This window comes from Crassostrea angulata, chromosome 7, assembly GCF_025612915.1.
Source record: "Crassostrea angulata isolate pt1a10 chromosome 7, ASM2561291v2, whole genome shotgun sequence".
Classification (NCBI taxonomy): Eukaryota; Metazoa; Mollusca; class Bivalvia; order Ostreida; family Ostreidae; genus Magallana; species Magallana angulata.
In genome coordinates this window covers 21098857-21170945 of record NC_069117.1, presented here as the reverse complement: position 1 = coordinate 21170945, position 72089 = coordinate 21098857, and the positions used below count along the sequence as shown (strand labels likewise).

General features: G+C 31.9%; 6 protein-coding genes across 7 annotated transcripts in view; 4 read left to right on the top strand and 2 right to left on the bottom strand.

The window, feature by feature from the left end:
• The window catches only part of LOC128157158 (uncharacterized), an 18696-nt gene extending 7896 nt beyond the window's left edge, over positions 1-10800 (top strand). The window contains exons 2-14 of the mRNA XM_052819575.1: positions 1739-1872; positions 2954-3098; positions 3205-3335; positions 4076-4211; positions 5211-5306; positions 5799-5938; positions 6552-6643; positions 7036-7120; positions 7275-7346; positions 7480-7575; positions 8130-8291; positions 8591-8686; positions 9565-10800. Coding sequence (XP_052675535.1) covers positions 1739-1872; positions 2954-3098; positions 3205-3335; positions 4076-4211; positions 5211-5306; positions 5799-5938; positions 6552-6643; positions 7036-7120; positions 7275-7346; positions 7480-7575; positions 8130-8291; positions 8591-8686; positions 9565-9636 — 1457 coding nt within the window. The 3' untranslated portion in view covers positions 9637-10800. The remainder of the gene's footprint in view (positions 1-1738; positions 1873-2953; positions 3099-3204; positions 3336-4075; positions 4212-5210; positions 5307-5798; positions 5939-6551; positions 6644-7035; positions 7121-7274; positions 7347-7479; positions 7576-8129; positions 8292-8590; positions 8687-9564) is intronic.
• Positions 10801-20113: 9313 nt separating this feature from the next.
• On the top strand, positions 20114-36347 carry LOC128192693 (uncharacterized). Its single transcript, XM_052865587.1, has 14 exons — positions 20114-20276; positions 21587-21720; positions 24776-24920; positions 25044-25174; positions 26293-26428; positions 27790-27885; positions 28883-29022; positions 29665-29756; positions 30246-30330; positions 30499-30570; positions 30685-30780; positions 31715-31876; positions 31972-32067; positions 34254-36347. Exons 1-14 carry the CDS (start codon positions 20147-20149, stop codon positions 34323-34325), a joined length of 1587 nt encoding a protein of 528 aa, XP_052721547.1. The 5' UTR covers positions 20114-20146; the 3' UTR covers positions 34326-36347.
• On the bottom strand, positions 36306-49438 carry LOC128192695 (uncharacterized). 2 transcript variants are annotated; one of them, XM_052865589.1, is made up of 4 exons: positions 48964-49438; positions 48293-48511; positions 46533-46658; positions 36306-37174 (listed from the first exon to the last, which is right to left on the bottom strand). In XM_052865589.1, the coding sequence occupies exons 1-4, from the start codon at positions 49340-49342 to the stop codon at positions 36636-36638; spliced, it is 1263 nt and encodes a 420-aa protein (XP_052721549.1). In that variant the 5' UTR covers positions 49343-49438; the 3' UTR covers positions 36306-36635. The 2 variants fall into 2 exon arrangements, with proteins under 2 accessions (XP_052721549.1, XP_052721550.1); XM_052865590.1 differs by having other exon boundaries at positions 48371-48511.
• A 150-nt stretch (positions 49439-49588) lies between these two features.
• Positions 49589-56417, bottom strand: LOC128192696 (uncharacterized). The gene is made up of 5 exons (XM_052865591.1): positions 56284-56417; positions 55665-55812; positions 53781-53828; positions 51615-51851; positions 49589-51398 (listed from the first exon to the last, which is right to left on the bottom strand). The coding sequence occupies exons 2-5, from the start codon at positions 55786-55788 to the stop codon at positions 51214-51216; spliced, it is 594 nt and encodes a 197-aa protein (XP_052721551.1). The 5' UTR covers positions 55789-55812; positions 56284-56417; the 3' UTR covers positions 49589-51213.
• Positions 56418-57044: 627 nt separating this feature from the next.
• On the top strand, positions 57045-64981 carry LOC128192694 (mucin-5AC-like). Its single transcript, XM_052865588.1, has 12 exons — positions 57045-57158; positions 57512-57741; positions 60930-61257; positions 61508-61636; positions 61723-61881; positions 62211-62237; positions 62466-62576; positions 62894-62995; positions 63181-63300; positions 64130-64210; positions 64511-64633; positions 64868-64981. The coding sequence occupies exons 1-12, from the start codon at positions 57074-57076 to the stop codon at positions 64903-64905; spliced, it is 1533 nt and encodes a 510-aa protein (XP_052721548.1). The 5' UTR covers positions 57045-57073; the 3' UTR covers positions 64906-64981.
• An 821-nt stretch (positions 64982-65802) lies between these two features.
• LOC128192692 (uncharacterized) lies at positions 65803-71010 on the top strand. The gene is made up of 11 exons (XM_052865586.1): positions 65803-65895; positions 65996-66225; positions 66454-66784; positions 66867-67331; positions 67429-67455; positions 67773-67883; positions 68018-68113; positions 68977-69096; positions 69358-69549; positions 69669-69737; positions 70873-71010. Exons 1-11 carry the CDS (start codon positions 65814-65816, stop codon positions 70956-70958), a joined length of 1809 nt encoding a protein of 602 aa, XP_052721546.1. The 5' UTR covers positions 65803-65813; the 3' UTR covers positions 70959-71010.
• The last annotated feature ends 1079 nt before the right edge of the window (positions 71011-72089 follow it).

Below are 72089 nucleotides of genomic sequence, written 5' to 3'. Positions count from 1 at the left end.
ATTTGATATGATGTATTATCTTTTTAAATGAATTATATTTACTAATTATTCACTAAATAGGGATCAATAACAAACTTATTTTCATAGTTAGTCTTAATTGTTTTCACACTTTCGTTTTTTCTGCTTTGAACATCCGGTAGCTCATATCTGGGGCACATTTTTAATTTGTAAACAATTCGGTAAATAATCGTACAAATGGCAAACAACTTCACGTACTGATATAATATTTATTTCTGTGTTATAATCACCTAGCTAGAATTTTTTAAAACCTCAACTTTGTCTTCCACCAATAATTTTTCTAAAAATTATTCGATACTGGCAAATATTCGTTACCGGTAAAACTGTACCAGTACTGAAACATCGTATAAAAACGTTATATATACATGTACTCTGTAACTAGTCGTCTTTTAATACATATACCTTTCTTTTGTTTGTTAAAAATAAATTCAATTTTGTTAAAAGATAAGTATATCATTTCTTCTAGATTTTTTTTTCATGAAAATACCTACAAGAGAGTTTTGCCAATCACAAACAGTTTAAAGTACATGTAATGTAAAACACGGGCTCCACTTTGAAACAAATTGTCAGAGAGTTCCGAATGAAATCTGATAAACGTTTCACATGGTTCTCGCACGCTTTGCTCGAAATGATTTAAACGCATTGTGCGAAATTCTGCACGCTTTGTCCGAAACGCTAAACGGTTTACACGAAACGCTTCACGATTCACACGAAACGCTAAACGGTTATTACGAAACGTTTTTCGCACGTAAGTCGCACGCTTTTTTGTTGTTGTATAGTAGTACGTTTCAGGGTCTGTAAATTTTGTCAGCACGCAACAATTCTAAATTGCACATTGTCTTCAAAAATTTACAAATATTTAAATAAAGAAGTTATCTTAGAGAAAAGGTTACGTGTTTTGTAAACGGGTTCGGTTTAAAAAAAAAAAACCCACAATACCTGACATGACACATGAGTACATACTGTTTATTACAATGCTTGCTACCCTCTGAAAATTTAACTCGCCATTAAATATCTAATTTTTTAAATAGTGTTTGTTACGATTACATAAACTGTGTGCGACAAATAGTTTTCCTAAAACATTTTCTTATTTTCTTTTTCAAAACACGTTTTATATGCAGGCTTTCAATCACAACACGTTTTTATAACAAAAGCAGAACTGAAAGTTTAGTAATTATAATCGTTTGACACCATATCACATATATTTTCAACTCGCAGCAACAACGGAAGACCTACTCGTGGCTTTGCCACGAGCTCTGCTCTAGTTTAGTTCAATTTTTGTGAGCTTTGTGTCCATCTTAATATGTAGCGAGTGAAATTAAGCAAATGTAATTCCGTGATCGTCAAATCCTCCTGTATATTTCTGAGTAATTCGGAGGTTTCATTTTCACATTTTTGACATTATAGTAATTACAATATCAGCAAAATTTGCGATGGATGGTTTCTAACAAAATTTTTTGAGTGAAATTCTTATCATCTCTGTAATGATAGAGATGTTGAAACATTAAGAAAAATAGCACACTTTCTCAATCAAATCTCACGTATCGTGCATGGGATTTAATCAACCACACTACAAAATCGGTCAATGCTGACAATAAATACAGTCTCTAGGAGGAGAGTTATGTGAAATAAATGAATCTGTCAATTGTTCAATTCATTACAAATTTATATTTGTTTCAAATACATTATTTAAACTTTTCATATTTTGTATTTTCAATAGAAAAAAGTGATGATGAGAACGAAGACGAATTTTCGTCAATAGACGTTCGTGATTACGTAGACCAGTTTCCGTTTGAAAATCTTGTATTTGAGGGAGGCGGAATTAAAGGATTGAGCTACCTCGGAGCGATTAAGGTACAAATGAAATAAAACTGCATGGCATTAGAATATAATTCTTATATTTTCTAGTGTATTTGTCTGTGATAACATATATATATGTGCGCCCCCCCCCCCCCCCACAAAAAAATAAATAAAAAAAATTAGTTTCCATTTAGTAGGCTGACGTATTCAGATCAGTTGTATAGTCTTATTCTTACTGTATTGATGGTAATAAAAAATCCAAAGAATGTACAAGTATGTCATTTTTGATGTATGAAAACAGGAACTGTCACAAAAAGTAAAAAATTCCAGAATTATGGGTAGGGGTGATTCCTATTGTAGTATCTCCGTTAAATGCTATGCAATTTTGACACGTCATAAAAACATGCTAAGGTTGATAATACATTTTTAAAAAAAGTTTCATTGAGCATCATTAATGTATTGTAACATTCTGTTATGATATTATGATATTGCTACGTAAAAAGGCCAATGTTGTAATTAAATTTGAATAATAATATCTGTTCTTGAAATTCTTGAATAAAATTTACAAATAAACTCATCAAATTATTTATTTCAGATAAATGAAATTGTAAAAAAAATAATCAAGATATAAAAAAGGGACAATTCATTCCAATATATCTTCCTTGCAAAACAAGAAATGGCCACGAAAATAATAAGTACTTGAGGACAGGACATCGTAATGTTAATGTGTTAAAAACCTGAAGAAATTCATCGAAAAATAACTTTTTTTACACTGCAACTTACTGATCCCCCTAAAATATGAAAATAACGTACAAATGTCAATAACTTAATATTTGATCCTGCTATTGCTGAACATTACATAAATAAAGGTAACAATTAAGTATTATGTAATAATTATAATGGTCGAGGCGTCATCAAACCTATCGCTTCATTGGATCTCATCACGCCCTACTAAAACTACCACCTCAGAAAACTCCAAAAAAAGGATTCCTTAAATAAATAAAAGGGCAATCGTACAGTATCTCATTAAAGTAAGCTGGATAATATTAGTAATGAAATTCACAATTCATAACATTACACTAATAGTTTATGTACAATGATTATCTATATATTGTGTTTTATGTCTTTGGAACAGCTTTTGGATAAGATTGGTTTGAGAAAGAAAATCAAAAGGTGCGCTGGAACAAGCATTGGCTCTATTTCAGCTCTTGTTGCAGTGCTAGGGTTCAACGACGAGGAATTAGATGAAATCTCCAGGAAGAATCTCGGTTCATTTCTCGGTTAGTATACATGTTCATATCTATGTAAATTTGCTTCAATATATGATTTGAAATAAGGTCTTTTTTGTTAAAGAAAAGACATTAAAAAATAATATTTTCTTTTCAGATGTCGGGAAATGGAGTATCATTTATAACGTGTTCCAATATTTGGGCTGGCAAAACTTTACCTCTTTTTATGATTATATTGGAACGTTGGTGGAAAAGAAACTTGGCAACAAAGATGCTACTTTTCGAGATGTAAATCACAATATGCTAGCACATATTAAATGCCGTTTAAAGAAGTGTGGTCTGATTTATTGCATTACATTTTAAAGTTAGAAGATTAAAAAAAATAATCCTTTTTCATAATGTTTTGAGACTATTTTCAAAACTCTATCTTGCTATTCAAAAACGGAAAATATATTTTTTTCTCGGTCTAAAATAATCTCAAATTAAAAAAAAAGCGAAAAAGTTTGGATAGTTTAATTGCGTGTTCTACTTCAAAGCAACTTGATAGAGAAACAGACAAGCAATTTTAAAGATGAAATAGGAAACAAGTGCAGAAGCAACCGGGCCTTGTGTTGTTTTGATAATTTTTTAAGGGCTTATTTCAGCACATCGTTATTGTTTCTTTTTTATAATTTGCAGATATATACTATATGCAACATTCATTCATTAAGCACTGACACAATTTTTTTTAAATCAAACTCCGACCACACTGCTTTTGGTTTAATAAGAAATCTATAATAAAAAAATAACAACAAACAAACAGAAAACGCAGCACTGTAGTAAAAGGCACATATGTATCGAGTGAGAGATTTATCTTTCATTATAATCCAATCAGCAATATCAAATTGAATATAATGATAATATATCATTAGCATCTTTAGGATAGTCTTAAACGTTTAAAAATAACGCTTTAAAATAATAATCCTATTGTTTGCTTGATCTACTACTATATGAAAATTAAACTAAACGTTTGCATTGTATTTGTGCAGCTCTATGAAAAGACGGGAAGGGAATTATGCGTTGTAGTTACCAACTTAACGGTACTACATGAGGAGTACTTTCATCCGAAGACAACTCCAAATATTCCAATCCGGCTAGCCATCCGGATGTCAGTCGCAATACCAGGTTAGGTCAACAGCATTTAAGCTTACCTTGGTTTTTATATTTTAAACAACATTACAAACACTCATAATAACAGTAACATTATTTCTTCCATTGATCGTTTTAGAGAGATTTATCAGCGCATTGAAACGAATATTCCGTGTAATCCATTATAGTAGTAAAAGTTTATATGTGTATCAATCGTAAATTATCGTTTGGAATGGAATGCAGTTGATAGATTTTTCGTTGGACGTATAAAGAACGTAGAGTATTCATAAAATATCGTAGTAAAATATTCTCTTTGATTTTTAAAGTTATGACTTATTATGTTAAGAAATAATATACTCTTCATTACAGTACAATATTGATAATTTATGTATTTCTGATCTGGTACTTTACTAAAGACGTTCGTGGTAAATTGGACAATCGCACTGATCTTTGCAGTAGCTGTGGTAGAATACAAAACTTTATTGCTCAAACTTTCTTTGTTATCTCGGTTGGATAAGTTACTTTAATTAATTAAAGCAGGATAACTAAATGTTCTTTTGTACAATATTCGCAACCAATTATACCCTTAGAAAGAACAGGAAAAAATCAACTTAAACAAATGAAATTCCTCTAAACTTGGTATATACATAAGGAGACAAAATATGAGGATAAAGATATTAGTATACATGGATGGGGTTTTTGAAAAAGGATGAAATATAAAGCTGCATCTATTCATATAAAAGGGATGTTTATTTCTTATTGAATAGAGTTTGTATTTTAAAGTAGTCTTTAGAAAAACACACTTAAACTGGTTTGAAAAAGACTGAATACAAAATAAAACAGAAAAAAACGAACGGTGTTAAGTATATCGAACGCTTGGAATTGTTAAACAGTTATTGAATGAATTTGTATACGGAGAAAATTGAAATTGAAATCTTTATAAACTGTGGTTTTTTTACTGCATAACTAGCTTTGGAGACATCTCTATAGAGTGTTGTTGTAAAACCCTGTGGATCTTTTTATTATCTTTCACAGGCTTGATTCAACCAGTGAAATGTACGGTAAATGGACAGACCGGTCTGTACTGTGACGGGGCAGTCATCATGAACTACCCAATCTCCTGCTTTGACGGTATATTAACAGAACAGTAGAAACATATATACCTTCCTAATCTACTCAACAGATTTAGCCGTATAATGAAAAAAATGACAATAACAAACCGTGAACCATCTCAAAAATCCAAATTTAAATTCAAAGCAGAGCAACACGGACCTTCAAACAGATAGAGGTAGGATCAGGTGTTTTAGAAGTAAGTCAGGACTTGATCATGATCCACTTTTGACATTTTGATTGGTAATGTTCGGAATACTGTAAGACTTGTCAGCTACAGTAGTTAGGTCAAAAGTTGAAACATTTGTGGCTAAGACAAAGTTTCGACCGATCTGCCTTTTAATGAATCTATCTGTTGTTATTCAAATGCATCAATTAATAATTGCATATTCAAATAATCAAATAATCATTTGCTTACCATGATTAAAATCGACAAAATTTCATTATAAAGTTGTAATAATAGCAGTAAGATATGTAAAGAGGACATTGAATTTTCTTATTGAAAACATAAAGGATGGTGGTTGTCGATGAAAAGTGAAGACTCTTTTCTCCAAAGGCTACATCCTTTAGAAGATTTACCCAAAATCTTGGACAGAAGAAACAAGTTTGCGAGAGACGAAAAAACAGCAGATAAAACGCTTGGATTTCTTGTGGTAGGACTTTGCTCTCAAGAAATTTAACATGTTACTTTTTAAACCATTGCTTTAAAACCGCTTTGCTTTTAAAAAAGATTGAATTTATACTTCTAAAATGTTTAAAAACGTTTTGAAATAAATACAAATTAAAAACAAAGCATGTACAAAATTACAATTTTTTCAGTTATACAATGTTTTCTGTATAAGAGAGTTAGCTAGGGATGAAATAATTTTTATGCATATTTTATGGGCGAATATAAACTAAAAATGACTTTATGTTAAATTGGTACATGTACATCCTCAACTTTTTTTTTTGAAATTATAATATGAAATTGTTAGCAGACGACGTACGACGGACGAACACATCTGTAACAGACATTCAAAGGTCTACAGGAGGGGGAGCAAGGTTGGAAATGGTACCCGCACTCACTTGGAAATTTAAATTTTTTATATTCTGATTGTATTATAAAATTTTCGAAAAAGGCCTTGAAACCCCACCCTTCCCCTCGCAAACACAATTATCGCTTGTACCTCTTCCCCTGAAAAAAAAAAACTCTTGATCCTCACATGACAAGTGACCTGAGTGATCTAATAAAAGGGGAACGTTTTAGCCGACTTTTGTTTTTTTTAGTTCAACAACGATGACGAGACAAACAACTATAATTCGGTAGTAGCACGCAGAAATAAGCACAAAGTGACGTATCCAAATACTACGCTGGCAAGGTAATTTCTTTTTAAGTAAACCCATCTGATGACATCCAAAGTATTAATTATCTAAGAAGCATGACAATTTAAATCAGAACGTCTCGATGAACTTTGGTTTATTAATTTATGGTTAACTTAATGCAATGCTTGTTAAAGTCAATTTTGCCTAATAAATGAATATGCAGGAGTGTGTAAGACGTTTGGTATCCCCATCTAAAAGCATTAAACATTTTCAACTGAGATTGTGATAGCTTGTATACATTTTTTATAAGCCATTAACCAATTTAATGCCTAGGTAGGTACTTGCATTTTGTAAACATGAAAAAGGATTTAAAAATACACAACGTCTTTTTAATCATATTTTTAATCACTTACGGTGTTTTTTTGAGTTCTTAAATAAATGTTCACAGGAAAGCCTTAGAGAGGAAAAAAACCACCGTAAGGCTGGGAATAGAACATAAGTCTACTAAAGAGGCTATCAGTAAATTCTTGGAGGTAAACTTTTCTTACTCAAGCTTTTGTAGTTTACGATGATGTTAAGTATCACTTAATTTATGTTAAATTTTAGGTAAAAAAAAAGTTCAGTATAATCTGTTGCTCAAACTTTGGTTTGAATTCTTGTTCTTAAAAGCATGAGCATTGTTATCAGTTAGCAGGAAAGTATGACATTGACTGCAGTAACACCATCACCAAAGATGAATTGACAGAAGTTTTCAAAGATGTAAGTTAATGATATTACTAATGTCTGGTAAGCTCGCTGAGCAAGACAATTGACTGATCAATAAAATGAATATTTAGTCATCTATGTTGGTCTATAATTGATTTTTTTTTTGTTTTTCAATGCTTTATAAAAGGAAACATTCACTGCTGGACAGAAAAATATATTGTTTGGAGAAAATGCCACAATGGAAGATGCAATGAAAATGATGGATAAAGATAGCGATGGAAATGTAATTACCATCAAGTCAGATCAATGCGATATTAATGATGACATCTTTCTTCACCCTTCACAACATGCATGTGACATGAACGATGCAATATTTATATTATGATACAGTGACATACAAATAAATTCTTTCAAAGCCTTGAAAAAGCCTGAATTAATTTGCAATTATAGGTTAAGATGATTAAGTCACAGTCAAGTAAAGTAGGCCATACCTTGAGTTGTCAACATAAAGTAAATGCAAGGGCACGAGTCTTTTCTTAAATGGAATATGTTTATCCCAACTTATTTAAGGGGGTTCTAAGATTCGTTCTTAGATGTATATGAAACATAGTTTCATAGTCGATTAATTAGGGTATTGATGTAAACTGTAGTTAACGAACAGTAAATTCTAATTAAAGACGTATTTAAAAATAGGTTTACTATGCATGAGTACATATAGCTTGTTCATAGATAATAAATTGAATGTACATGGTTGTAGATACAGTACACCTTTTTACACTTTTACATATGTTCCATAATATTGTGTTGCGTTAACAAAACAATCTATTTACATTGTAGATAAGCTTCAGCGAGATCGTCGATTATTGCAGTCGCAAAGGATTTGCATTAGCAAACTATGGCATATTAGGATCAGAAAAGCAACATATCAATTCGATAAAGGACTTGACTCAAGCTTTTTTCGCAACGGTAGTTTTAAACGCAGACCAGATAGGATTCAGTGTAAGTCAACAATTATTTGAAACTGTTGTTCAAGCTACAGTTGAGGGGCAAAGCTAATTATACATAGGTGTGCAAGTCCTCTTTGCATGAAACCCCGATAAAAGACAAAATGGGGTTTCACAAAATTATTATACCTTGCTTTTTAACTATTGATATATCTACATTATTGATATATATCTTTGGAACTCGGTACAAATTCATCAAACTTTTGTTTTTCATTCCCGACTAGGAATGCTATAAAATGTTCATATCTATCTTACTGATATTTTAAACTATCAATTTATTTTGAAATATTTTAGTCTAAAGATCTACCCAGGACAGTCGGCATCCATACGCATTATGTAAACACGACTGATTTTGATGTGGAAACAGAAGATATAAAATTTATTATGGAGGTATTTGAAACTTAATATTTTGCCTTTAAAGGACTATATTTGGTACGGTCAAATATCTGCCCCCAATTTTAACCATTTTTAAAAAATTGTATCCTCTACAAATCAAATCTTTATAAATTATTGTACAGAGGATGTCTATCACGTTGATCTTGTTTTTAGTCATCGTTGCTCATTCACTGTTTATCTACGACGTCACCTTAATGACCCAGTTCCCGTAATTTTGCGAACAAATGGAAATATTGTCATCTTTTCTTTATAGTTTGCATTTGGAAGAATAGAGCGCAGGTCTGCTAAAGTACGATTTTAACATACATGTATGTTCATATATTTATACACATCATACTAGAAAATGGTACTTGAGCAAGCCTGCGCTCGATGTTTCCCAGTCGAAAAACAATCGGAAAACACTCATATTTTGCCACAAAACATTAATTTATCAAAATAACACAATCTTAATGACGTCATTTTTACATTATGACGTCACTATAGTAATAATCTTTATTTCAACAATTTTCCACCTTATTTTTAAAGCTTTTTGGGGGGCAAAAAATGCACAATACCACACATAGTCCTTCTTGTACATATATATCTTGCATCTCAGAAAACAGGTCCGGCTTATTGTATATTAATCAATGTTTGTTTTTACGAAAAATATGTTTTAAAAATAAATAAAAAATTATGTAGTAAGAGAAACTTTGTTTTTTAATTAATTATCAATAAATATGATGATTTTAAAAACTAATTTTTTTTTAACCTTATATATATTAACATGTAAAATGAAATGATTTTTTTTAAATCTTGAGCAACAATTAGGTAAGAGAAAATAAGTTACTTCACGAAACCCAGTGATTTCCATTTTATGAATTTTTATTTTACAGGAAGGGCACAAATCCACCTTGGCATTTTTGAAACATTTTGCGGCTACAAAGCTAAAACCCAAAAAATCTTGAGACCCGTGTGCGTGAAGTCAAAGTTTCTTTAAATTGTGAAGAAATACTTAAAACTCCATTATTTGCTATTTATTATAATAGAAAACCGCAATATAGAATAATGACATCAGTGACGCGTAATAGAATAAAACTACAACCTTATATACATTGTATGTAGAACTTTTGTATTTATTCAATATGCCTCAGACTATGTGTATAAACAATATTTGCAAAGATATTTTCTCCTTCGTAGTTATTTATATTATGTAACATATTCGAATACTAGTAGACACTCAACTGAGATTAGAATTGTGTGACAAGTGCGTCAAAATCTAAGCATTGCTGTTTTGTCGTAATGAATGATGGAAGGTTAAGTTTGTGCTGTTTAATATTTTATTACGGGCCGCCAGAAGGCGGTCCGTTATTTGATATACATTTAAATATTGTCACTGCGTTTCTGCGGGATAGTTTTTTATGTTACAGAATCAATATTATGCCTTTTTTATGAACTGAAAGTAAATTTGCATATAGAAATATGTTTCATGCCTTTTTAAAAAAATAATACATTTTTTGGTTTTACTCGTAAATATAAAGTATGTCATAGACTGTCATGTTAGACACGTTTCTTTTCCTCGAGACTATAATTTATTCGAAAAATTTCGGAGTTTTTCATTCGTTTCAAAACAAAGTATCGGTATAAGGGACTAAATAAAGACCTGAAATACTAAAGACCTGAATGACATGAACTTTTTTATAGATGATATATTTAAATTTCTATGTGCTGCGTCAAAAAAAAAGGACACAAATCCGGCATATTTTTTAATTCTAAAATTGTGCAGATTCTACCTGATGACTTGACTTCACATGTACCTTTGAAATAATCCAATTTTATTTTATTATGAGGTCCCTGAAAATCATTTAAACCAATGCGACAAAAATATCAAAATGGTTTGAAATACATAATATCCAAGAGAATAATGATGAGCTGAACTTTGTATTAGAATAATGTACAGATCAATGTGTTCTCTATTACTTCATGCTATTGCAATTATCATACAATTACCGTTAGAAATGTTTACGGTAACGAACTCGATTCTTAATAATAATACATGTAGTAAAATGTTTAACTTCAAAACGTATTTCTGAAAATATATTAAAATTTACCCTTAAAATTAGTACAACCAACTCGTTATTGTTTGTGGGTTTTTTATGTAATCAACCAATAAAGATGCATACAACTATATTTTGGCGGCCCATTTGACGCTTGCGTCAATATGATCTCTTGTAATTAAATTTGTGTTAACGCATAAAATTCTTGCAACAATGTTGAAGCGGCTAGATGTTAACAGATCTACCGTATAATTAAAATAAAGCGTCTTTTTGGTCATTAACTTTTAATTGGTTATTAAAAACCTTAAAATATTTTAGCTTTAAAATTTGAATATTTTTCAATACGTTTATTACATCTCATGACTATCACCGTCCTGATCTGTAGAACCTGATCTATAGAATTTGAACTATGTATTACACAGCATATAGCATTAGGGGCCAGAAACCCGACGTTTTGCTGCAGCAAACGTTTCTTTTTAATTTATTTATAGAAAAATGAAGTATGATGGAATTGTCTCCTTCATTTTATGGAGCTTTCAGACAATGTAATTAGGAACGAAATTGAGTCTCCTTTAGTATATAAGTATTAACCCCCACTCACCAACCCAGCTTAGCATTATCTATAAAAAATTGATAATTTTTATTGCTGCAGTCAGTCCTCTACGAATACCTCAAAATGTTTATGGAGAATATCAGCTTTAAGGTGAGAATTATTAGGTTTGATGTTGGGACGGTGGTTTATTCGTATATGTACAAAAATAGTTTTGCATGGAAGACCAGAGGAGGGCATTTTATTAAGGTAGTTTGTAGAATCCTTCAGATACCATGCTTATATTCAAGATATGGACTGTAAATCTAGAAATTCAGTTATTTTCTCCGTGTTGTGACCATTGGACCTCCAGGCATTCCTTGTGGTTCAACTTGGCCTTATCTCAGTTGATCAAAAGGAACATATATTCTCTTTTATATCAAAATTTAATGATAATTTCTATATTTTTTTTAATGCATTGTTTAAAAAAGTCGAATTAAATTGTTTATTTTAAAAGGACACAAGATATCAATTACATGGGTAAAAACAAAGAAAACAAAATCTAGCACTAACGCTAGGACGAATAGAAAACTATTTTAAAAAATAACAACATTTTGTACAGTTTTAATTATCAAATTTGAATGGGGTTTTGGCGATGCGGCCAATCTCCAAGGAACAATCAATCGATTGTGAACTTCACCCCTGACTGAGTTAGTTATGTTTGTGATGTGGTTTATTTGTACAAGTTTTTGATTCGTCATTAATAAATGACATTATTTCGTCAATGACCATTTAGTTGTTTTTTAAGGTAAAAAATTAACAAGCTGCAGTTCATAGATGGAACAAAAATATTTAAGTCTATTAATGGAATAAGCTTTATTGGTAACTGTTAAGATCAATGCATGGGCATAATTTATTTTCTGTGTCCTGAAACAGGGACTGGTTGTCCCGGAAATTTGACAATTTCAATCTATGTTCCTGTCGTACCAACCCATATTCATATCCCGAGATATGCATCCAAAAATGATACAAATATGCTACTCCGGCTGTAACATTATTTGTGATTTTTTTATGACATACTTTTTGAAAATTCATGTCATTTTTTGTTTTATGAATAATTCACTTAGACAATTGAAACTTACTTCATAGAACTCATTTTCCAATTATTTTAAGGTGGACACGATTTTTAACAACTAAAACTGTTTAGTTATTTACATTTTAAGGTCAAATTATTATGTTTATTCGCGGTTCTTAAAGTTTGTTTCTTTATTATGCCGATTCCATGTTTTACTATACACCGATTTATTGTAATCTTAGAATTATATTAGAGCTTTAAGAATTTTTATATCACTATAATTAATATTTTTTTTGATATTTTTGAAACTATTCTTAATATTTATTATAATTATTAAAATAATTATTATTATCGTTTAGAAGCGAACCAAAGATTTTCAACAAAATCAAAACACCCCCCCACCCCCCCCCCCCCCCCAAAAAACAAAAAACCAACCAACCGCTCTGGCTATGTAAATTGATTTCTCTCAGTTAAACATAAGCTTTGATATTAAAATACAAATCTAAGAACTTCATTATAAAGGATATCTGTAAGAGTAAACCATTGTTCTGTGATCAAGAGGTTCTAGATAACTACGTTTCCCACACTAAAGCAAATAAAAAGAGTATTTAAACAATTATATTTTAAAAGTACCTAATCACAATTTAACAAGCAAATTTAAATATAAAAAACAAAACATGCCACAAATTTAATTACGGAAACAAATATCCCATTTGAAATACTTGGAAATGGAGATGAGTTCACAATTAACTTACTGCGATATTTTGGCTGCCAAGACATGAATTGTTTTAAAAGAACATTGGAACGATCATGAAAAAGAATTTGCGCAACAAAGGTGCTACTTTACAAATTACATCAAAGGTAATGCTTAAACAAGTTAACTGTGATATAATGTAAACAAAATAAATACCTATGATAATAAATAAATAAATGAATATAAATCTTGAAAGTCATAGATCCTTAAATGCTATATTATAATTTAAAGCAATATGAGCTGCAAATTTCATGCTTAAAATTTTTTACGAAGAGTGTTATTTTCTACAAAATGACAAAACATATCATGGTTTTTATATTTCTTTTAGTCATGTTTTGTGGGAAAAGCCGTTAAGAAGCCTTCAATGAAGCGAAATTGAATTATTGTCATTCTGTACAAAAATTGATCTGCTTTATATTTATTGAAAGAGAAATATTTCTTCTGACAAAAATTTAAGAATTTTTAAAATCATATTCATCATAAAAGTTTCAGATACATACAGAATTATCATACTAGTGGGTTTTTGAAGCAAATAAAATTCTACAAAAATATAGCTCATTTTGCTTTAAAATTGCAAAACTGTTTCAAGCACTCTTAAAATGTTCAAGATATATGCTTAGAAAAACAGCTTTTTTGGTTCTTTTGATCCCTTACACATGTACATGTACATATGTATTGTTTGTAAAGGCAATTCGTAAAGCTGTGTGAATAGACAAGGAGAGAACTCTGCTTCGTAGTGACTAACTAAAGCATTAGCGAAAACAGAGTACATTCATCCGAAGACAACTATTTCTCGTAAAACGCTTTTTCATTCATAATACTGATCCTGTTAATTATCTTCATTAAAATGAATTGTCGTAATTTTCCAACCTGTGAAACTCAACTCGGTAAAATTAATACTTGCTTTATTAGAAAAACCACTATATTTGATTAAAGAAAAAACTTTAATCTTGCTTTTAAAAATGTGATACACACACTTTTTACTGGTCCAGCTTTCAGTGCGCCCAATATTTTGTTAAACCATATGTTGTACTGTGACATCCAGTTGCGTAATTGTTTTGGTTAAATGGCATGAAGCGTATAGCGTATACGCTGACCACTGATACATTTACTGTAATCTATCATTTATTTGCGTGCAAGAAATTTTTGCGAGGTTACGAGAGCCTCGTGGTCGCGAAAATATCATGCCATGAACCATTCCTTGTCGTGTGATTGAATAACAACACGGGTTTGGATAATAACATGGACATGTCAACTGTTAATGCAAGAATTTTTAGCATAAAGCGCTGCAATGCTTAATGATAGTTAGATCATTAAGCGGCGTTGTTATAATTCTTCTCATGTTTTCAGTGAAAAGTAAAAGATACTAATTGATGGAATCGATCCAGCGACTGCAATATTAAAAGGAATTACGCGTTTCCACGAGGCCACAAATAAAACACTTTAGTATGATGTCTTTACAATGTATGTAGCTATTTTATGGTTGTATATTTCTAACTGAAATATTTGTCTTATTTTCTGTATTTAGACTACGTTAAACCAAAATTAATTCAATGTAAACGTGTCCTACAATCTTGGTAAAACATAATTTTATTCGGATTTCTTAGTTTTAATGTGGTTCAAAGAGTCGAATATCCAACTTTTTGTTGCTTACTAACTATTTTCCTATATTTCTGTAACAAAATCTGAAAAAAATTTTGATACATGTATCATGTAAGATGATTAAGAATCTTTAACATGACAATTATGTAATTTGCGTATCTTTGAGTACAATTTAGCTAAATATTGTAGAATATTGAAAATGTCTGATGTTTGCAAAAGTTCTATATGGTAGGCTAAATAATGGGGGAAAGGCGTTAAACCTCTTTGGGCATTTCTCTTTATACAGAACTCTTCTTCACAAGGAGGATAATATAGCCTAAAATGGCCGCGACTATCCAGCTATCCAATGAGTAACAGCCAAACCGAGTATTATTCAGGTACTTAATTTTTGTAGCAAATTGCTCTTAATGTGGTTTCATCAATATTAGTTGAATACCAATTATCGTGGATTTCGTTGTTAAGTTTATCCATGAAATTAATGCTGATCGAAGCGCAATTTCTACTATTTATTTGTATTGAAAGGATCATTGGCCACGAATTTACGTATCCTTGAAACCGTGTTTTTCTTATCCACGAAAATTGATACCCTTGAATATTTATGAAACCACAGTATTAAGAATACATGTAAAACAAGTAATAGAAGGAATTTTAGTAATAATTTGTATATGTAGGGAGATCATCCTTTACGCATGGGCGTTCTTTTCACAATTTGTTAATAGTTTTCTTTTCATTGGAGGTTTTCTAATAAATTTGCAAGTAGAATTTCTGTTTAAATTCAGTTATACCATAGAGTATCCTTTGAACAGGAATTAAAGGTGATTTTTTAAAAAAATTGATGGGTGTTCATTTACTGGTTCTGTGTTATCTTTGCCTGTTATTGACTTTAAATCATTGAATTTATATTATAAATTTCAACATAATATCAATACATCTTAAATATTTGTGTTACATGAAAATGTTTAAGGTAGCAGAAAAGTATAATACAAACTAATATCATTTTCTCTAAAAATGAACTGATGGCAATTTTCAATGTTATGAAGTATTCTCATTGAACCTGAACGTTGTCTTCTGAAAATTAATTAATGTGCACAACATAATTTATAATAAATGTATACATTATGGATATTGTTCTATCGATAATTTTGTTTTACTATTACAAATTCAAAAGGAGACATTGAACGCTGTAGAGAAAGAAATAATGTGAATAAATGCCACTTTGAAAAATGTGTTTACCGGGTTATTTTCGCCCTCTGTTATTTCACCCTTCAACACTTTCAAACGGTTTCGCCCTGTCTTAAATTCGCCCAGACATGCTTATCCACTAAAGAGATAACTTGGAACATTAGAATTCGCCCAGTCTAAAATTCGCTTGCTGCAACGAGGCCGAAGGGGCGAAAATAAAACAAGGGCGAATATTTTTCTGAATATAGTAGTGGTATTAATTCTCCCTACATCTGCAGATTATGTCAACGTGCAAAACCTTCTAATATAGATATGAACCATCCATGCTTCTTTTGTACAAAGCCTTATAATGAACATACATACCAATGCATTTGGCATCAACAATATAGAAACCCATCCTTGCCAATTTATGTGTCATTTATTTAATCTTTAATTTTAATTTTTTCTTGTTTACTTTATTGTTTTCAATTTAAACGAACCAAATTTGGTTTCTTGAATTAACGACCTTTAACGCAATATTGATTCTCCGACATCACTAAAAAGAAAAGTATATTTAAATTAAATACTGTAAATTCCTAATTAAACGCGAGGAATTAATTTCTGCGTAAAATCGCGAGTAGCAACTCTCGCGGATTTTAAAATCTCGCTTTTATTTTTCAGACCGTTTTAAACTATCGGAAATTATAACAAAAAATTGCTGATCGCGATTTTATATTCTCGCGATTTGATACAAAACACCGGAATCGCGGAATTAAGTACTCACGAAATACATTATAAGTAATTTACAATAATAGGAGGCGTTATAGCAACAACATCGTTTTTGCAAATTATTTTACAATTCTTCAGATAAATAAATGCTATCCTGCTTACTGGCATGCATCATATGAATATTCATATTGTATATTGACATAATCTTTCAAAAAGAAAAAAAAACAACTATCTTGATATGTCACTACAACTTTTCAGACGTAAAACTTTGTGGATAGATATATGTACTTTACACAGAATTGCCGTTAATATCTTTACTGATTTCAATGTGTTATCGAAAACTGAACGTCACATATTTCCAATGTGTGAGAATATACCAAATGTAAGTATTATATGATGACATGTTCATGTGTTGCTTTCATGCAGTACTAAATTGATATGCAATAATTATAGGATGTGTCCATCTACGTTATTCAAACTAAATCCTTTGATTATCGATTAACGGATATGTATGTCTTGTATCATATTCGTATTTTTATTTATGAGCATCACGAATTGACAGTAATAGGAACAAAAAATCAAAAAATTAAATGAAATAAACCCGAGTCGTTTTATATATAGATGTTTGCACAATTGGTCATTTACATTACAACAGTATATAAGCTCTTTGAACTTTGAAGACTGTTTGAGTTTGAGTTATGATAAAGTTTTTTTTTATGATGGTCGGTCCAATTATATAATAATCTTGTAATATAAATTTTTACTATTTTAAACCATAATGAAATGATAATTATTTTCTACTGTATCATATCTAATAGTGTATCTGTTGTTTTCTTAGATATTCTTTTACTCCAAATCATGACATAAATAACTTTAAAAGCTACAGACAGGTAGTTTTAGTAGCTGTTAAATTAAGTCATTATGAATAAAGTTTCTTTTATAACGTGTGAATAAAAGAAAAAATAGTATATTGAAAAATATGAATGACTTGTACAAAATGTAAAATTATGCAATATGGATTGAAACGTTTTGGTTTGAGTCATGGTTACTTACACATAAAGGTAACAAATAATATCTATATATTACAAATTGAATAGCTGTGAAGTCCGATTTTTGACATGCATCTTGTTGTCTAGTTTCAAATTTTCGTAAAGTTTTGGTATTAGTGATGTTTTGATGAATAAAAAACAAGTATCAAATTATATCAAACATAACGGAACTCCAGGAAGGAAAAATTTAAAACAATGAGTAGGATAACAGAAATATATATCTTATAAAAGGATTTTTTTTATTTTGAAAGTGCTACTTCAATTTAATCATTTATATTTTAATGCAATCAATTTGCAGATTTTTCACGTCATATATATTTAGTGGGTATTGCTAAAAAAATTAGAGTTATGCAGCCCGAATCCGACCAAACATATTTGATAAATTCCCTTTTAATGCGTTTATAAGCGTATCCACATGCAGTAGACATAAGTGTTTTTAAAGCTGCTTGGTCCGATTTTTTGGTTTTTACAGTATCAAATAATTTTGCATACAAACCAATTATCTAAGAAAGCTATGAACTTTCTCCTATTTACACCAGCAGAATTGGTCTCCTTTCAAAGTTAGAAATATTTAAAGTAAATAAAATAATTTCTTTTTGGGCAAACGAAAAAACAAACCGAATTGCATTTCGGGAATGTATAGAAAAGGCCACTGTTTGCTTTCGTCCCCCGGATGATTGGGTTTATTCAACCCGAATGTTATACATCGATTGTAAAGAAAGCAAACTTCAGATATATTAGCGAACAAAATGTACACATTTCTTCCTAGTTTACATAATTATTCACAGATGTCGAAGTCGTAATAGAACCATACCAGTCTCTACGTCAGGGTTAAATTTTAACATGACGCAAAATGACGTGATTCCCCTTTTTGTAGCTTGTTTTGCTAACAAATTTTGTACATAATTTTTTTTCGTTGAAATTTGACGTAATTGACCAGGAAAATTACTGAAATGTCTATTGTTATACACATACTTAGCCTTACCATCGTCTAAAAGTATATAAAATCGGACCAAGCAGCTTTAAAATCATGGTTTCAGAACAAATTAATATTCATATTCAGTAGAAAATCAAATCTTAATGCAAATATAAGCAAAATCATTTGTTATGTTAAAATCTTTTATTAAAATTCTACTTACTAGACATTAGTAGGATTCAATTGTAATAAAATGATATCACTTGAAGTACTATAGATTTGCGGGAGTTTAAAGTAAAATTACACGAATTTCATCATAAATGCCATTTTAAAAACCCGAGACGTATTTTTGCTTTTATACAATTAAAGTACCCGATATTAAAATAATTTCGATTATTTGTTATTTAACTCGCTTTAAAAGACCGCTTTCGACGAATAATTATTTAATAAATGACTGAAATTTTGACTTATGTTGATAATCTTTTATGGTTTCGACCCTGAAATATATAAAGAAATGAAATTTGAATAATTATATGTTGACATTTACAACCAGAAAATACTCTAGGACTTGTCGGAATCATTTTTTATTGGAACATATTGACATAAAAGAATGTAATTTTGCGACTACTAATATAGACGCTTTGAAAACCACAGTTTGTTAATTAATTTACGCCGATCCGCAGTTTTCCCTACTATTTAATGTACAGTACCCCTAACAGGATATGCATAGACATGTTACCTATATTTCAACAACTATATCCTTAAAAATTACGTAATGACAGTGTCAGAGTTATCATAAACTTTATGATACAACCGGTATACCTTAGCCTTGACTTTGACTTACAAACACTTAAATGATCACCTCTTTTTCGTGAAGTTCATTCATTAAATAAGATTGATACTGAAGGCAAGTCTTGCTTAAGCGAATATTTTTTTTTTGCAAAGACAGGTATTGATGTACACATATATTCTTAACACAAATACATATGGGGATAATATGTCAGTTTATAGAATAATCACCGAATTGAATTTTTAAGAGTAGCAAAAAATTTGTTCTACTGCCTTGTCCCGACTCTGGTCTATAAATTAAACATTAAATATTAATATTGCGATGCTAATAATATTCGTGTGTATTGATTTCAATGATTAGGTAGATATGTGGTTGATGTCTCTACAAATACAAAATTATGTGGGTTTTTTTTTTTACATTTTGATTCTGTTGATTGACGAAATTCGCGAAAATTTGAGCTTAGAAATAAATTCTGAATCCATAGTGGCTTCAAAATTTGACTATTGGATTTGAAAGATGTTCATTCAATAATCTTGAGTCAGGTTTTTTTTTTCAATCAGTAGGTCGAGAGTGGGCAAACAGACTTTTTTGAATAGTGGACCTTACGTTATCAATGCAAAATGACTTATTCTTTACCAAACTAATATAAAAACCCGCATAAAATGACATTTCTTGCAAATGTGTAACCTTGTGTTCAATTTGATAAACTGTACTGAACTCTCTATTAAAATTTGACAAAAGTTGTATTTTTTTAAATATTGCGCAATAATTATTTTTAGGTCATTCAGTTGAACTTCATTTTACAGCTAGGCAATAATGGGAGGAGGGTTTTCCTACCAGCTGTCTGATTTTGAAGACACGATCCTAGAAGATATTGCATTGAAACCCAACAATAATGGCATCTGTGATGGGAAGAGTCCAACTGATCACGATTGTGTGGATTGTGGTATTTTTCGTCTTCAAAGCAGGGCCATTGCAAGTTTTTTCTTTGTTTAGCGTCCACCCAAAACTCAAAAACCTGTCTTTCTATCAGGAAAAGAAAACCTTAGAAAAAAAACACAACATTAAAGGATCGACAAAATAAAATTTATTATATATTTTGAAGTATTTTTTTCATTTTGTAACCAAAAATACAAAAATAACAAATATCTACTATATGATTTCCATTTTGAATGTTTTAATATTTGATTTCTGATCCGGATTTAAAAATGCGATCCTGAGCCCGACATATTAAAAAAGCGATCTAATTTTATGAACAACAATTGTGGTTTTTTTGGGTTTTTTTTAATTTTTACATCTCAAAACCAATCCGTCCGCGGACGCTAACATAGAAAAAACTTGGCATGGTCCAGTCTAATAAGTCTTTGATGACAATTTTCAAAACAAAGCTGTAGCGAATCATCAAAAACAGTCCAAGAATAGCATTATTCATGGAAAAGTAAATTTGTGTTTGGTCTTTTCTGAATAAATAGTACATGTGTTTTGTAATGCAATTTGTAATGATAAGTAAATTTGTGGTGATTGGTTTCTTTTATAATCATTTGGATAAAAATCCTATACTCTGTCCCGAGTTTTTGCTTCCACCACTTTTCGCTTGATATTTCAATAATAGTAAATACATTTGTGCTCAAAATACGTTCATCCACTAATATGAAAAATGTCCAGATTATCTGTTCTGAAACGCCCCCTCTAACGCTTCAGGTTTCAATACACATACAAAAATTGAAAGTCTATTTTGCATGCATCAGCCATTAATAAGCCCGGATGATAATGTTAAAAAATTGCGCGATGTATTCCGAGTGAATTCCGAATGGAGAAAAGATGTAAACATTTCCCATTACAAATCTCCGTAAGAAAATTGTTTTCGTTCCTGTGAAATTTTATTAGTGAAAAGGGATAATTGTTCAATGAAGATATCTTGGATATATTCCCTTTCATCGATTTCAATTGTATTTCTTTCACAGGTATGTGTATTTTTATTTAAAATCATCAAAAGGTGATGGAAGCAATAACTTGGGGCAGACTATAGTATCTTTCTGATGATAGAGAAGCTGAAACACTTAGAGAAATAGCATACTTTCTCGATCCAATCTCACTTCCCGTGCATGGGTTTTAATCCATTTCACTACGACATTGGTCCATGCTGCCACCAGACAGTCTCTAGGAGTAGAACTAAGTAAAATTGGTGAGTGTTTCAAATTTATTATTGTTTCAAATTCATTTATTTAAATTTTTCATATTTTGTATTTTCAATAGATGAAAGTGATGATGAAAACGATGACGAATTTTCCTCGATAGATGTTCGTGATTACATTGACCAGTTTCCGTTTGAAAACATTGTATTTGAGGGAGGTGGAGTTAAAGGAATGGCCTACCTAGGAGCGCTTAAGGTACAAGCGAAATAAAAACTATACGGCATTAAAGAAGGGGAGATAGGATGTTGATCACATGACTTATGTTGATCACATGACAGTTTTCATGGAATATAATATAATATGTAAATATTATATAATATATAATATGTAAAATGTTATAAACATTGTGGAAGTCAAGTTGTGTGAATTAAGGAATAAATTCCATATTTTTCTTTAATACGATACAAAATAGTTTCGGGCAGTTGTGGCTTCATTATCCATGAATATCGTATAAGGCTAATGAATATTGAATTCATTGCTTTTAATTTAATATTTAGATAAAAATGGTCATATGACTCTTACAATGATGTCAAAATGCACACAATTCAAACATAACTCCAGGCGGATTGATACGTTTTTGACGGTAATCTTATATATAAAGTCTATAGATACGATGCAGAGGACATCTCCACTTTAATTTGTGCCCCATTCTCCCCCTTAAAAACAACCCAATTTTTTTAAGGTTTCAAAACTAAAACTGTCACATAAAGTTGAAATTTCAGATAATGGGATAGAGTAATTACTATTGTAGTATCTCCGTTAAATGCCAAGAAATTTGTTATAAAGAACATGTTAAGATTGATATATCAAATGTTTAAGAAAAATTTTCATTGAGTGTTGTTAATGTGTTTTAACTTTTTGTTCAAATTCAAAATCAAAAACTTCAAAATTTAGTGTTGAATGTATCAAAATATTCGAAAAATTATGATTTGCTATGTAAAAAGGTCAATGTTGTAGCTAATTTTTAGAATTTATTTCTGTTCTTAAAATCATCTAATAAATTAAAGCAGATTAATAATTTCATAAAATTATAATTGTCAACAAAATTTATATTGCCAGAAAAGGGGAATTATTGCTATCAAAATATCTTCCTTGCAAGGCAAGAAAATAGCCATAAAAAATATCTATAGTAGAGCTTATCTGAATATTGATGGGTTAAAAAACTAATTAAAAATCATTGACAAATACATTTATACAACAAAGTCCTGATCCGTCTTAAAAGAAATGAAAATAACGTAAAAATGTCATAGATTTAATATTTGATCGTACATTTAATGAACATTACATGATGATGAGTAATAAGGAACCATTCTTTCATATATATATATATATATATATATATATATATATATATATATATATATATATATATATATATATATATATATATATATATAAATCAGGCTTGGGGCGAATTACATTGTAAAGTTATGAATTACATTACCATTACTTCATGAATTTGGGCATTAAATTACCATTACCATTACTTGATTTTCTTGAAGTAATGCATTACATTACCATTACATGAGTAAAGTAATGCATTACCATTACCATTACTTTGTTTTAAAAAGTAAAGCTAGTAAAGAGTTTTTGCAAATGTTTCAAATATATAAAAGACTCTTAAACATATCTACAGGTTCATGCTCAGTATCAGGTTCAAATTCAATGACTTTAGAAGAGTCATTCTTTATTTGCTCAATCTATAATCATCTTGTGGCATTATGAACAACATATTACATAAGTAAAATGATATTTATAGACATTTGGCATGATACAATGTAGGATACGAACTAGAGACACAGAATTTCATGCATAACAAAAAACAACTTATGGAATAATCATATGTTGCGGTTATCAAAAGCTAAATAGAGATATTTCTCCAGATTACTCAAATCTTTATAATTTTGGACACTTAATTGTATTAATTCATAAACAGATGGTTTTTCCCAGTTATATTTCTTAAGATACTGTATTTGAATCATATTTCTTTGTACTGAGGACACTTTAAGACAAAAGATTGCTGTTGCGCTTTATGATCGAAGTTTCAAAGGGTTCATCTTTTAACTGCATCCTGTTAGTTTGAAAATCTTCCGAGCTATACTAAATAAAATTCTTTATCTGAGGATACATTAAGTGCAATAATAGAAAAAAAACATGAAACTTGTATTTTATATCACTCCAAACTAATGTACAGTTTACTTAATATACAAGAGAGAGAGAAAGGGAGAGAGAGAGAATAAGTAAGTAAAATTATTTTCAAATGGGTTATCATATTGGAAGTGATATTGATTTTCATCATAGATGGACAGTGCATTCCTTTTGCTTTTAAAGGTGCATGTCTGTCTCCTATTCTATTGGGACATAGCGAAGGGAAGGGGATTGGGGTGTTTAGCATAGATTGTTTTGATACAATAGATTATCCTGGGGGCATAGTGTGTTGTTGACACATTTCTTATTGAAGTGCAAACAAATTGGAGTAAATTGTTTAGATGATTAAAAACTCTTAATATCAACACTCTTAAAAATGTCATGAAATTGTGCTGTTATATTTAGTAATATTAACAATTCAAAAATGAATTTTTTAAAATCTTTTTTAATAATACAATTAAAACATTTTTGTCTCAAGAATTATTTCTTTCTTCTTAAAAAATAAATTTAGTCAAATCCAATTTCAACTATTCATTTATTCATCACATTTTTTAAAGTGATCATGCATAAATAAACATAGTAATGCAAAGTCATGCCATGTAATGTCAGCATGACACTATATTTTGGAAAGTAATGAATTACATAAGCATTACTTGTAATGTTAATTTTGTGGCATTACACATTACTAGCATTACTTTGAAAACATGTAATGCATTGCAATGCAGTACCATTACATTTAGCATTACCCCAAGCCTTATATATATATATATATATATATATATATATATATATATATATATATATATATATATATATATATATATATATGTATATATATATATATATATATATATATATATATATATATATATATATATATATGATGATAACATTATTTGATCTGATCACGCCCCGACTAAAACTACAACGTCATAAAACTCAAAGAATAATTCCATAAATATATATAACGGGCAATAGTAGTACAGTATCTTACCAAAGAAAGCTGGACAATAATTGGAGGTAATGAATTTCATAGACTATAACATTACACCGATAGAATATGCATATCTATATATTATGTTTTTTAATGTCTTTGGAATAGCTTTTGGACGAAATTGGTTTGTTAAAGAAAATCAAAAGGTGTGCTGGAACAAGCATTGGCTCTGTTACAGCTCTTGTTGCAGTGCTAGGATTCAACGCAGAGGAAATAGAAGAAATCTCCAGTGTGAATCTCGGTGCCTTTCTCGGTTAGTATACACGTACTATGTGTATTTTCAATTTTTCCTTTGTAAATTTTATTCAATTTATGATTTGAAATACTTTTCATTTTTTTTTTGATACAAAAGACATTTATTTTTTTTTCTTATTAGATGTCGGGAAATGGAGAGTCATTTATAACATGTTCCAATTTTTGGGCTGGCAAAACTACACTTCCTTTTATGATTATATTGGAACGTTAGTGGAAAAGAAACTCGGCAACAAAGATGCTACTTTTCGCGATGTAAATCACAATATACTAGCACATATTAATAGTCGTTTAAAGCAGTGTGATCCGATTAATTGCAATATCTTTTAAAGATAGATTTTTTTTTAAAAAAGTACGCTTTTATCATTCATATGTAAAGAAAATTCAGATAATTACTATTGTTTCAAAAGTCTGTTTTGTTATTTAAAACAAGCATTCTGAGAATATTGCATAAGCAATATACGTCCCCTACCGGTTTGTTAAAATTGTGAAATCAATGCACTGTTATGCAGAATATCGAACCCGAACATTAAAAAATTTGAATATAAAAAATTAATTTTCTCGAAAATATGTCAACCAGACGCTACAAAAGTGTAAACATGATCTGTAGTTTGACATTTGGAAGCTGTTCAGCAAATATTAATCATATTAATCCTCAAACGCATTAAGAAAAAAAATGTGGAAAACTAAAGTGGGACAGACTGACGGACGAACAGACGGACGGACAGATGGTTGGACGGACAGACAGACGGACTCACGGACGCAGAGGAAAGCTATAGTCCCCTCTGGTGAAAACCGGCAGGGGACTAAAAAAAAATATATATATTCTTTCTGTCTACGATAATAGCGATTTGAAAATGCTTATAAAAACTGAGAGGTTATCTGTGTGTTCTGAACGATTCTGAGAATCTTGATAAAAACGGACAAGCTTCAATCGGGATGAAATAGTTTGGGAACAAGTGCACACCTTTAGTGTTGTATTTTGACAAACATTTTCTTTTCAAAGACTTAATTGAGCACAACATTGTTGTTATTTTTTTATAATTTGCAAATATATTATGCGGCTCATTCATTCATTTAGCATGGCTGAACACAATTCTTTCTTTTTTTCAATTAAAATCGAATAGTTCTGCTTTTTAATTTAATAAAAAAAAGTACAATAAAAAAGACACATATCTATCAAATGCGTGATTTATCTTTCATTATTTTCTAACCATTAGTATAGAATGAATATAATGATAATATATACTCAGCATCTTTTGGACAGTCTTAAACGTTTAAAAATAAGACTTAAAAAATAATAATATTCCCTTCTTTGCTTGATCTGCTACTGAATGAGAACTAAACTATACCTTTATAACGTATTTGTACAGCTCTATGAAAAAACGGGAAGGGAACTGTGCGTTGTAGTCACCAACTTAACAGTACTACATGAGGAGTACTTTCACCCGAAGACAACTCCAAATATTCCAATCCGACTAGCCGTCCGGATGTCAGTCGCACTCCCAGGTTAGATCAATCGCATTTAAGTTGGCCTCGATTTTTATATTTCAAACAGCATTTCAAAACCAAGGAGGCTATCTTATAACACTCACAATAACAGTAACCTTATTTGTTTTCAACTACATTTGTACTCAGAACTTTTGCTGATCGTTTTATTGTACAGAGATTTAGTAGGTCATTGACACGTCTGTTCCGGGTAACCCCAACGGTTTCGTTGCAGTAGTAAAGTTTACATGTGTATCAATCGCAAATTATCGCTTGGAATATAAAGAACGTAAATTATTCATAAAATATCTTTGTAAGATATTCTTAAGGATAATAAGATACTAATGTTAGCGAGGTCCTTGGAACAACCTATGAGCTCTTAGCATTATAGATAAATATTTCTTGCAATAGGCATCGTTTGAGAATGGAACTTAGAAATGATTTCGACATAATTTTATATAGTCCTATGTTTAGACATTAGTCATTATATTGCAATGTTGATATGTATTTCAAATCTGATGACGTTTGTGGTATATTGGATAATCTCGTTGATCTTCGCAGTAGCTGTGGAGGAGTACAAATCTGAATTGATTTCTTTGTTGTCTCGATTAGTTAAACTTACTTTTGCTATTTACTTCAACTAATTAAAAGCTGAATATTACATGTTTCTTTTGTACAATATTTCCAGCGAATAATATCTTGCGGAAGAATAAGAATAGTATTATTGCCAAAAACATTTCAACTTTAATAAACAAATTAAATTCCTGTAAACCTAGTATATACTTAAGCAAACAAAATGGGAGGGAAAAGATACTTGTATACATTGAAGGTGTGTTTAAAAAAAATTAATTATAAAGCTGCACGTATTCGTAAAAAAATAAGGGGGTGTTTATTTCTTACTTAGGAAACTTAAATTTGTAAAATGAAATTTTTATTGAAGCACACTAAAACTGTTTAAAATACAATAAAAAGACCGAGAAATACGACTAACACCTAAACAATTACTGAATTAATTTGTATATAGAGCAAAGTGAAATCTTACTCTTTGTAAACTGTGGTTTAATGAAATTAAATTCTTTGTAAACTGTGGTTTAATGAAAATAATGAAATTTGTAAACTGCGGTTTAATGAAATTTTTATTGAAGCACACTAAAACTGTTTAAAATACAATCAAAAGACCGAAAAACACACCTAACTGTATTCACTATATCGAACGCCTAAACTGTTAAACAATTATTGAATTAATTTGTATATAGAGCAAACTGAAATCTAATTTGTAAACTGTGGTTTTTTAATGTCATTTCTAGCCAAAGAAACATTTCAATGAAGTGTTGTTAGTTGTGATTACTTAATTACTATGGATCTTTTCATTATGTTCACAGGCTTGATTCAACCAGTGAAATGTCGGGTAAATGGACATACCGCTCTGTACTCGGACGGTGGAATCATCATGAACTACCCAATCTCTTGCTTTGACGGTATATTTACAGAACAGTAGACACATTATGTACCCTGCTAAACCATTTGATAGATATATCCTTATCATAAAGTTAGGACTTAAACTGATCCACTTTTGACATTTTGTTTGGTATTGCTTGGAATACTGTAAAACTAGGCTTCATATAGTTAGGTCAAAGGTTGAAACGTTTGTGGCTCAGACACCATATTCGGCCAATTGGCCTTTTGATTAAAGCTGCTTGGTCCGATTTTTTTGTTATTACAGTATCAAATTTTTTCCATACAAACCATTTATCTTAAAAAGTTATGGAATTTCTCCTATTTACAAGAGAAGAATCAGTTTCAAAGTAAAAATATTCAAAGTAAATAAAAATAATTTCTTTTTGGGCAAACGAAAAAACAAACCAAAGTGCATCATGGGAATTTTTAGAAAAGGAAACCATTTGGTTTCGTCCCCGAAATAATTGGGGTTACTAGTATTCAACCCGCATGCTATGCATCGATTGTAAAGAAAGCAAACTTCAGAAATATTGGCGAACAGAACGTACACATGTTTATTTGTAATTTGTCTGATTATGTTTCGACCTTTATTTAATACGATGTCAAAGTCGTAATACAACCATGATACCCGTCTCGTCGTCAGGGGTGAAATTTAACATGATGCGAAATAACGCGGTACCCTTTTATGTCGTTTGTTTGTTATCAAATTTTGTACGTATTTTTCTCGATTGAAATTTGGCATAATTGACTAGAAAAAACTACTGCAGTGTCTATTATTATACATATACTAAGCATAACCATTGTTTAAAAGCGTGCATAAAATCTGATATAAAATCGGACCAAGCAGCTTTAATATATCTGTAGTTATTCAATGCATCATTTAAAAATTGTGGATTCAATCAATATTTTGCTTATTTAATAATATTTGAAAAATAATAATTATTTTCATTATATAGTTGTAGTAATAGCAGTGATATATGTAAAGAGGATATCGAAATGTTCTTATATAACATAAAGGATGGTGGTTGTCGATGAAAAATGAAGACTCTTTTCTCAGAAGACTGCATCCTTTGAAAGATTTACCCAAAATATTGGACAGAAGAAACAAGTTTGCGAGAGACGAAAAAACATCCGATAAAACGCTTGGCTTTATTGTGGTAAGACTTATAAGCACTAATTTACGTCAGTTGCTCTCAAGAAATTCAACATATTATAATATAAAGCGATAAGCTTGAAAACCACTTTGCATTGAAAAAAACGATTAGAATTATACTTCTGAAAATGTTAAACAATCTTTAAGGAATAAAGAATCATTCTTTGAGTATTATGAGGCGAAAATTTCGGTCTGAGCGTGGTAAAAACAATCATGAAGCCCTTCGGGCTTTATTGGATTCGACCACACCCCGACCGAAATTGTCACCTCATAATATTCAAAGAATGTTTCCTTATTACTAATATTTATATTATTTACAATTTCCTCACTTAAAACAATATTATTTTAAAACCACTGTTTTTTTAATGTATCACTTGCTATGTATAACTGCGCGGCGCATCCAATACCGTTTTCGGCTATAAGACACGTCCATTTTGTGTCACTCTTGGGTAAAGAGGGTACCTGGTGGAAAATTTAAATATCTCATATTCCCATAGTATTATAAAATTACCGAAAATAGGCCTTGGCCCCCTGGCAAACACAGTTATCCCTTTGACCCTCCTCGTGCCAATATTTTCTGGATCCGCGTATGACTTCAGTGATCTTAAAGAGGGAAAGTTTTAGCTGACTGTTGTTTTTTTCATAGTTCAACAACGATGACGAGACGAACAACTATAATTCGGTAGTAACACGCAAAAATAAGCACAAAGTGACATATCCAGATACTACGCTGGCAAGGTATTTCTTTTTTAAGTAAATCCATATGTTAACATCCAATGTATTAATAATCTAAAAATAAAGACAATTTAAATAAGAACGTGTCAATGAAGTTTGGTTTATTAATTCATGCTTCGCTTGCAAATAAAATGATTGATAAAATCAATGTTGTCTCTTAATTGAATATGCAGGGTCTTGTGTGTAAGACGTTTGGCATTCCCCTTTGATAGCAATAAAAACGAACGATTTCAGTTGGGGTTGAAATAACCTGTTTAAATTGTTGATAATACATAATTCAACTAAGTACCTACATGTACATGTAGCCAAGCTTCTAATTTTGTAAACATGGCAACCGATTCAGTATACGCAAAACGGCATTTTATGCATAATTCTTGATCACTTACGGTGCTTAATTGAACATTTTGAGAATGAATGAGTCCAGACATAGTCTTTACGAAGGCTGATATGCTATGATTGATCCAACAAATATTAATAAATAAATATTTACAGGAAAGCCTTAGACAGAAGATTAACCGCCGTAAGGCTGGGAAAAGAACATCAGTCTACCGGAGAAGCTATCAGTAAATTCTTGGAGGTATACATTGTTTTTTCTTTAGCTTGTGTATTTTACGATGATATAACGTATCACTTAATTTATGTTACATTTTACAAATAAACATATACGTATAATTAAAAAGTCAACTTTCTTGCTTAAACTATGAGTTGGATTTCTTGTCCTTAAAAACATGGGCATTTTTAACAGTTAGCAGGAAAGTATGACATTGACTGCAGTAACACCATCACCAAAGATGAATTGACAGAAGTTTTCAAAGATGTAAGTTTATGATATAACTAATGTGTGTCAAGCTAATTGAGCAAGGCATTTGACTAAACATTAAAAACAATATTAAGTCATAATGTTGGTCTTTTTTTCAATGATTTATTAAAGGAAACATTCACTGCTGGACAGAAAGAAATACTGTTTGGAGAAAATGCCACAATTGAAGCTGCAATGAAAATTATGGATAAAGATAGCAGTGGAAATGTAATTACCATCAATGCGATTTTAATGGTGACATCTTTCCTCACCCTTCACAACATGCCTGTGACATGAAAGATGCAATATCTATATTGTGATACGGTGACATACAATTAAACTAGTTAAACGCCCTGAAAAAGCCTGAATTAACTTATAGTTTACATTTACAGATTTAGATGGTAAAAAAAACAAGCTAAGTAAGCCATTCATTAATTTGTCAACATAAACTAAGTGCATAATCACTGATCTCACTGTTTTAAGCACATAGAAACATATGATATTGTATATCAATATTAGTTACATTATTACTAAATAGTGGAATACTTTTGCAATCAAAGCTTTAACGATACAAAAACTTGTGCTTTTTAAAATATATTTATGAAATGTTTATCAAGAATCTTAGCAAATAAAATTGTCAAATGAAAGGTCTTAGGTTAAAGAATTATGGACCCAGAAATTAAAAAGAAAACAATTATCGGAGATTCGTACATTCAGATCTATTTTTTGCTAGTAGGCAATATATAATAATATCACGCAGAATATTTTTTTCAGTTTTTGTAGGATATAACAACTTTTAAAACCATAAAAAAAGACATGAACACAAAAATACTAAAACAGATTAAATTTTGTTTCATCCAAATTCTAAAACGTGAAAAAATGGCAAAATAATGCCATCCACTTTAAAAGAAACATATTGTTCGGAAGATCTGAAGAAAAAAAATTATGAAAAAATAATCAAGGCTGCATGTTTTTTTTTTTATTATTGTACTACTTGAAGTCTTTAAATGGCAATCTGTATACATTTACTTCACAACTTTGATAAATGAGGATCAAGTAATATGGGGGTAAAAAGTTATGCGGCCATAAATCTAAAATGGTGTATTTTGCAGTGACCTTTAGCATGCATTTCGTTACCAAATTAAATATTTGTTCTTTGTAGATTGACTTCAATGAGATCGTCGAATATTGCAGTCGCAAAGGGTATGCATTAGCAAACTATGGCATACTAGGATCAGAAAAGCAACAAATCAATTCGTTAAAGGACTTCACTCAAGCTTTTTTCTCAACGGTATCTCTAAACGCAGACCAGATAGGATTCAGTGTAAGTCAACAATAATTCGAAATTTATGAAATGTTAATATCTTTCTAACTTCCTGATATTTTAAAGTTATCCATTTATTTCAAAATACTTTTTAGTCTAAAGATTTACCCAGGACAGTCGGCGTCCATACACATTATGTGAACACGGCTGATTTTAGTGTGGAAACAGAAGATGTAAAATTTATTATGGAGGTATTTGACACTCAATATGTTGCCTTTTCTTTTCTCGTACATATGTATTTTGCATCTCAAAGGACAGTTTACGTACTCTACATATCCATCAAAGTTTGTGGGTACGAAAAATATATCTTTAAAAAGAGATTAACAGTGGTGTCCTAAGGAAAACTTTGCTTTCCAATTGATAAACATTTTTAATATTTATGATAATTTTGCAATTCTAATTCAAATGAATATTATATTGGTTTTTAAGGTCGCCTGAGTCACTCAGAGCTATTGGTCTTCGTCCGTCGTCGACAGTTTATAATTTTACATTTTTTAACTTCTTCTTGAAAACTATGGTGCCAATTGTTACTATTTTTACTATGATGCATATGTATAATAAGAGGAATCTAAATTGTGAAATTCAAGACTTAACAATCTTCGGGGCTTCATAGACGTGACTAGATATGCAAAAAAGCCAAATTTTCAAACATCTACTTTACTCCAACACATGGGGGAAAAACAAAATACATGGTTTTGATGTTCATAAAGCCCTCTGCCAAAATTTTCAAATTCATGACCAATATGGTTATACATGTATCGTTAAAATGTATGAAAAAAAATTCTTTTCTATTACCATTTCTATCTGAGAAAAAATAAATGCATGGTTATGATGTCCATGAACCATTCTTGGAGACAAGCACATTTTTTAAAAAAGTAAATAATAAGAGTATCAGTAAATACTCTGGTGGAAATAAACATTTAATCATAAGGAATAGGAAAATTATTTAAAACAAATTTTAAACACTATAAATATTGTTGGGAGTTAGTTTTAATCAACTCTCCTATGCAGTTACTCTGGCAAACCGAAACTGAAACAGTGTTCGGACCTAAGCACAAATCATCACCGCTGACAAGAGTTAGTTCTTGAAAATAATCGATAAATTCGATGTAATATACGCTGAAGCATTTTTTAAAAGGAAACTCATTTATAAATACCTAAGAAATAGTCAGATTTTAAATAGTACGAACAATTTAGAAGTTTTTTGCAGTCGTATGTATTCCTATGCCAGAATTCAATATAGTCTCGTTCAACCATCGGCTGTCTCCGTACATCTCCGACAAGCAGAGAGTCAGTCTATATTAACAGGTCGAATCATCAAGCTATCACGTGACCTGGTACCTCTCACTTGTCGGATATTAACGGAGACAGACGAGCATCTGGTTGAACGAGACTATAGTTCATTATTGTTTGGAGCCATACACTTTTTGAAATATTTCGAATACCGATACATAGTTTGATGAAATCATTTCTATTTCTAAATATTACACAACATGATTTATAAGAGGTTTTCTCGAAATTCTTGTCGGAAAAATCCGAGGATCCATATTTTTAAAAAGTGCGTAATTTAAATAGAGATTATAAACTACTTGCCATGCAAAAAAAACGTATCGTTGATTTTAAAATAAATAATAATCAATAAAATCAACTCCCGTCAGTACTTTGATTAGAATTGATGTTAAAGATTAATAGCAAAGGGTGGGGTGTAATTCTTCGATAACAGGATACTTAAACAAGTATGTCCAAGTATACTGGGTATTAAGTCCATACATATATGTCATGCTTCCCAATCCATTGAACATGGCGATTATGGATCGGATACATTTAGTTTGTTTCTTATTTTAGTAATTCTACCAATTTCCTGTGTATTCTTTGGTGTATTCTAAATTAAACTGTGAATATAATAAAGATTTAACATTAAAGATCTGCTGGTCTCTTTTAACCAAAAGTTTACAATTTTTACTCCCTGGAGCTACAATCTGATTTTTTTCTGACCCTACCCCCCTTCCCCATGCAATTGTCAAATAACGAAAGCGGGGATATTTGTCGGAGTAGTCTCGGATTAGGGTTTAGACTCATAAATGAAGCTTTTAAATGCACACATGAGGCTTTCTCGACAGGTTAATCTAAGGGCTATGATACTCAGGTGACCGTCAAGGCCTGTGGGCCTCTTGTTGATTGTTATATGCAAATTTGCACACAATATGATTTTGTACAAAATATTTTCCCCTATTTTATAAAATATAATGAATAGCTCAATATTAACGCATAAAATGAAATGGATATTTTTTTCTGAAAAATTTCAAGCAAAAATTGAGTGAAATAATCTGCATCGCCTTAACCCAGTAATCTCAAATACATTATTTTGATTTTGCAGGAAGGAAAAAAATCTACCTTGGCTTTTTTGAAACATTTTGCAGCTACAAAGCTAAAACCCAAACAATCATGAGACCCGTGTGCGTGAAGTCAAAGTTTTTTTTTATTTTGTAGAAATCCTTTTAAGTCAATTATTGCTATCTATAGCAAAACCATTTTAAAAATAACATGGTGACATCAGTGAATTAGTAATAAACTGCAATTTTATCTACATTGTGTGTACAATTATTACATCTGTTAAAAATTCTTCAGACTATGCGTATAAGCAATACTTTACATTTGATATTTTCTCCTTCCTACTTATTTATATTACGCAACATATTCGAATACTAATAGACTCTCAGGTGATATTAGAATTATGTGACAACTGTGTCAACATTTAAACATTGTGGTCGTGTCGTTAAGAATGATTGAAGATAAAGTTTGTGCTGTTTTATATTTTATCATTAAATTTGTCATGTGTTAACGCATGAAATTCTTGCAACAATGTTTAAGCGGCTGGATGTTAACAGATATACCGTAAAATTTGAAATATTACATTTTTGGTCAAAAACTAATATTTAGTTAATAAAAACCTTAAAATATTTTAGCTTTAATGTTTTTCTTTACCTTTATTAAAGCTTATCGTCTCAAGGAAATAATTTAAAAATTGCCATGACCATCCAGGTCTCTTAAAGGGACATGGTCACGATTTTGGTCAAAAACTATTTTTTATGTTCTGAGTATTAACAATGCTTTTGAAATGGATTTCTAATGAACAAATAAAATTTGATAGTCATTCGTAGAGTTATAAGCAAGATACGGGGCTCACAGTTCTCTGTCATGTAAACAAGGCTCGTTCCCTGTTTTTGTTTACATAGGTTCAATATACCTATAAAAAAATCTTTTTCCAGCTTATTTGTCTATCTTTTTATTAATTTTAAGCAAAGATAAGCAATTCCTAACGTTTAACACATTCGTTTTAGGTTTTAACCTGTAATTTTACTTCAACGTTCAAAATGTAAACAAATGCTTTGTTTACATAGTGAAGAATTTCAAGCTCTGTTACTTGCTTTTAACTCAACAAATGACACTCAAATTTCGGTTGCCTATTAAAAATGCCTTTCTGAAGCATTGTAAATAATAAAACTTGAATTTTTTTTTGACGAAAATCGTGACCATGCCCCTTTAAGATATAGCCTACTTTGTGCTACATATTATACAGTGTATGCAGTCACGTAGCATCAGGGGGCCAGACCCCACTTCCCATTTTTTCTTACAGCAATTTTTTTTTTAAATTACAGATAGAAAATTGAATTTTGATACAGACCCCCCCCCACAACTTTCTAGGGAGTTTTTATAAAATGTAATTAGAATTAAGGAAGTCCCAGATTAGGATTTTTCATGATCGGCGAATTTGCTTCTATTTTTGCTCGTCAGGATTTTTTGAATGAGTCTGCCCCTCCCAATGCCCTCCTGCATTCAAACACGATGCTACGTGCCTGATACCATGACCATGGTAGAATTGCTCATCTGAGCCAACAATATACTAGTTTTTAAGATTTCTAAATGCATTACATAACTTTGAAAGGTAGATGAGCAATCAAGACAGTGTTAATGAATAATCCAAATTGTACTCTCCAACTCTACAGAGGAAAGTGTTACATGTACCAATATTTTTCTATAAAGAATTGAAAATTCAAATTGCTGCAGTTAGTCCTCCACGAATACCTCAAAATGTTTATGGTGAATAGCAGCTAAACCTTTTATATTAAAATCAGTAGGTTTGATGTTGGAACTGTCGTTTATATGTAAATGTACAAAAATGATATTTTATAGAAGGCCAGAGGAAGGCATTTCTTTCAGATACGGTGCATTCTAGTATCTTCAAGATATGGATGAAAATGTAGGATATTTTCTTCATGGTGACCATTGGACCTCCAGGCATTCCTTGTGGATTAAATTGGCCTGATCTCGGTTGATCAGAAAAGTACAGGGCGAACAATTTTTCTCTGTCATATCAAAAATTAATTTTTATAATTTTTTTGGGTGAAATATTAACTTCAAAATAAAGTTTTCTTTCTATGATACATGAATACTCAAAGGCTTAAGTAAATACAGTTACAATATCCAGTTTGTCACATGTCACAAGCTTGACACAGGTGATTTAACCTCCAAAATACCTGTTAACAATTTAAAAAACAAAGAATTCAAGACGACTTTCAATTCACATTTGTCTAAGAAGACCAATCACTGTATATTGTCCATCTTTCCAGGTATAAAAATATCAAGAATAATTTGTAGGCCAGCTGATCTCTTTATGTACCTTCACAATTTACATGTACATGTTCTAATTTGAAAGTTCTAAACTTTTCAAACTTACAGGTACATGTATCACAAAAAACTAGCTTTTTGTTTGTGGAATCAAATGTACACCAAATCCAAGTAATTCATATGATGGAAATGATTCTCTTGGAACTAAAGGGAACTCATGAACACCAAATTTTAATGCATTAATATAAATATTCAATTTTTCTTTGGCTCTGTCTTTGAAATTTGATTGGATTTCCTTCATTTCATTAACTGTTCCCATGATCGATGAAGGGTCTATTCCTCCACAAAACATTCTATGATGTAAAACCATCCACAGAATTATAATGGATGCAATCTGTAGGGATTTCGATGGATAGGGTTGGAAAATTGGTAATGGGGCACTGCATATTAAAATGTCATTCACTGAATCATACATGATGATTCGAAAATCTTTGGGAGATATGAAAATGTTTGGAATTAAGAAATTTGAAAAAAGTGGATGCTTTTTTCTTTGGCAAAAGGAAAAGACAATTGTTTGAGCTATAGCTCTACTTTCAGCACATGACAATGAAGGTTTTCTTTCAGAAGTCCTCCTTTCTGAGTATTCCTCATCTGTTTTATACTCACAATCTGAAATAAGATGAAAGGCTCATAGGTTCGAATGTTTACTGAAATTTTCTTTATCCTATTTTGAATTCTCTAACTTTGGCTTATCAAGATATGTTCAAACTCTGCACAAAACATAGAGATATGAGAATAATGGATTGGACCATTGGCTGGCAATGATGCAAGTCTGTTGAAAAGTTTTATTTCATAAGATGCATCAAAATTTCCCTTCTAGCCAAGATATTTTAAGAGATTCAAAAAATGAAAAGAGTAATCTCACAAATTGTAACATGCTTTTTAAAGCAGGTCTAAAAAGTAAAACAGATCTAGGGTAACATGATAAGAATAAGATCCATCATCCTCTCACTTACATTTACATAATTTAGACTAACTTCTATTGCGGTAGTTATTGAAGTAACGAAATAGAAGGTTATGCCCCATGACCTTTCAAATATAAATACTTGTATATATCACAAATTCTTTAAATTTGCGCATCTTGAACTACATATCAGGACTTCTTATGGAACATGTATTGAAAACATGGAGAAAGAAAAAGAATCAGCAGTTCTGTCTTCAGACTGCATTAGACAAGTAAAAACAAACCAATGTAAATTTTGGATACATACTTCGCATTTGATTGTCTCTCAGTAATGTTTGTCTTTTCTTAAGTAAAAATAATAAAAGTTCCAAATCACTGGCAAAAACTTACCAGCAAGAATTTGATTGGATATCTTTAAGGTTATTTGGATATGACTGCCTGCTTTACCTAAGATTCTATAGAGCAATATTTACAAGTGGATCAAAAGACCTGATTTTATTCATATTGCATCTGAAAGAACTACCGGTAACAACACTCAGCAAAACTGCAGTGTAATTTTTGTGCGGCACGTCTTTTAACCCCAAGGAACCCCAAGGAACCCCAAGGAAACCCCAAGGAACCCCAAGGAAACCCCAAGGAAACCCCAAGGATACCCCAATGACAGAAATGAATAATTATTGATACCCAAGGGGGTCTCATTAGAGTGCAAGGGTCACCCCTTACCCTTGGTACCCCAATTATACCCCAAGGAACCCCAAAGATAACCTAATAATACAGATTTATAACTCCTGATACACCATAGAACCCCAAGGAACCTCAAGGATACCCGAATAACACAAATTTTAAACTCTTGGTACCCATGGGGACTCATTGGTATTCCAGACACACCTCTAAGAACCACAGGGAACCCCAGGGATATCCCAAGGAACTCCAAGAATACCCTAATTATACAGAATCATAACTCTTAATACTCCATAGAACCCCAAGGATACCCTAATACATTGTAATACAAATGTAAAACTCTTGATAACCCTGGGGACTCATTGGTATTCCAGATACACCTCTAAGAATCCCAGGGAACCCCATGGATATCCTAAGGAACTCCAAGAATACCCTAATAATACAGAATCATAAATCTTGATACTCCATAAAACCCCAAGGATACCGCAATACGTTGTAATACAAATGTAAAACTCTTGATAACCCTGGGGACTCATTGGTATTCCAGATACACCTCTAAGAATCCCAGGGAACCCCATGGATATCCCAAGGAACTCCAAGAATACCCTAATAATACAGAATCATAAATCTTGATACTCCATAGAACCCCAAGGATACCGTAATACGTTGTAATACAAATTTAAAACTCTTGATAACCCTGGGGACTCATTGGTATTCCAGATACACCTCGAAGAATCCCAGGGAACCCCAGGGATATCCCAAGGAACTCCAAGAATGCCCTAATAATACAGAATCATAACTCTTGATACACCACAGAACCCCAAGGATACCTCAAGGAACTTAAAGGATAACTTAATAATACAAATTTAAATTCTTGATACCAGTAGGGACTCATTGGTATCTCAGACAAAACCCACGGATACCCCAAGGAACTCTAGGGATACTCTTATACATGTATTGGTTATATAAATTTTATAACTGTTGATATCCTATGGAACTCCAAGGATACACTATATCTCTTGATACTTTTTGGGTCTCTTTGATATCCTAGACAAATCACAAGGTATCCCAGGGAACCCCATGGGTACCCCAAGAAACCTAAAGGATACCCTAATAGTACTCTAATAGTAATAATACAGATACCCCATTGTTATCCCTGACACACCCTATGGATACCTCAAGGAACTCCAAGGATACCCAGTAATATAACTTTTGATACCCAAATGAACCCCAAGGATACCCTAATAACACAATTTTATATCTCTGGATACACCCTCGGGGCTTTTTGATATCCCAGACACCATTAGGTATCCCACGGAACCCCATGGATACCCCAAGGAACTTAAAGGATACCCTTATAATACAGATTCATAAAACTTGATACCCCATAGAACCCAATGGAACCCCAAGGATATAGCCTAATAATTCAAATTAAAAATTCTTGATACCACTGGGGACTCTTTGGTATCCCAGACACGCCTCTAAAAACCTCTATAAACCCTAGGGAACCCCACAGAAATCCCAAGGAACTCAAAAAGATACCCTAATCATACAGATCTATAACTCTTGATACACCATACAACCCCAAGGATACCCTAATATGTAATACTTTAAAACACATTTGGTCTAGCCGAAAAAATTTTGTCTGACTTGTGATATTGCATCACATTCTAAAATATAATGAAATTCATCGGCTATATGTTTTTTGTAACAGAGAGGACAAGATCTTTCATTTAATGGGATACCTTCCCATCTTCCCACTTCAACTGGTAGATGGTGATTTGAAGTACGAAAGAACTATATATATGATATGAGTTAAATTTGGCCCCCCAGAGTTCCCGAAACCAATCCAAAATCTGTCGGACAATTGTCCTGTAAATATTCAAAATTTACCGGACATTTGTAAAATTTACCGGACATTAAAACTATTGCAAAAATATGCAAACTAAAATAAAAAGAGTTTTTTAAAAATGTTTCAGACTAATTTATTCAATTTTTTATTCAAATCATTCAAACTCCCTTTCAATTTCAAGAACAGTTTCGTGTATCAAATAGTTATGTAATTAATTCTTCTGGCTGCTCAATGTCACTTTCACTTTCTAAAGTTTCCGACTCATCAGTTTCTTCCTGCACTATGCCTTGCCCTTCTGTTTACTTTTCTTTTTTTGTTTCTGTACTCTTTGTTGCCCCCGGTATCCATTTAATCGGCCACATTTTTTCGAGATCATGATCAAATAGGATATTGACTAACGTGTGTAAAAGAAAAAACACGTAAATCCGGATTAACAACAACGCATGTTTTTATATTTTTAATCGCATTTTATTGAAATACTCAACTAATAAATTATCTCTGAATTAAAATAATTAACAGTTTTAGACTTTTTGTCTCGTAAATTGTTTTTTTATACAGTGCCGGTCTGTAAAATTTATCGGACATCTTGACCGATTAAATTTAGATTTTACCGGACCAATTCAAATTTTACCGGGGATCCCCGGTGGACCGGTGCGTTTCGGGAACTCTGGCCCCCATTATTCGCAATTTTTTAAAGTGTTTCAGGTACAATAATATGTTATGTTATATTTTAGAAGAGTTGATGTAAATTTATTTTTCACCTATTTTTTTGATTTTTTTGAACTCACTGGCAGAAAATGACGTCATAAGTGACGCTATTTCTATATTTCAATCAAAATCAGTCAAAAATTTACATTTTTCTTATCTTTTTATGAATGGGAAATATAGAGGGCATGCTTGAACAGGGAAAAATTTTTTGTCACTTATTAGCCTTGGCTAGATACATCTCTGATTAAAATATTTTGTTTGTTCAAGCATGCTCTCTATTTTTTCTGAAAGAAAAACTGCTTGAAAACAAGCTGTTTTATGCTAAAAATGCAAAAATGGCAGGAAAATTTGTCTTTATGATGTCATATTTCTAAATTCTGGGCAGTTGAATCAAAATGAACATTATGTAAAAACATCACATATATATCTGTACAAAGAAAAATGATGATGTTCATTTTAGAGGGCCATTTTAGGCCCATATCATATATATAGTCCTTTTACAAGAATTTTTCTGAATTTCAGGGGTAAAATATTGAAATAGTTCCATCAGTCTGAAAATGTAGTCCTTAATGTACATGCATGTTGTTGAGCATTTAATTCTTTTATATCATAACCACTATAGCCAAATTTGTATGATGTATGTGATAATTCCTCTGCATTTCTGATAAAATTAACATTTATAGTTTTTTTCATTATTAAAATCAACAGCCCAAAACTTGAACCATATAATGTTTATTTTTTCAAGGTTCTTGATAAGGGACATAGAAGGGGTAGTAATGTCATAGTTTTCCTTCTCCTCAAAAGAATGAATATTAAGTAATTTTACATGAAATAAAAATTAGCTTGTACGATCAATCATGATAGAACAAACCCTTTTTAATTATCAAAATTTACTTCTATTACAAGTATCTAATTAATTTTTTTAACTTTATTTTAAACATAATCTCAAAAAACTGCCTGTTATTTTTTTTTATTAAAAATTTGCTTAAGGTCAATAATTGAACAGACTATAATTTACCTGTAATTAATTTCCTTTGTTCTTTGAAACCCTTACCTGAGCACCATTCCCACTTAGCTAAAATCAGTCACCCATAAAAATTTCAGAATTATAGCAAAGTGGGAAGACACCCAAAATTCACAAGGGTTGTCTACCAATAAACGGTGTGTTCCCGTTTTGCACACATTTGATAATTGGGTATAGTACAATAGGTGTGAATTGTGTTGTGATAGCAATTATAGTCTGCTTTCGGTCAAAGATTATACCTGGATTTTTACCTGTGTTTTATCAGTGCCTTAACGATAAAACAAGAAAGATACAGATATTTTGTTGTGTTTTAGGTCTAATAAATAATAACTATCACCATTTTTTTTCGGTTGATAAAATAAAGATAATGATATATTTAAAAAGTCTGATAAAAAAATAATGATTAGATTAGATGAATTGACTTTTACATTTTTGTCCATTTACCTTAAATATAAAACCAAATGAATTAGGAAAAATGGCCCAAAGCCAATTGGAGGCTGATTCAATGGATAATTATATGATGAAGGGGAAAACTACATAGATAGTCATATGGGGTACTCCGTGTCTTTTTTTACAATCGAGTTGCAAATTATGTAAAACGCATGTTTATAATTGATTGTCTGGTATCAACAGAAAGAATATAATGAAAGAAAACAGATTTTTATCACAAAATATTTCAATGTTTGAAGTAGCGACCTTGACAGTAGTTCCTATGACATCACCGCTTTAGTATATGGCGGGTCACTTTCTAGTTTTTCAAATCGGAGGTTAAATACATAAAAAATCTGACAAAATAATATTTCAATATTGATGCGATATACGGGAACCTCAAACTAAAAAAGGTTAAAAATGCATGAATTGGGAATACATTTGATAGGTTTTGTGAAATAATATTTACAGTTTTTGAAGCATGCATGTAAAATTGCCTATTTATCATCATACAGTTTGTCTATTTTCTTCGATTATTCAAGATATAACACAACATAAATGAAAAATATTTAGCAGCGTTTTAACTAGACACATTTCTTCCATTTATGTCAGCAAAAGCAATAATTAAATATTAAGATATTCTCTTCAAACTTTTAGCATGTACATGTACTTCCTATCGGCAGTTAGTTAAACAAACGCGCTACATATTCAACACTTTTGCAATAATCTTTCTTGTTTAAAAAAAATTATGAAATTGTTCATGACCAAATTGATGTTTGAAATCAAATTTATGAATATGGATGTCAATTATTATGTAAATGTGCTTTTATGCAAGTTATATTGTAACATAAAATACATGTAAATTTCAATTGCGAGTAGATATGTTTTATTTATTTTATTGTCAATTGCCCTCGCAGGAACTGTGATATAGACTATAGCAATTAAGCAATTATCTCACCTGGTCAAATTCCCGTTTCGCACACATTTTTTCGATACCTAATTTTCAAATGTGTGCAAAACGGGAACAAACCCAATAAACAAGGAGATGTAGGTGTAGGTAAATATATTGCAACAGTGATGGTGAAGCCATTGTGTATACATGTAAAGGGTTATGTTGGCCCTTTAATCCCTGTCCAAGAGCTACCACCAATATACAACGGGTGTCTACCTGCAATTAACAGGTATTTTGGTGCCTCTCAGGTGAACATTCTGCATGCGTAATGGGTCAATCCATTGTGTTGTACCCACGAAGGGGAGATAGCCCCACTCTACACTTCCATGATCACTTCTTGTCTTTTCTCAAAAGTACTCCAATAAGGTAACACCCCCTATGTCAATAGTAAAACAAGTTTGGGTCTTTGTAACTGAACAATATCTTTCTCCACTTCATTTGAAAATTTCACCGAAGAAACATTGTCATATTAAGTGTTCATATGAATGGTTCACCGGAAGAATTGCAGACATCCTTGTGGTGACATAAAATTTAGTGCCCTATTTTCATGAATTTGATATAATTTGTTACTGATTCAATATTGGCTGATCATCAGTTGGTAAGAGACAACAAATTCTGCTGATTAACGGTACTCGATTATGATTTTCAACTGATTTGACAACACTAACTGTTAAATTCATCCAAAGTGAACAGATATTTTAAGTCAGGAGAAACATTATTTATATCATACCAGTATGTATTGGGGTATCACAAGTGTTCCTTGGGTTGCCCAGATGTTTTTATGATATTCCATTGAGTAATTGGGTATTAATTAGTAATATGTTTTACAGTACAACCATTGGGGTGGTTATTAAATTCTATCAATTGGGTACCTTGCAATTGGGGTTCCTACAGGTATCCTTGGGGTACCAATAGTTGACCTTTGGACTCCAATGAGTATCCTGGGGTATCAATAGTTACCAATTTTTATAATTGGGGTATCCTTGGGGTATCAGGAGTGACCCTTTGATTTTTAATGAGACCGGCCTTGGTCATCAAATTTACTTTCCACCATGGACGTATCTATGGGGTTCTCAAGGGTATCCTTTGGGTTCTCATTGGTATACTTGGGATTCATTTGGGTTCTTTGGGGTACTTATCACTTTAAATACATATGTATAACAGTAATATATTTACAAATTAATGTATCTGATGATATTTTTTTTAATTTAATTGTTTTAATGAAAACCAACAAAATGACAATAATCCCACCCTTTGCAGTAAATGGAAATACCGGTAGCCAAGCAATGCTCTTCTGTTGATAAAAATTTGAATATCTTTCTAATAAGAGTCTTAACAGATGCAGTTAGTTGTTTCAAATTTTCCTCACTTTCTGCTATGGTACAATGGAACTCCATATCAGAAAATTGATCCCTTAGGACTTTATATATGATTTTCTTTGACAGGCTTGTTAAATTTAATAAACTAGATCCCAAAACATTACCATAATTACCATACTATGTAAAAATATGTAAAAAAGAAAATTTAATATTACAAACAATTTTAAAATTGCGGAAACACTACAATCATATCAGTAATTTTAAATCTATAATTTAAATTAAATTCCCAATAGGGTCACTTCATCAATTTACTTGCATGACTAATAAATTTAAACAACTTCTAAAAATAGTTCACTTCTTTATTTTAATAATGTTATTATTTATTTCCTTTTAAATTAGCCCAAAAGCCACTGCCCATTTTACAGATTATCAATTTTCCATACACACATGCTCCATCTAAACCATGGCTCAGATAATGGCCTCCTTGGGACAAATGAATTCAGCCAGCTCCTAAGAATTTATCATTGACAAACAAAAATTCTGCATTGTCAGTTGATAGAATACTTATAAAAGATAAATTTAGTTAACACATAAAGACAAAAAACCTCCATTTGAATGTATTTATATAAATATATTTTAGGGTATTTTAATGCTATAAATTAATTATTAAAATCTGTAAGGATTACCTCCCTTACTTTTCAACATCAGTGAACAATATATAGAATGAGGAAAATGAAAACTGCCATAAAATCATTAAATCTTGTCTGATCCTAAAAAAATTACAGGTGCACATCTTCAGATGGTGATCAACATATGTACAAATTTTCAGACTGTTCCATGCAGTAGTAAAAAATTCTATAGGGGGGACAAAGTAGCATCTACAGAGAGACGGACAGACGGACGGACAGGGTGAAACCAATATACCCCCTTAAACTTCATTTGTGGGGGTATAGGGGTATGATGAGACTCCTGGGGTATCATTAGTTACTAATTTCTATTATTGGGGTTACTTGGGGTTCTAATGAGTATACTTGGGGTTCCTTGGGGTATCCTTGGGGTACTACGAGGTGACCCTTGGATTCAAATGAGACCCCTTGGGTATAAATAGTTATTAATTTCTATCACTGGAGTACCTTGGGGTGAGCCTTTGATTCGAATGAGACCCCTGGGGTATCACTGGTTAATAACTTTATCATTTGGGTTCCATGGGGTTCTTACGGGTTTCCTTGGGGTACCCTTGGGGTACTAAGAGGTGACCCTTGAAGTCCAATAAGACCCCTTGGGTATTAAAATTTATAAATTTTTGTCATTGGGGTTCCTTGGGGTATCCTTGAGGTTCCTTGGGGTTTCCTTGGGGTTCCTTGGGGTTCCTTGGGGTTAAAAGACGCACCCATTTTTGTGACCTAAAATAAGCTTAGTGATATTTTCCTCATGGTTAATTTCTTAAATTGCTTCAGAATCTGCATGGAACATAGACAACAAAAAGGTCATATAAGATTTTAGTCTTATAAGTTCAGATTTCGTTTTAAATATTAAAATCCATAGCAAAACCTGAAGACTTGCTAAAGTTTGCCATATTTCACAGCTATAATAATTATTTACTTCAGTGTTGAAATAATAGAGTAATGTGCATTTTAAAACGGTTATATTTTATTTATCTAAATGAAAAAAATATATATGTTAAACTAGAAATAACATCACAAGGTCAACAAAACTTTCCTTACAAAAAAATAAAATTTTGTATGAATTGCACAAATTTTGTATTCATGTTTAAATGCAGTTTTTGAAACTAGGGGCAATCCAATCTTTAGGATGTTTTGAAAATACCAAAAAAAGAGGTCATTATATATGTAGGTTGATTTCTACTTGTTGTCCTGAAGAGGGTTTTGACCTAGTTACATCACATTACATGAGTTGCCAAATTAGCCAGATTCAAATATACCCTCTGGTGTGAAGTTGGATATCCATGCATATACTGTACATCCTGCGCTACTGTGTTGATAATTTTGGGATTGCAAGTAATCATATAATATCAAAGTTATAGTCTTTAGATGTTTTTAATAAAAATTTCTTTAAAAAATTAACACCCCTATCATACCATTTATATGGGATGCAACTGCTACTAAGCCCTGACTGTCATCAAAATAAGAAGCCACAGTCTCTGGTATTCCACCATTGGAAAGTAAAATGATGTCTATGGAACCATGCCACACCTCCTCATGACCTGTAAAGCCACAAACAAATTTCACTTAGAAATTTACAATGCTACATTTTCAGATTATTCATGTAAATGCCGTCATCTTCACAACTTTTAAAGGTAATCACAAAACCTTAAAAATGCAAAGATGATGCAGTCTTTCCCCAGGCTAAGAAATATACTGATTAGGATTTACTTAACATAAAGTCACTGTCATTCTTTGATTTTCAAATAAGATTAGTATTCCTGTTTATGAGAATTCTAAGAAATTCGTAACATTCCTTTCATCAAATTTTATTTCACATTTTCAATGGGAAGCATAATTTCTTCCAATCTACCGAAGAAGTTTATATAGGGCATGCAATGCTAAGGTTACTATAATTTATTATTATACTTTCATGTTAAATACTGAAATCTGATTGGCTTAGACGCAGTTGATAAACCGTTCTATCACCCTCAGCATTAGCAATGGGCAACGGGTAACACAAAAAAATGTTACATGCGTGTAAATTATGCGCGTACGGTTCGCCGTAGAATTCACGTCATTCCTAAAGAAGTCAGTTATGCGTTTAAAGTATTGCGAATAAATAAAGAGTTTATTAAAGCGTGCGCACGAGTATGATTGATTTAAGAAAACAAACGACAATTTGGACGAAGGAAAAACATGTTCGCAAATGTGGAAGACTCCCAAATAGCTAAATTGTTGGATGAGAAAGACTCTGTTAGTACTAAACGTACTATTAAGAGGTCTGTCAATCTATTCCGCACCTCGATCCTGATTGAAAAAAGAGGAAGCGGGGAATTCGAGGGTCTATCCAAGCAAGAACTCAACGAGAATATTAAGACATTCGCGTCGGTTGACAATGGTTTTCTCTGAGTGTCAATTTCAACTGTTACCCTCCCAAACAGGCACCATTTATATATTGTTATACTTTCATGTTAAATACTGAAATCTGATTGGTTAAGACGCAGTTAATAATATTTACTATTACCCTCAGCGTTAGCAACGCACTTGGCAACGGGTAACATTAAAAAATATTACATGCGCGAAAATTATGCGCGTACGGTTCGCTGTAGAATTCACGTTATTCCTATATAAAAGCATTAAAATTTTCTTTAAAATTTTAAAAAAGACATTCAGTATAACAAAATAAATAGTGCCTGTTTGGGAGGATTACAGTTGAAATTGACACCCCTCGAAAACCATTGTCAACCTCCGCTTCGCGTCGGTTGACAATGGTTTTCTCGGGGTGTCAATTTCAACTGTTACCCTCCCAAACAGGCACTATTTATATAATACATGTACATACACTGTAATTATTACTGATAATGCAACATATGAGAACACCTTTTCAAAAATATGTAAATTCATTTGCTGTAAATAGATTGCAACATTAATAAACATTTAATATGTTTAAACAAAAGGAAAATAGCTTACTTTAAAGGATAAACAGCAGAAAGAAAAAATATGGCAAATCAATTTGTGACAAACAAAATACAGTAATTTTAACATTAAGATTAACAATAACGATAAAATTATGGATGCAAGAAACATTTCTAGTTGTTAACTTGGACAGTACCTTACGTTAAGGCCCGTAACGTTAGACCTCTTGTTTTTCAGCACAGCCAACTGATTAATTTTATAATTAAAAGCAGCGTACCTAATCCAGTGCTTCCAAATACTGGGTCACTATTACAATGGTCAAATCCACATCCACATTTTCCTTTTCTTTCAACACCTGAATCAATGATGTAGGATTTTCCTGGTGAAAGCTTTCCTAAAAGGTGTTCGGCCAAAGCAATTAATTTTTCTGTTTCTGTGACATCCCCATCACCAAGATGCCCTTGTAAGATTTTGATGAGACTTTCTTCGTGCTGACCTGAAATTTAATTTCTTTTGAAATTAAGTAACTCATGAGAGTGTTCCATATTGCATTCACCACAAAGTTGAGAAATTTCTTACCCCTAACACACAATAAACGAACATTAGATGTACATGGATAGAGAAAATATACATGTAAAATGTAAATCTTGTGTACAATGAGGGCACAATAAAGTGATTTAATCCAAATTTAAAGTTGTATTAATAGAATGATTTAAATTATATTTTTCGACATCATAGTACGTCTTTTTCATGAACATTACTGTATTCCTGAAAAGTTGAAAATTATGCAGGTTGAATCTAAGTTGATCATTACCAAGTTGAAAGTACTTCTTCCCGAATCATAATTTTAATCATCATGAGTACTAGTTAAAGTATTAAGTTATCCCAGCGAACGTTAGGAAATCAATTCTGTTTATCATTTGACTTTTTGTAGCAGTGCTGCCTTACCCTTTTCTTTGAAAAAATCATCTAGAATTTTTAATGCTGCAAGCTCGTGTTCTTCCAGATCCCGTTTATTCTCTTTCACATCACGTAAAAGCTGAATCCCTTTACTGAAGAGCTGATTAAACTCCAAAATCGAGGCCAAATTGTTCTCATTCAACACAGTTTTCACATGACAGTTCGCCTCTGAAAATGCACAACTCATCGATGCGTTGCAAAGTGGTCCTAATTGAAGAATACCAAATCTAGAGGTACTAAAAGGAACCAAATCTGATAGGTACGTGAAAATCCTTTCGTCAATTTCTCGGCTTAAGTTACTTTTGTTATGTTCATCGCCCCGATTTCTTTCAAAGGGTGGCGGTCCCTCTTCGTGTTTAGTTGCCATTTGAACGGACCTCTTTTAATAAGTTCGTTAATATGACGGTTGCAGTGCAGCTACTGTCCTAGCCCAATGTACTCTACTTTCATATTTCCTACGCAATTCCTAAGCGGTTGTCATTCAGTTCGAATGCGGGACGTTTCGCTCCTAAAGACATTTCGCCCAAAGACGTTTCGCTTGGGACGTTGCCATAAATTTGATTTATGGCATTACTTTTATTTCATTGGAAGCGAAATCAATATAAAAATACTGTTTTACAAATTCAAACTTTTTATTTCCACATAGTACATGTAAAATTACAAATGTACCTAATACTAGGCTCTTCCGGGAACCCATCACAGAAACAAATGCATGTGGTCTATACGTATATTATATGCGTCCCTGGGGAAACACAATTATTCCCCGACACCCCGCCCCCAGAGAATTATTTCTGGATCCGCACATGTAAAGAATGCACCCCAACTTAAAATTATATATAGTTCTGCCCCCAAAGTAAAGTGTAAAAAAGACACTCCTCTCGTATCAAAATATGGTTCTTTGGAGATTTTTTAAAATTAAAATAACAGACAAATGCAACTGAAGGTGCAGGAATTTCAAGTTTCAGAGGGGATGGGGCCGGGTTCCTGGTTAGGGTTGGCCCGGGGTCGGCTAAATAATTAGATTGGGGGTAGGCTAGGGCGAATCAAGTATTTTTTAAAATTATTTCTAGCTGTTGTAGGCTATATAAATTATTTTTAAAATCTCTGAAACTTGGAAATTCATAAGGAGGTGGGATTCTGCCAATCAGGGACTCAACAGAACACGAGTTGACAACTCATTTGCATACACATTAAATAATATATTTATATACTGTAATACATAATTATTCTGCGAATGAGTAAATAAACAGAAAGAAAAACAATAGGCCCATGGGCCACATCACCAACCTGAGCTTTTCTGTCCATTTCGTTTTTTAGAAGAATTTTTTCTCTCTATATACTCCTAAGTAAAAACTCAACCCGTCATTGTTGCCAAACCCTATCCACGGGGATCATGATTTGAATAAACTTGAATCAACACTACCCGAGGATGCTTCCACTCAAGTTACAACTTTTCTGACCAATATAATTGGTTTTGAGAAAAAGATTTTTAAAAATTCGACCCTCCAGTGTGGCCCACTCTACCCCAGGGGATCATGATTTATTTTAAACAAACTTGAATCTATTTAATCTGAGAATGCTTCCACTCAAGTTACATGTACAACTTTTATGGCTAATTGGTTTTTGAGAAAAATTTTGAAAAACAGCATTTTTTTTTTACATTATATTGGTTTGCAATATGGTACATAACATATCAATTGAATATTAAACATTGTACAATAGAATGAATTAAATCACACGCCACGCTTGTATAACATGTATATAATCAAAATCATATATTGCAGATAACTCTATATAATTCTTAATTATCTCACCTTGAAAGGGAGCGTGGCCTTTCATTTTAATAAACTTAAATTCCTTTTACCCAATAATGCCTTGTGCCAGGTTTGGTTGAAATTAGCCCAGTGATTCTGGAGAAGTCGAAAATGGAAAAAGTCTACAGACAGACGGACAGATAGACGGACGCCGGACAAAAGTGATCAGAAAAGCTCACTCGAGCTTTTATCTCAGGTGAGCTAAACATTACTGTACAATCATGTAAGATGAAGATTTTTTAATTTGAAAAGATTGATAGTTTGGTTTTCCATTCAAACAATAACAGTTTAATACCAATATATGATTGTACTTTTCTTTTTCAAGCAAAATCCTATTTTATTCAAGCCAATGTACACCTTATTGTACCATTCTTCCCTCGTATTCATCGGAAAAGTCAATTTAAAATCAAAACTTGATTAATAATTAATCTGAATCATGAGTTAAACACCCTTTTACAATCCCACAGCAACATAACAGCGCAAAGATGGTTAGTACTAGTATTACTGGAGACAATGAGACGAATATGTTGATGTAAAGGCGACAGTATATGTAGAAAAAGTATTCCGTGCAGGTAGAGTTTTCTCTCCTTTGTACATGTGACATGGTTGCTGAAAAAAAAATCCAATCAAATGTAAGCAATTTTTAATATTTTGGTAACCAGTATCTCCACCGTCAAAAATAAAATCAATATGCATCACTCTACAACTAAGGACTTAGTCTAATGAAAACGATTGCTGTTCGTAAGCATTGAGACTAAATTAATAAGAGTTGTGATCATAAACATTCAAATACTAGTATTTTATTCTCATCCAGCTCCTACAAACCTTTTACTTGCAAACCACTTAACGCCAAGGCAATGATGTAGAAAAATGCCGTTAAGGCATACGTCACAAAAGCATATTGGAAGGTCGGAAGTCCAGACCGGAAAAGACTGTAACCGTGCGCACGCCCAATGATGCAGAAAATCATGACGCCTTCAATCATGGATATGACGCCCTGTGCCAACATCAGACAGGAGAACAGAGCGTCGTTCTCTGGACACTCAATAGCCAGCTTTCCCCCTGTGAATTGATAAAATGCATTTTGGCAATGTTTTGATACAATTTTGAACAATCGGTTCAGCAGAGACTGTAGTTGCATTAAAGATATATGGCTTTCGGTATACTGGTATTGTCCTTTACCTGAACATAGATTCGCACAAAAAAATGACCTTGTCTGTTGTACAAAGTTTGAGTTTTAACTTTGCTTGAAACCCACAGTTGGTTACTCTTCGTTCCTCTTTCCATCGCGGGAACGAAGCGTATAATCAGCCGTTGGTTTCCGACGATAGATTTTCAAGAATCTAAATTTTTGTATATGACAGTACGAAATATTAAAAAATTCTACCTTATCATCAAAACAAGATGACCATTTTCCCCTAACATATACATGTATGTACGAAAGACGAATAGGGCCACTTAAAAAATATTTTTATCTCGTAATTACGAGAAAAGATCTCGTTATTACGAGTTAATTATCTCGTTATTACGAGAAAAGATCTCGTAATTACGAGAAAAGATCTCGTTATTACGAGTTAATTATCTCGTAATTACGAGAAAAGATCTCGTTATTACGAGAAAAGATCTCGTTATTATGAGTTAATTATCTCGTAATTACGAGAAAAGATCTCGTAATTACGAGAAAAGATCTCGTAATTACGAGAAAAGATCTCGTTATTACGAGAAAAGATCTCGTTATTACGAGTTAATTATCTCGTAATTACGTGAAAAAATCTATTTTTGAAATGGCGCGTTTCATTATTCTATTCTTTTTATATAAAGTGTATGAACTACTGTAATGTCTATTAATATACACTTACTTAGCACATGTGATCATCGTTTAAAACGCATAATTTGATATAAAATCGGACCAAGCAGTTTTAAAGAAATTTCAGAAGAATTAGCAAAGCAAATTGATTAAAAAATTCATTGAACTATATGTCATTAATTAAGAAGGATACGTGGGTTTTTTTCAGACTCCAAAATGTTTATATAAAATCAATTATTTTCAATATACATGTGGGTTGTGTATGAACATATAAAACACAAATTCGGGTAAATCCTGTGTATCCATATCCATGACTGAAACTATATAGTCATTAAAGTGACCTGTAACTAATAAAACTGTGTTTTAACGACAATAGGACTACCTGGTATTTACTTCGGAGTGGGATTATAATATAATTATATAAGTTGAATAGAAAAATTAAATAAAGTTCTTTCCTTTTATTAATACCAGATAAAATGTCAAATCCAATCATTTTGATATGTAGAAATTAATGAATAATGATCGATATCGTTGTTATTTTTAAATATTGATCAAAATTGAATCAACGTTTCTGGAATGAAAAAGATAGACTTAAAGTGTGATCCAGTCGAATTCTTTTTCAGAAACGCACCATTTTATATAGATCTTTTCTCGTAATAACGAGAAAATTAACTCGTAATAACGAGAAAATTATCTCGTAATAACGAGATCTTTTCTCGTAATAACGAGAAAATTATCTCGTAATAACGAGATCTTTTCTCGTAATTACGAGATCTTTTCTCGTAATAACGAGATAACTAACTCGTAATAACGAGATCTTTTCTCGTAATAACGAGATAATTAACTCGTAATAACGAGATCTTTTCTCGTAATTACGAGATAAAAATATTTTTTTATGTGGCCCTATTCGGCTTTCGTATGTATGTGCATTGTGTTATATAAAGCATTGTTTTAAACCCTTTGAATAATGACGTCATGATTCACATAAATAAAGGCAACCAACCAATTAAGCTCCTGTTTTAAATTTATCATAATTAAATAATGCATATTATAAATAATTAGATTCAAATCAGTATCGGGATTACACGACTGTCCTTTTGCAGCTAGTACATATACATATATCAGAGTAAACGGGCAAAAAACCTTAGCTAGACCATTGGTGAAATTTGTAGTGTTCTACTTGCCTACAATAAAGTCCACAATACCAAAACCCGACATAATGAGAGCAGCACCTGTATAACACAAAAAAACCTACTCATTACTAAATTGACATTATCAATAGAATTAATTGTTGATACATACCTACAATTATAATATTACAATACATATTAATTACAATATTTATAGTACCTATAAATGAGAAGATTTTACGAAGATTAATGATACCAGTAAATAAAAAATAAGTTTCAATTCAGTTCAATTCTTTATTCGCTCAAGACCAGTTCACTGGTATTTGAGGTTCAAAATCAGTATATACAAATGTACACGAACACAGTCAAGGATCACATGTACAGTATGAGTAATAATGACAAAAAAAGGTTAAAATCACAATACAATAGGTTGTAAAAGTTGGTTTCTGGAAGAACAGACTTTGAAAATTTTCTTAATAAATATTGACAAGTTTTTTAGTTTTTCTACATTAAAAGTATTCATGAGCTCGTTAAATTTTATAATATTTGGGTTTTCATAATATCTCTTGGGTAAAAACATTTTTCTGTCGTTTACAAAATTTGTACATTCTAAAACATAATGAAATTCATCCCCAATACTATTAGAATCACACATTGTACATTTTCTTAAATGTTTTTCAATATTATGCCATCTACCTGTTTCAATGGGGAATCGATGATTACATGTTCGTAATTTTGTAAACGTGATCCGTAGATCTGTAGGTAAAATCAACAAGTACTTTTCTAAATTGAGATTTGTTTTAAAAATTCTATAATTAATACATTTTGGTGAGTTATCTACTATACTTCTCCAATCTTGTACAAATCGATTTTGTAATATTTCTTTAATTATTGACTTAAGCATTTTAATTTTAACAAAGAGTGACAATGGATACCTTCCAGTTTCTCCATACACCATACAATTTGGAGTACTAGATTTAAGATTAAGAATAAATTTCAAAAATTTTAAATGTACCTTTTCAATAATATCTAAATTTTCGTAACCCCACACTTCGCACGAGTAAAGTAAAATTGGGTTAATGACCTTGTCAAATAGGTCTAACTGACAATTAATTGGTAGGCTAAAATACCGTATTTTTCGTAAAACACAATATAATGCCTTTGACGCTTGATCTACTAAATGCTTTTTAGCATTATTAAATTTTCCACTTCTTGATAAAACAATACCCAAATAGCAAAATGATTTTACGTTTTCAATTGTTACTCCTTTATGCAAAAATTTAGGCTTTGACATTGCACCTTTTGAAAAAATGAGGATCTTTGTTTTGGCTATATTGACATTAAGTTTCCATATATCACAATAATTTGCAAACACATCTAATAACTTTTGTAAATCAGGCGGAGATTCAGATATCAAGACAGTGTCATCGGCATAAAAATGTAGACAGAGTTTCAACATAGCAAATAAATCATCCTGTATTTGAAGAGAAGGACAAGTAAAACCCTCTATCTGGTTTCTTAATAAATAATCTTCGAAATCGTTAATAAAAAGAGAAAATAAAAATGGTGACACATTTTCTCCTTGTCTTACACCTATGTTTCTGGGGTCGATATCAGAAAGTGATGTGTCATTTTTGGATTTCAGAAAATGATGTTTTGTTATAGAAAGATTTATTAAAAAATTAAAAAAATTAATTACATACATTCTATTTTAAAAATGAAATCAGAAAATTCTTCAAAATTGCTAAACATGGCGCCAAAAAGTAAAGCTTCAACTGATATATAAAGTTTGTAACAGTTTATCGACACGCACAAGATCTAAACATGGTGAATTGGAAGATAAAGCAGATGCAATAGATAATTTTTAATGTAAACACAATTTTAATAATTTGAAGCAGATACCGGTATGGTTTATAAATAGATGCTGTTCTTACTTACCCATGACGATGTTTGAGTAGTACCGTGAACAACAGTTGTAACAGGATGGTGGACAGCATTTACTAAACTTGTCATTGCAGATGTACTCGGTGTTATATGGACTCGAACATTCAAAAGTCGACATGATCACTGTTAGTATTAATTTCCGCTAAAACAAAGACATAATTATTATGACGTCATGTTTTTTTTTTTTTTTTACCAAAAATTAAAAAAAAAAACCTATAAAAACTGATTTTTAAACTTTTAATTGTAATTATTCATTATGTGCAAACTAGATGATTAAACGAAATTCTGTTTAATAACAGCAGTGCCTTTAAATTCATAAAATTATTTTAACTAATTTTTCAGTAACTGTTGAAATGTCTCAATAATACACATTTCGATCTTGTACCGCGAGACTACAAATACCATGTATCTTCAGGGAGTTCAATCACTTAACTAGTATACTAGGAAAGTATAGATATGATTGCAATTTTATCATAAATGGCCTGTTATACATGAGTGCATCAAATGGAAATGTAGAAAATAATTTTACATGTACGTATAATACATGTGTAATAAAGAAACTTAGTCTAGTAGTTTCATTATACTTGAATAATGATACATCAATTGTACTTACCTTCGGAAATAATTCGATGCAGCCCTCTAAATTTACAAAAAGGGCCAATTTTTTTAGTTTGATAAGCCAAACAAATCTCTATCTTGATTATCTAGTTTACCTCCTGTACTTTTTATGCAGTACTCAAGTGTTTTTGATAGCGTTACTCCTTTTCGTGGAACCGTATCTTAGATTAGATAACAACACAATATGAATAATACAAACAAAATACCTTGGCATATTTTGCCGATGAATACATTAATTCAAATATGATGTAAATCAAAGTAATGTGCTATATTTATTATTACAGAACAAGATATCAATTAATAATTTAACGATCGTCGAAAACCATTGGTTGATAATCATTATGCCTCGGTCCTCTCTCCATGACTCAACCGACACACTATGATTTTTTTTAAAATGAAATTGACAATTTATCATTTCAGATTTGAAAGCAGGGATTAAAGTATATAACACAAAGTGATGTATCTATGGATTAGAGGCAATGGTAAGAATTTGGGAAAGGACTTGAAATCCGATGACTTTAAAGATAATTTATTTTTGTAAGACCAATTAAAATTATTTCATTCAAGTTTATGATTTAGATCAAAAATGTCTGGGAGGGATCTAAAAAATAAGAACAGTAGTGACAATTGCTCCAGATTTTGCACGTGATCTACACATAAACACAGGTCAAACATTATTTTAGAAAAGGTCATGTGTATAATGGCTACACAAATAATACTAACCCTGTACGTCTTATCAGTCCATTACTTAGATAACCAAGTTAAGTGATACTCTACTATTCACTATGAGAACCATATTTTCGATCTTTCTTGTTATTTTCTCTTTCAATTCATTCACGGGTGCCCGCACGCTACCAAGGCGATCAGATGGTACGTGGATTTATTTTTTAAAAGAGCATCATTTTAATGAGGTTTTCTGTAGATGTATGCACTTTTTAAATAATATCAAACAACGTGAAATGTATTTTTCCACTCGAAAGGTCTACAGAGATACTCGTTTTACCAACCTTCATCGAACCCAAACAATTAATACATGGTTCACAATTTATTCATTACATGTGGTAAATCAAAGCAACGAATCCATCGTAATGAATACATTTAAGTAAAGTTCATTGACGTATCCATGGACATTGTTTTCTGTTCAATGCTATAGATGTATGTTGCTTATTCATATATGAATTCTACATTACAACATAGATTAATCAATTCTCTTACTTTTGCAGCATGCGCAGCCGCACCAGCCGATATCCTGTTTCTGTTGGATTCTTCCAGAAGTGAAGGGTCAACAAACTTTCAGACTCAGAAGGATTTCGTTTCTAAGTTTGTGAACTTTCTCAACATAGGACCAAACGATGTGCAGGTCACGGTTGGAAGTTTTTCAACGGCCGCTTACAGTTTTTTCAACCTTAACACCTACCAAAACAAGGCCAACCTTTTGCATGCTATATCACAGGTACATGTAAAACATACATTGAATCGTAACAAAAAGCTTAATAGCTTAAAAAGCTTAAAAAGCGTAATGTGTCAAGTAAAATCTCTCTCTCTCTCTCTCTCTCTCTCTCTCTCTCTCTCTCTCTCTCTCTCATTGAAATCGCTTTTTAGCTCACCTGAGCTGAAAGCTCAAGTGAGCTATTCTGATCACTTTTTGTCCGTCGTCCGTCCGTCCGTCTGTCCGTCTGTCTGTCCGTCTGTAAACTTTTTACATTTTGAACTTCTTCTCTAAAACCGCTTATCCAATTTCAACCAAATTTGGCACAAAGCATCCTTATGGGAGGGCGAATATAAATTGCAGAAATAAAAGTCAGATCTGTATTCAAAGCGGAGAAAACCTTGAAACTGTAAAAAAAGGGGGGTGCATTTTAAAAAATCTTCTTCTCAAGAACTACTGATTCCAATTCAACGTTGTTTAGCATAAATTATCCTTATGGGAAGGAAAATATAAATTGCAAAAATTAAGGTCTAATTATGTTTCAAATCTGAGTTATTACGAAAATAATAATAAAGGAAAGGCGTGTTTCAATCAGTTTAATAGCTTCGGATTCGGCATTCGGTAAAATGGGTAGACAAGACTTGGCCTGGGCAAAACAAAAGATTGGCAGTTATTAATCTGCCAATCTCATTAAAATTTCAGGATATTTGATGGACCAGTATATTTGTATTTGCTGTAAATATTGCTGCAAAATAATGCGTATTTGGAATTGACGATTGCCGATCTGCCCCGGCTTTTATTTTGCCACGGCCCAGGTTTGCGTACCCATTTTACCAAGACTCGTATTCCATACATCTAAAACGAGGTTCTTTGTTTAAAGCAGCCATGACATTATACGAAAAAGGGTCGATCTGACTATGATGAATTTGCTTGTTGTGCAACAGTTCGCGAATGAAGGGAGAGTTTTGAAACATGCAAAATGTATTTGTGCCGATTTTGTGTTCAGTAAATTGAGGCTAAATATTTCAATGCGTTGACAGTTTTCACACATGACGTTGGTGTTAGCTTGTTCTGATTTTCGTTTCGTTTTCATTATTTATGCTTTGTAACCTGGGAACTATCGTCTGTATTTCGTGATTTTTACGTATCAAATCAAACAGAGAATTCGGTAAATCAAACAGTTAACTGTTTACCTGCGCAAATTAAGCAAAATCTGATGTATCAAAAAAGTACTGAAATACAATTCATTCTATCGGTAATTCGGCATTATATTTTGCGTAATGGTATATTAATGCAATAGGTTTTGTTGAGATGCTCGGCATTTTCTCGAGTTTATTCAGTTTAAATAGAGTTTGATATCGCTGTCGGAAATATGTAGGTATATACATGTACATGTATATATATGATTCATTTCGAAAAAATAAATTGTGTTCTTTATTTGTTATAGTGCATGTTTCTTGTGTTTTATATAATTGTTTACAATTTCTATTTACTAACAATATTTGAGTGTTAAGCTTCGAATTATAAGCAAGATACAGAGATTTGCTCACAATTCTATGTTTGTACACAGATCTTAAAAACTAAAGATTAAAAAACTAAAAAAAATTTCAATATTTATTAAGAAAATTTTCAAAGTCTCTTCTTCCAGAAACCAACTTTAACAACTTATTGCATTGTAAACTTAACCTTTTTTAGCTCACCTGAGCCAAATTCTTCTCAAAAACTATTAGGCCAGGAAAGCTCAAATTTGAGTGAAAGCATCCTCAGATAGTGTAGATTCAAGTTTGTTCAAATCATGGTTCCCGGGGGTAGGGTGGGGCCACAATAGGGGGATCATGTTTTACATAAAAATATATAGAGAAAATCTTTAAAAATCTTCTCAAAAACTATTAGGCCAGAAAAGTTCAAATTGAAATGAAAGCATCCTCAGGTAGTGTAGATTCAAGTTTGTTCAAATCATGATCCCCGGGGGTAGGGTATATATTTGGCCAAGAAATCTCAAATTGGCATGTAACCATCCTTAGGAAGTGTAGATTCAAGTTTGTTCAAATCATGGTCCCTGGGGGTAGGGCGGGGTCACAATGGGGGATGAATTTTTATAGATAGAGAAAATCTTTAAAAGTCTTCTTCTCAAAATTATTAGGCCAGGAAAGCCCAAATTTGAGTGGAAGCATCCCCAGATCGTTTAGATTCAAGTTTGTTTAAATAATAGTCCAGGGGTAGGGTGAGGCCACAATGGGGGATGAATTTTTACTTAGGAATATATAGAGAAAATCTTTAAAAATCTTCTTTTTAAAGAATTTTTGGCCAGAAAGGGTTTAAACTTGTGTAGAGGCATCCTCGGGTAGTGTAAATTCAAGTTTGCAAAATCACAGTCCCTAGTGGTAGGGCGGGACCGTGATGGCGGTTTGAATTTTTACATAGGAATATGAAGAGAAAATCTTTAAAACTATTCTGGGAAAGTGTTCGGTTCAAAACTCAGTACTTAGTGTGAAAGCAAAGGTTATGCAGATTTAAGTCTGATGAAACCATGATTCCCTAGAGAAAAATGGGGCCATGAAATGGGGGGAGGGGGGGGGGGGTATATAGGAATAGAGACAAATCTTCTTACAGGTACAACAACAAAAGGGGCTTGGTATTTACCAAAAAATAAGAGGTTGATAAAAATTGGCAGATTTTCAATTTTTTTTAGCAAGATCTACTGTACTCAGTTGTCAAGATATTTTGATACTGTAATGCTAATTTGATCAGAATTAAGGCAATTTTTGCTCAGGTGAGCGATGTGGCCCCTGGGCCTCTTGTTTAAAGAGACTATTTGATTTTTATATCCTTTTATTTTTTTTTTCAATTATTTTTGAAAACGAGTAAAAGGAATGTATATAAACCGGATGACACTTGACACTTCCCTATTTGGATATACTATAATGGAATTGTGTTTGTTGATTTTTACCACTTAAACCCCATTTTAATCGAATGCTACAATGACATGCTAATTTCCTTTCCAAGTAATCATTGGCGTATAACTCATCTGAACCGAAGGTTTCAGATGATCTGCTGGCCATCGGCTATCCGTTCATCTGCCTGTTTGTCTGTTTAAAATATTTTGTTCTTATTAAAGATTCGTGACGAAAAATATGTTTTTCTTCACAAAAGATTACTTAGAGCGAGCGGAAGTAAATACAAATAAATATTTGAGATTTTATTTATTTAAGATACCTTACCGTCCAGGGGGAACCAATACATTTTACGCCCTGGACATGGCTGAACACTACTCCTTTACCCTAAGTCACGGTGACCGTTCAAACGCTCCCAACATTGTGTATGTGATGACGGATGGACAGTCCTCTAGTCACTCCTGGACCCACAATGCAGCACAGCACCTAAAAAATTCCGGTGTTAAGGTGTTTGTCATAGGTGTGGGGCACGTGTCAATTGATGAGTTAATAGACATGGCGACTGATCATGAACACGTGTTCACAGTGGATTCTTTCTCTAAATTACCATCGATACAACACCTTGTTGAAGCAACATACTGCGATGGTAAAACTGTCTTTGATGGCTTAAACATACTGAAAATATTCTAATTTATAATTTTTGTTCATTTTGTTCAATATAAATGTTGAATATAATTTCATTATTTTGTTATTGTACCTCAAGTTTTACATATCTGAGACAATTTCATATGTATCAAACTATTTTCTTAAAACTCTCCTATGCAATAAGAAATTGTATGCATGCGATATTTGTATTTTGCATTTATATATACATGTACTAATTTTTATTCATTCAGTGCTGGTAGGAAGAGTGTGTATCGACAAAGTAGACTACTGTCACAGGTACTCTAAAGCACTGTGTTTCCAGGAAGATTATATTGCATGGGCCCAAATGAACTGCCCAGATTACTGCGGATTTTGTCAAAGTATAGAAGTAGTTTTATTTGCAATTTTACAATACTTCGTAATACTTAAATAAACATAATTACTGTTTCTGCCTTCCTTTACCTAGTTCACACACCGAGTCCTACAACGATGAAGCAAACAACCGCGACCCAGAAGATCACCACACCGAGTCCTACCACACCCTCAACTACCACCACCCAACCACCGACTACCACTACACAACCACCCCCAACCACCGCCAAAACCACGGCGCCATCTACAGAAGGTTTTTATTTTGATCACCTAATGTATAAACCATTTCACAAGAATTAACTGAGATTAACTGAGACATTAAATGTCAATAACTGAGTTGTATTTTTATCTTTTAAATTAGTCAATTAAATGAAAGTCCGTGTAAATCGTCTTCTTACTTAATTTCATATGATTATCAATATATTTTTGTTAACAAAAATATTTCAATTTTGCAATTACCATTCCTTAAAATCTCTGTTCTCCAAACTTCTTTTCCTCAAGAATCTTTAAATAAATTAAATATTAATTTGGAATTGTGTACTATATATTTCTGATCAACGTTATCTTTCCTTTGATATTTAGAACCGACTCCAAGTCCTATATCCGAAGGTGAGATATATGTCTCTGGGCAGCTACAAGTCCGCTATGTTCACATGTACTAATTTCTATTTTTATTAGTACATGTATATTACAATGTACATATACTTTTTTTCATCAGTAAATCTTTGCACTCACTACATGTGCTTGTTAACTATCGTTTGACTGAACGATGTAAACATTTAAATTCTAGATGTTTTAGAATTTTTTGTATGATGCCTTTGTCGGTAATGATTGAAGGTCCATGTATTGACAAGTTGTCAAATTGTGCTGCATATGGGGAGTCGGTTTGCAGCAGCTACAGACATTGGGCAATAGAAAACTGTGCCAGATTCTGTCTCTTTTGTCATGGTAAGGACTTTATATTAACCCATATAGCCGATGAATGATAGCTTGTTTTATGAAATTTACCTGAGTTATTCTTTGCTGTAAATTCCTTATATTGCGTTGAACTTTTCTCCTTATTTCTTATAGTTTTCAACTCTTAGAAAATAATGGCGAGATTTTAAAAGTCCGCTAAGGGTGCTTCTCGCGATTTTACGCGGATATTAATTCCTCGCGTTCAATTAGGAATTTACAGTAATTTGCTCTATAAATCGTCATTATAATAGAAAATTGCTGCATGGTTTCACTATAAAACATAAACTTTCAAAACATATGACCAAAAGACAAGGCAACACCCCTACACGTGCAAACGTCAACAACAAAATCAACAACAACAACAACAACAACAACGGAGAAAACGACCGCCCCACCCACAACCACACAGAGTAAGAAAATTCCCTTTAATTCGGAAATTATATCAAATGATAATTAAAATTGAAATGCATAAAAAAGTTTGTATATGCGAAAAAATGTAATAAGTATACCAGCTATATCAGAAAACTATAATTAAAAAGAGTGAACTTTTGTAAGGAATCTTTTGACTTTCAAATGTTTTACCATCGTTTTCCAGGAACGTATGACGTCTGTGAAGATAAAGTTGACAAATGCAGCTCTTACGGGCCAGACATATGTTTCAAATACACTTCCTGGGCGGCGATTCAATGCCCCAGATTCTGTTTATTTTGTACACGTAAGTTTCATGTAATCAATAATCACAAATACATGTGTAAACATTGACTCTATTTTGCTATATTTTGCAGAAATACTCTAATGGTTTACATTAAACTCTTAAATTTTCTCGATTTTTTAAAAAATAAAATTTCATCTATTTAGACTTCAATATAGACAAGCTTGACAGTGAAAATTTCTCGGTCAGATATTTACTTATATATACTTTAAATATATTCTACCACCAAAATTGAGTTGTTCTCTAATTCTACCCGCATAAATATCGTTGATATTTCTACAATATAATACATATCATACATTATATTTCTATAAAATTAATATATATTATAATTATACATAATGATTATATTTCTATTGTGAATTAACCGAATGAAAGCAAATCACAGGTAAAGACATACTATCTTATGAAGTCCCTTTCATTTGGACATAAATATTGCTAAACAGTTGTTAAACAAATTGTTCTCAATCGTTCGTCACAATGAAAGCTCTATGCCATAATAATTAGTGATAACTAAATTTGAGGTACTCCTTTAGCTCTCTAAAATTCCGATAAAAAACGCCGACTTTTCTTATACAAGTAGGCTAGACTCATGTAAGTATATTGTCCTTTCCGATATATTTAATTTTATCAAATAAAATATAATACAACATGACTACTTCAATTTATCGGAAAGGACAATACCTTGTCAACTCCAGCCCCTTCCACTTCTCGGGCTCTGGGGGAATTCATCATGTTATCAATTTGTATTTATATCCCAATAAACATAAAAATAAAACCCTATTCTTTTATTTATCATTGTTAATATACATGTATATCTTAATCCATTCAGCTGAGACTACCACGACACCGCCCGCCGCCACAGAGAAATCTACCACAGTAACCACACCACAGTCTACCACGCGGGAGTCAGGTACATATACGTTTATGTAGAGAATACATGAAAAAGATTGTCGTTATGAATGACCGGAAAGCTTTTGTTTTTTATATGAATAATTACAGTATTTTATCACGCTGTGTAATGCATAAAGGCCTATACGAAAACTTAAAAAATTATTCATAGTCTATGTACTTTATATTTTTAAAATCACACTTTATAGATAAAAAAATCTAAATCAAATCTTCGAAAAATCTAACGGGGCAGTGCATGTGTGATTTATATTAAAAGGAATAAAAGATGAATTTACAATTTTTCAATTTGTTTGAATCATAGCTTCGTCAACAAACTCGATGTCATCAAATACTCCAGTCATAATGGTATCGGGGACTCAGAGCGTACAAGGAACTTCTCCAAAACAAATTGAACTTTCCTCAACCGTTGATTCTCAAGAACTAAGTACTTTAATTTTGAAATGCTCGAGAATCTTGAAATAAATAAACGATAACAAAATATTCAATTTGATTGATACTTAAATAAAAATTCATACAGCATAACAAATTTGAAACAATTGCACGGATTAATTTATATATTGGAAAACGTATGCTATCAAAACTTGTGTTTTTCTTTCCATAAATGGAATCTTCAAATATACAGAACTGTTATTTTAATTTTCATTTTCATTTTTTTCAGCAACCAATCCTCACATCATTATTATCGGCCGAAAATAATACGAGGGGACTCAAAAGGAATTGTCTTTATTCATCGAGTTCAACTTCATTTTATGAAATAAATTTCATAATAATATCCGTTGTTGTCATTCCTATCTGATAACATTTCGAATCGATCATTAGAGAGCATTTTTGTGTTGGTATACTCTGTACATAGTGCATTAATAAACAAATGTATGCTACCACATTTTAAATTGTAACACGAGAAACGTTCTGTTGATATATAGAATTTTTACCATTCAACCTAAAGGTACTTTACTTTTTAAAAAATAAACACATGTACTCTAATACAGAACTAATGCATATCATTTAGATTATTAATGAAAATATCAAAACAGCTCAAGTGCATTTGAATTGAGTTTACAATGCGTAAGATTTGTTGCATTTCCATAAGATTTCGTGAGAGCTTAGTTCTTTTACCCGAAAGAATTACGATACTTCAGCACAGTGGCAAGTTGTAAACCAGCGTTTAAGATCTGTGGATTATTTTATTTAACTTTGTTGTATGTCAATCAAAGGTTATTAATTGATCCTACATATGGAAACGCGATTTGCGTGACATGCAGTTGTGTCCAATGTGTAATCATTAAAAGCAACATAATGAAAACCTTGGTCCTTAATTGTATCTTGCACAAATTAAGGAAAGAGCTAGATCGAGCAACAACTAATGTATGGTCTCTTCAGTTATCTGTTACACGCAGTCGTGAACAGAAACTAACCCTCATCCTTCCTCTCTCCCTCCAAGCGTCTAATGAGCACAGCATCAGGTAAAAGTAATTTAAAAGCAAGGTAAGCGGATAGAACAATATATAATAATGAAGACTCAAACTGGGACGACGATATACTGATATAACATGAGAATAATGAAATTGATAAGCTTTCATATATAATCTGATATGGAGTATACAATGACTTACATCTTTATTCGCCTTATTCCCATTGTTTTGTTGATATTTTCTTTTAATGGGTTTACAAATGCAAGCCTTGCAGGTAGTGTAACCATTTTACCACACGCTCATTCCGTTGCTAAATTTTATAAATTCATGTTGGGTTGAGATAGCTACATGTACTATAATTTATTCAACTACAGTGTGTGCTAAAACTCCAGCGGACATCTTGTTCGCTCTGGATACCTCGACAAGTATAGGAAGTCAAAACTTTGAAAGAGAGAAGCAGTTTGTATTAGCGTTTGTAGCCGACATGGACATAGGACCCTCTGACGTGCAGGTGTCCGTCGGGACGTTCTCCGACAATGCTCGCAGATACTTTGCCTTGAACTCTCATCCAAATTTACATGACCTCCAAGCTGCAATAAAAAGAGTAAGTATGACTATTTCTAAGAGAAGTACATTATATATTTGTAAAAGGCTTACTCGGTAATAGTATTAAAATAACGAAAATAAAAATCAAGAAAAAAATAGAAAAATTTATTTGGCTCATAGGGAGTTTGCTTTTTCTCATTGAATACCTAAACAAACAAAAAGCCTTGTTCATCATGCATCGTATGGTTTTAAAACATTCGTAATTTTCAAATATTTTGAAATTTAGATGTACTATGAGTTTGGACAGACGCAGACACACTTAGCATTCCTGTTAGCAGAGATGTATGTATTTACAAACGTTAGTGGAGACAGGCCATCGGCAACAAATGTCATGTTCGTCCTTACTGATGGTCGTTCTCAAAACCACACGGCCACGGTGCAGGGGGCACAGAGATTGAAAAATGCCGGGGTCAAAATATACGCCATTGGTATTGGTAATCAGACGGATAGAGGTGAACTCAATGACATTGCAAGCGATACAAACCATGTATTTATGGTGGATAGTTTTACAGACCTGAGCTCAATTCACACACTTGTACAAAACACGTACTGCGAAGGTAGGAGGTACTGTCATTCTTTAAATTTGATGGTTCCTGTTTTAATTAACATCAAAATGAATATCTGATTAAACGAATGCAGGTTATCTGAGTACAAACAAACCGAGTGGTACACTATCTTTATCAACAACTCGCAGTTCAGCCGCATCTTCGACATCTTTAATGTCAACAATTGTGTCCACATCGTCAACGTCTTCAGTGCCAACAGCAATTTCCGCTTCAACCACAGTCAAGTCAACAAGCACACATACATCGGCTTTGTCTTCAACAGAGACGACAGCGATGAGTACCACGACAACAGCAATGACTTCGAATCCAACATCCGACAGCTCAAATCCAACACCCGGCAGCTCAAACCCAACACCCGGCAGCTCAAACCCAACACCTGACAGCTCAAATCCAACACCTGACAACTCAAACCCAACAACCGACGGCTTAAATTTAACAACTGACGGCTCTTCGGTTATGACTTCAGTTATAACTAACAGCACACCATCTCCAGAATCTACAAGCACGAGTTTGCCAACACCAGCTCTCCCTACGACTAGTATGAACGTATATAATATATTGTAGATTTGTGGCCAAATTTAGCCAAATTGAATTTTAAAGAGTAGATCATAAATATCATAAAATAATTTTTTCAGTTCCCACGCCACCTCCAATACCCGATGGTATGTAGACTTATAATATTTTGAAATCTAGCCCGTAAATTGTATCATGAAGTTTGCCATTTTCAATAATGGAATATAAATTTTTTTCTCCTTTCAGTTTATAAAAGTAATACAAGTCTAGTAATTAGTTACTGAAATCTAGATGTCAGATTTAATGGACATTAAGGAAAGGAAATACTATTAATCTCTTCACTGTAACTTTCATTATAAATCAGACGGTGTTATTAGCACATTTTTAATAAATACCAGCATAACAATATCATTTTTTTCTTCTCGTAACACATTAGTTGTATGCTGATTTATCAAGTTTGGTTTAGGGCCGTGCGAGGACAAAATCACAAATTGCGCTGGGTACGGGGATGGAGTATGCACTTCCTACCGGAAATGGTCCATCCAAAACTGCGCGCGCTTTTGCACCTTTTGTCACGGTGGGTTTGTCACCTTAATGTTATTCCAATATTTACAGAAAAGATACCAAATTACTGACTACATTTTTAGTATAGCGCTATGAATTTTTTTTTTTGTCTCCCTAAATCTGTGTATCATGTATTCCACTTTGCAGATTCTGTGACCAGAACTTCAACAACAACAACACTTAACGTCCCAACAACAACAACAACAACAACGACTTTGCCGTCAACAACTTCCTTGACTACAAGTGAGTACAACTGAGCAGGAAATAACATGGCGAAAAAGAGGTCACAAATGCCTATCGATTTGGTCCTTAGAATACGTAAAATAGATTACATATTGAAATTATCTGTTTTATTAGAAATACATGTAATTAAGAAGGCAAAAACAAGATTCCTAAATAGTAAGTCAGTAGTAGTTTTAAAACAAAGCCAAAAAAACCATTAATAGATATAAGAAAGCCTTGGCTGGAATTTATTAAAATTGGAATTAATTAAAACTTAGTTCTATCGACAAAACTTATCTCTGGCTTATCTCTTTGCCATAGATAGCCACTGAGCCATTCGTGTAACTGTTTTTTTTACGGTACTAGCATAGTAAATATAATTGCATAAAAATTTCCCTTAGGGTTATGTTCATGAAATACTCGAATTGCATATGTTATGATACAAAATCAAATGGCCAACGTCAATAAGACATCGCTCTAAACTTTTGTTGTTAAAATATGTTTTTATTTGCAGTACTTAGATCAAGCTATGACATAATTATACATGTATATACACAAACTATTCCATTAATAATTGGCTTTTAATAGTTACAAAAAAAACGTATAATTATATAGAGTTCTGATATGTATAATTAAACCTGGACATACACCAGTTCCTTTTCATATATTCTAAATTATCGAACGTATTATAAAGTATTTAATAAAATGTAAATCGTCATGTTTGCCTTTTTAATAGGAATGTAATATGAAAAAATAACTGTACACGTATATTAGTACATGTATTTTCACTCTTTACTAGTTTGAATTCGCCGATTTTATTTTTTGCGGTATAACCTCGATAGTAGATGAATCAATTAGTGTATTCTTGCTTATGATTTGGACAGGGGTGTACACCGTTTGTGAGGACAAGATAGACCGATGCAGTCTGTATGGTCCTGATATTTGCTTTAAATATACCACCTGGGCTGCTGTTCAGTGCCCCAAATTTTGTGTTTTTTGTGAACGTAAGATTACCACATTTTTACTTATTTCAAAATACCTACTTAGTAGCTTGCTAGACATTTTATTCAGAAAGTCAAAATATAGACAAACGATAAATACCATCATCCTCAAAATTTAAGATTTGACTGAATTAATCACAATTCTATAAAACATCTTATTGTAATGATGTAACAAATAACGTTAATACTGCCTCCTGATAAATCCAAGTCCTGTTAATATACACATTATATACATGTATGTTGCTTTCTCGTTCTTCACCAAAGCTCCATCAACTACCACATTATCAACAACCACTACCACCACTACCTCTACCACCACAACACCACTTCCTTCTACCACTCCCTTTGTTTGTGCTGACCAAGCGCCTAACTGTGCTGAACTCGGTCCCGCTATGTGTATGGAGGATAAAGCATTTGCGATGCGCAACTGCCCAGTGTTTTGTCTATTGTGTACACGTAAGACCTGTTTTTAAAACTTATAAAAATATGTTACGTTATGTACATATATATAGTATTTAATATTTCAGTTTGTTTATTTATCTTTGTTTTCAAATGATAACTTTACAAATTTTCAGCCACTGAAACTTCGATAGGGGTAACTGAACCTCTGACATTCAAAACTAGCACCACTTTCAGACAAATAAGTAAGTGTCACATGCATGTAATATTATTGATTATTAATCGAAAAGAGCTTCCCAACACCCCTAGAACTTTGGTATGATGAGGTAACATCAATAATCTGTTTTTTTTCTTTTATGTCGATTTTTAAAATTAAATATACATAGTTTACCTATCAATGAAGATCTGGTGAAAACGAAACAAGGAGAAAGGTATAAATATTTCTTCTCCGACATATTCCCTTCATGTTTTACAAAAATTAACAAGAGTGAAAACAGTATGTTATAATTGTTTTCATATAATAAGTCAAATTATGATACTTTTTAAGATTATAACAATAAGATATCATTTTGTTTTTAGCCGGACTCTGCTGAAAGCGGAGTCCTGGCTGTAGGCAGGCAAATCGCCAATGTAAATATAAATAGCACAACTTCAAAAGTAAACAAAAAACCAAACAGCGTCAAAGTAAAAGCTTCCGCTATACCAAATAGTTACACAAGGAGCCACGTTTTGTCAAAAGTCTTTTTTTTTTTTTTAATTTCAAGAGAATTGTCTATCTTTTTTAGTTTTCTTATTAATTACGTGTTTTAAAAACAAGACTATGCATTTTGGACACATATAATGCGCATGAATTTCCATGAACTACTTTGGTGTGCAGTGAAGAAATGGGGATTGGATTTATTACGCTTGTTGCAAAATTCAAGGCAGCAGCTGTTGAACATTTTCTATTAGACAGACATATTTTTGTTTATAACCGCTTACAAAATTTGGTCGCTCTCTGACGCTTTGCCGACATTGAAAGCATATGAGAGAGAGAGAGAGAGAGAGAGAGAGAGAGAGAGAGAGAAAGAGAGAGATTTTCAGTCTTTAATACACAATATGCATAAAGACACATACTTTGATTTGATGTATAGACATTGATATCGCTTTTTAGACGTCACAATCTCGCACATGCCAAAACCTGTATTTCTTAATGGAATTCTATTTGAAGGATAGTAAGGTTTATAACAGACAGACATGACAATCGACCAATCATATGCTTAAAAAAATTCGTTCCTTACTACTTTGTTACTGTTGTATATCGTCTTTGTTTTGTGCATGCCTAATATGAAGAACGTTGGTTTTCTTTTTTGAACATTAAACTCTACCTTTTCTTTCCAGCTACTAACCCAGACATAATAATCATAGGAAGAAAACGATTCGACAGACTTCATGGTAAACTACTTGGACACCTGATATTGAAATGAAAGAGTAGTTAATTGTTTATCAATAAACTGTAGAGATCTAAATAAATGCGAGCTTTTTGTAAACTACGCGGAAATTCGGGTCGACGTACAAATGTAAGAAGTTTTTTATACCTTTAATTAAAGGACAAGATGTACATCCGATATGCAGTCAAACTCTCACTATTTATAGTACAAAATAATTGATTATAGAAATAATTAAACTGTTTTTTTTTGTAATTTCTCACGTTCACTGTGATATCATCACTTAATTAATAAAGTTATTATCCATATAAAGAGAGATTAAAAGAAAAGAAAGAACCGGTCACTTCGTGCAGAATGTATTCCCAAATGGCAACGTACATTCATTTAGGTCTCATCACCGCTGTATCATTATCTGAAAGTATAGTTTAAACAATATTTATTCATTAAAGATTCAAATACATTTACATGATGATAATTACAATTGTAAGATCGGGAAACAAGCCATAGGGCTTATATTAATCCCTCTCTTGCATACACTGCAGAAACGAGAGGTGTAAAATGAGATGTAGGTTCAAGGAACAAAATAGAAAAATGTGTCAAAAATCAAAGTTGGAAACACTGTTTAGGAGGTAATAAAAAGTCAGCAAAATAAAATATAACATGAAAAATATTACAATATATTCGTTGGTTGGACATCAGAACATAAATTTAGTATACATAATCACGTGTTAATGTTCGAACACATCCATACAGAAGGAAAGGTGGCTTTATTTCTTACACCAGTTCTGTGTACGTTTTCAGTACGAATATTGATTTTCTTTTCGTCGAAAATTTTAACTCAATACATGTGCTAACACATCATAAAAATACCATAGGATTTTTGCCGATTTCCATTAATTATTGTTATAAATATAAATATGAGTGGTTGGAATAAGATAAACAGGCAATTGAAAAAAGTATTATTATTGTACAACATTCTACGTGATAAAATGGTTGCTGAATCTTTTATTCTCAAGTATAAATGTTTGTACGGTGTGAAAAAATTGTTCATGTTCTACAATACTTAGATAAGTAGACCGATAGAGTAGTAAGTTAGGATCTGTAGAATTTGTGAGTGTGTTTATTGTTATATTCGTATTGTAGCATACTTTGGACAATGCAGAAGATAAT

Bases quoted from the DNA above. Each gene is read 5' to 3' on its own strand.
- LOC128192693 (XM_052865587.1), top strand. From the start codon at position 20,147: ATGGGAGGAGGGTTTTCCTACCAGCTGTCTGATTTTGAAGACACGATC. The intron at 26,429-27,789 runs GTTAGATCAATC...TTATGTTCACAG, and splicing joins GATGTCAGTCGCACTCCCAG to GCTTGATTCAACCAGTGAAA. The intron at 32,068-34,253 runs GTATTTGACACT...TTGATTTTGCAG, and splicing joins ATGTAAAATTTATTATGGAG to GAAGGAAAAAAATCTACCTT.
- LOC128192695 (XM_052865589.1), bottom strand. From the start codon at position 49,342: ATGGCAACTAAACACGAAGAGGGACCGCCACCCTTTGAAAGAAATCGG. The intron at 48,512-48,963 runs GTAAGGCAGCAC...ATTAAATTTCAG, and splicing joins TGATTTTTTCAAAGAAAAGG to GTCAGCACGAAGAAAGTCTC. The intron at 46,659-48,292 runs GTACGCTGCTTT...GTGGCTTTACAG, and splicing joins ATTTGGAAGCACTGGATTAG to GTCATGAGGAGGTGTGGCAT.
- LOC128192696 (XM_052865591.1), bottom strand. From the start codon at position 55,788: ATGTCGACTTTTGAATGTTCGAGTCCATATAACACCGAGTACATCTGC. The intron at 53,829-55,664 runs GTAAGTAAGAAC...TGTGTTATACAG, and splicing joins CTACTCAAACATCGTCATGG to GTGCTGCTCTCATTATGTCG. The intron at 51,399-51,614 runs GTTTGTAGGAGC...TTTTTTTTTCAG, and splicing joins AAGTGGTTTGCAAGTAAAAG to CAACCATGTCACATGTACAA.
- LOC128192694 (XM_052865588.1), top strand. From the start codon at position 57,074: ATGAGAACCATATTTTCGATCTTTCTTGTTATTTTCTCTTTCAATTCA. The intron at 61,637-61,722 runs GTATAGAAGTAG...TCCTTTACCTAG, and splicing joins TTACTGCGGATTTTGTCAAA to TTCACACACCGAGTCCTACA. The intron at 62,577-62,893 runs GTAAGGACTTTA...TATGACCAAAAG, and splicing joins ATTCTGTCTCTTTTGTCATG to ACAAGGCAACACCCCTACAC.
- LOC128192692 (XM_052865586.1), top strand. From the start codon at position 65,814: ATGACTTACATCTTTATTCGCCTTATTCCCATTGTTTTGTTGATATTT. The intron at 65,896-65,995 runs GTAGTGTAACCA...ATTCAACTACAG, and splicing joins TACAAATGCAAGCCTTGCAG to TGTGTGCTAAAACTCCAGCG. The intron at 67,332-67,428 runs GTATGAACGTAT...TAATTTTTTCAG, and splicing joins ACCAGCTCTCCCTACGACTA to TTCCCACGCCACCTCCAATA.